Raw genomic sequence first — 72089 nt, 5'->3', positions numbered from 1 at the left:
CGTTCCAGATGGTTCCCTGTCAATCCCGGGACCACGCCCCTGATCTGGCTCCCCATTAGCTGAGGCCCCAATTGGCCAAGCCAATCACCCCTGCTAACACGCCGTGATCACGCCGGGGCCATGCTCCCTGGCTCATCCCTTATTGGCTACAAAGCAGGACTGGCAAGCCAATCCCCACGTGAATCCTCTATAGCTGTTATTACACTACCATTCCTGGATGTTTTGATCGAGAAGAGACCTGATGGCTCGTTGGGACATTCGGTCTCCAGGAAAGCCACCCACACGAATGCCTATCTAAAGCCTGACTCTCACCACCATCTAGCCCAGACGAATTCTCTCATCAAACCACTACACCATAGGGCCCGGCCCATTGCATCTCCGACCAGCACCACCTAGCCAGTGAGTTGGAGCACGTACACCAAGCCCTCAGGATGAACGGATACTCGGACCGTACAATCCGCAAAGCTGTCTCCCCAGCCATGCGGAGACAACCTTCTGAGGATCCAACCAAAACCATCACTTTACTGTACATAGCAGGGGTTACCAAAACAATTTCCAAAATCTTAAACAAACACAAGATCCAGGTTCGTTTCAATACAGTACACAAAATCTATGATTTAATCCTATTTGTAAAATATGTGATTCCTGACATGCAATACCCTGGTGTCTACAAACTGAGCTGTGATTGCGGCAGCAGTTAAATTGGGGAAACGAAACGATGTGTCGGACCGCGTCTGTGAACACAAGGCAGATCTGAAACACGGTAGGACGAATACCTCTGCCATTGTCGATCATTGTTTTAACGCTGTGGGCTCACACAAAATAGATTTTTACAAGACGGAGGTACTCTGCAAACCTATTGGCTTCCTTCAGAGATTTGTTCATGAAGCTATCCAGATATATAAACACAGACACAACTTCAACCGAGAGGATGGGTACACACTGAGCAATCATTGGAAGGACGTTATTAACCAGGTAAAGTCTTAACTGACTGTGATGTTTCCATCCAACCTGCATATGTCAGCTGCTTTTTCGACTCTCTGTGTCTCTCTCACTCTATGCCTCTTTCTTAGATCTCTCATGCTCTCATGCCCGTTGCATTGCACTCTCATGCCTTCGGATTGCACTCTCATGCTCACATGTCTTTTGGATTGCACTCTCATACTCATAGGCCCTTCGGATTACACGCATTAGGTTGCACTCCCTCGTCGAGAAGGCCACTCTTCTCCTTCTTTTCTACAGTTACATGTTAATTTCTCACATTAACATCATGCTAATCTCTCACATTAACATATCCACTTCCATGCCCTCTAATTTCTCACAATAACATCATGCTAATCCCTCACATTAACATAGCCACTTCCGTGCCCTCGTCGAGGAGGCCGCTCTCCTATCTCACCGTTACATGCTAATTTCTCACATTAACCTCACTAGCCCCGTCCACTTCTTTACAACCCGTGAGCTCCACCCATTTAAAAACTTTTAAAACAGTCTGCCTCGGCAGCAGACCATGCTTTCCCACCTGATGATGGACGCTTGTGTTGCGCCCGAAACATCGTGATTTATTTGATTTTATACCTACGTGACTTTACCGAAAAAACCAAAGAGCATGAAATATCTTGACAAGGCGGAAAATACGGTTTCAGCCACAACGGGTGCACATACCAGCGTCTGTGACCAACCTGGATCGCAACGCATTGGGGCCTCTTGACCTCTATCACCTCGGCCGGGCCCTGCCACAGTCTATGCAACTTAGGGGACGTGCCCAAGGGCACCTGGGGGCAGTGCAACCATGCCCTCTCCCCAACGTTCCACGGCTTCCCTGACTCCCGAAGCCCCACCAGTTTTTCGTTCGACGCTTGCTGTTCAGCCGAATTCAGACAGGACGCCTCCCATGTGTAATAAAAGACTCTGTCAGGCGATGCTGGTCTCTGTTCGTCTTTTATTTAGGTTCTTCTCCGCACCCCCACTGGCCTCCCTCTCAGACCAGTCCTGTCTCACGTGTGCCCCGCGCACGCTCTCTCCCTCTCCAGGACCAGTCCCGTCTCGCGTACGCCCCGCGTACGCTCTCTCTCTCGTGCCCCGCACACTCCCCTATTCCCGCACTCTGCACACCGCTGGATGATGGCGTGCAGAGGTCCTTCGGCCACGTGGCCGATGGTGCGGATCCCTCTCACCACCCAACGTGGCTCAGCCTCTTAGTTCCCCCGACTGCCCCGATCTCTTCCGGGCTCCCACTTATATACATTCCCCCCACGTGACCCTGACTCCTCCCCTTCCGGATCCTCAGATCCGGCCTTCCCATACTACCCCGCTGGCTCCGCCCCCATTCACCTCGCCTCCCATTGGAGCCGAGGTGAACGGTGGCCCCTCCCACACGCCCCGCAGACCAGGCTCCGCCCCCCAATACCCCGGGCCGTGTGATTGGACCCGAGCCCAGCAACAACCCCATTTACGCTCGCATTACATGACCCCCCCCCCCTGATGAAAAAGCCAGCCGTCCCGGCTGCAATAAGACAAAATAATGCGAGCGACAGCATCACAATCGAAAGGGAAGGGATTTGGAACGAGTGCAGGTCACCGGCCCGTCCTTCACGAGAGGCGGCGCCCTCAAAGGACGCAGTCACGACAGGGTTTTAGGAGCGGCGGAACTGGAACCATCCGCCGCTGATGGAGGCCTGTCCGTCCCAGCACCCCGTTCCCCACCCCAGAGAGGTCCGTAGTCAGCGCCCCCTGCAACTGCAACCGGGGCGGGGTTGGTGGGGCAGCGGGGCCAAATGTCCCCGTCGCCGTGGTAGGCCCACCCGGTGCAGGACTCCCTGTGTCCGGCAGGATCACAGCCGGCCCGTCTACAGGAGGCACGACAGGCGTGCTTGCAGGTTGAACAGGCAAAGTCAGTGGCGCATTGGACGCGACAGTCACTGGCAAGGCAACGTTAGGAGATGACGCATCCACTCGCGGGGCCACGTAGGGTTTCAATCGGGACGTGTGAACGTACCAACGCCGCGATCCGACCCGAATGCACGCGGTCTGCGGGCTAGGGACCTCAATAAGCACAACCGGCCCTTGCCAGGGTTTGTGCAACTTAGGGGAGGTTCCCACCGGTACCTGTGGGCAGTGGAGCCAGGCCATGTCCCCCACTCGCCAGTGGGACCCACAATGAGAGCGCCGGGCGCAACATTCGTTCCTGGCCGTAGCCAATCGGGCCACCTCCCGCGCCTCCGCCACGCATCGAGTGGCGTCCCGAATATACTCGGGGAGGGGCTTAACAGAACCCCTCACCCGCGTGCCAAGTTGCACTTCCGCCGGTGGCACATTCTCGCGGCCGTACATCAAAAAGAAAGGTGAGTGCCCTGTTGACGCATGCAGCGCCATCCGGTAAGCAGAGAGCACCCCAGGGATATGCAAATCCCAATCGGCCTGCTTCTCGCTAACCATATGACAGAGCATGGCCGACAATGTCCGGTTCAACCGTTCAACCATCCCATCGGTTTGTGGATTGGTAGTCCCCAATGCGTCGCACACATCCTGTTTAAGGTTGGAAGAAAAATGTTGCCCATGGTCCGTAAGCAACCTTTCCGGCGCCCCCTTGTCCATCACATATCCAAACAGAAATGCCTCCGTGATAGACGCCGCCGACTGGTCGGGCAAGGGCCAGGCCATCGGCCAGCGGGAAAAATATTCAACCCCGACCAACAAAAATTTGTTCCCCCGAGCGGACGGGGGAAAGGGCCCCAGAATATCCAACGCCACCAACTCGTTAATCCGCGAAACTTGTATCGATTGCACTGGGGGAACATAAGGTTGCCTAGGCGGCTTCCGCCAGGCACAGTCGGAGCACGCCCGAATATGCCCGACGACATCAGTCGTCATGCCATGTCAAAAATAATCCCGCTGTAACGTCAACAAGGTTTTCTGCACCCCGAGATGTAACAACTTCTCAGCATGCAGAATCCGAATCAACTCATATTGCAACGACGACGGCACAACAAGACGCCAGCGATCGTGCAAGCCTTCCCTCCACGTAAACCAGCCGTCACGGAGAGCCGCTCCCGGCGTCCCATCGGACGACGGATATCCCCTCTCCTTTGCAGCCTGACTCCGTAAGGCCCCCAGTGAATCATCGAGCAATTGCTCTCGAATCCACATGGAACGCGGCAAATTCAAAACCCCGTCGGCCGGTTCCGGGCACGTGGAAGCCCCGGGCATCTCCACAGCGGACACGACAGGACGCGGGGGCTGTGGAACCCACGTGCATCTATTTGTGCCAGAGGCACAGGCGCAGGGGGATCCCTGCGGCAATCGGGAGAGCGCGTCCGCGTTAGCGTGACGCGACCCTTACGATATTGAATTTGAAACGAAAATTCCTGCAAAGTTTCCAACCATCGCGCCAATTGCCAAGATGGTTGGTCAACTTTCAGGGAATATTGTAGAGCCACGTCGTCTGTGCGCACAATAAATTTGCAGCCATACAAATACGGCCGGTATTTAAAGACAAAATGCACTATAGCCAATAGTTCCCGGCGGGTAACGCAGTATCGGGTCTCCGCCGGAGATAAAACGTGGCTCCCGTAAGCCATCACGCGCTCAACGCCACCCTTAAACTGCGATAGGGCGGCCCCAATCCCCGTATCACTAGCGTCGGTATCCAGAATAAAAGGCAGAGTGAAATCAGGGAAGTCCAGCGTCGGCGCTGACGCCAAGCAATCGCGTAGGCCATGAAACGCCACCTCCTCCGCCGGCCCCCAGCTGAACCTCCGGTTCTTCGCCGTAAGGAGGTGCAACGGCCTAGCGATCATGGCAAAATTTGGAACGAACCTGCGATAATAGGAAGCGAACCCGACAAAACGACTCACGTCACCCACCGTGGCCGGAATCGGCCAGTCCCGGACGCACGCCGTTTTCTCCGGGTCCGTGGCCACACCGTCAGAGCTGACTATGTGGCCCAAATAGCGCACGGATCGTTGCAAAAGGTGACACTTCTTGGGTTTAAATTTCAAATTGGCGGAACGCACCCTAGCAAAAACAGCATCCAATCTCTGAAGATGCTCCTCAAACGTATGGCTGAATACAATAACATCATCCAAATATATCAAACATGTGTCCCACTGCAGACCGGTCAACACGAGTTCCATTAACCTTTGGAACGTAGCAGGGGTGGCGTTCAACCCAATGGGAAGACAATTAAACTGAAACAGGCCCTGCGGCGTACGGAAAGCCGTCTTTTCCCTCGAGGACTCGTCCAAGGGGAGCTGCCATAACCTCGAAGAGAGGTCAAGAGTGGAAAAAAATTTCGCCCCAGACAAGGTATCGAGGGAATCATCCATACGCGGCAGGGGGTAAGCATCCGCAACCGACACCTTCTTCAACTTCCGAAAATCGACACAAAACCGTAAATTACCATCTTTTTTCTTTACCAGGACCACCGGAGCGCCCCACGGGCTGTTGGACGGAGAGATAATGTCAGCGGCTAGCATATCGTCCACCGCGCCGCGTACATGATCCCTCTCCGCCGGGCTCAACCGATGCAGATTAATCCGAATGGGAGCAGCATCCCCGGTATTAATATGGTGGGAGAGCAACGAGGTGCGTCCCAAATCGAAATTGTCTTTACTAGAGACATCAGAATATTTCTCCAACAGCGCGCGAAGTGCGGACCGCTGGTCCGTAGTCAAGGACGCATTTTCTTGGCACAACCCGGCGATCCACCGAACGTCCTGCGCCGTCGAGGCCGAAACCCCCCCTACGAGGCCCCGATGGGCCGGATCGTCATGGGCCGTGAAGGCGGTCGTAGCATGTGCCAAAACCGTTCCGGCCGGCACGACGACATTGTCCGCATCTCCATTCAACACTTGCAAAAACGGAGGCTGACCAGGCCGAACAATCGTTCGTGCCGCGACCAGCGCCAGGCCATCCATAACCGCGTTGGACGGCGACAACAACACCCCCGCCGCCCCCTCGACCCCAGGCACGGGCTTCTGATTACGCAGTGGGATAAGCATCTGCGAGCCAGATGGAATGTCGACCGAAACATCAGATAGCGCCTGCACCTGACGGTCCGGAGCAGACCGTCCCCACGGCGATGGCAAAATGAAAATCCTCTGGCCCGCCGGTAACTCAATACAATTCTGATCAACCCTTATCTGAATGGGCATCTTTGCCAGGAAATCGGTCCCCAACAAACATGGCACAGCGAGGGACCTGGAGATTAACACCGTCCCCGAAGCCGACACACCCCCAATCGAAATACGCGCCTCCACTTGACCAACGATGCCCATACTCCCTCCATTCGCTGCAATACATGTGTAGTGACATAAGAAGGGAGGGGCTGATGGGGGCTCTGGGATCCCAGGCGAGTCCAGACGCTTAAGCCTCTGGGCGCCAGGCGCTGGGTTCCCAGGGGGTCCAGACGCTTAAGCCTCTGGGCGCCAGGCGTTGAGTTCCCAGGCGCTTAATCCCCTGGGCGCCGCCAACGGGGGGGGGCTGTGTGTGCTCTGTGGGATGTCTGGTGGCGCACACGGCCCCACCCCTCGTTGGACCAGGCATAAAAGGAGAGCTCCCTGGACGATCGGGGCCCAGTTTTAACTCAAGACCCAAGACCCACGACCAGCCATCTGAAGACCCTGGGATGCTGTGAGAGCCAGTGGTGGGACTCTGGAACTCCCGACTCTACGACCTTGTGAGGGCGAGCGTAGCCAGAGTAGAGTGTCTAGAGTATCTAGGCTGTGTAGCTAGGCTGTGTACCTAGGCTGTAACAGAGTATCAGGACTGTTGGAGTGTTGTATTGTAATACAGAAGTTACATCTACAAGTGTCTCCGGAACCCGTTACATTTGGCGTCAAAAGTGGCTATGGAGACAAGAAGTAAGCAACGTACCTTCAGTCCTGACGGCGATGAAGAGGAGCAGGCAGCGATGGGGCGGCCAACGCCGGCCGACAACAACGCCGCACCGCCGGCTAAGCAGCTGTCTGCTCCGCCGACCGTCCCCTCTCCAGCGTCGGGAGCAGAGATGGAGGAGGCGCTGCTTCGCCTCGCAGAGCTGCTCTGCGCCACCGCCTCCCTCCTGGGCGAGATGGCGGGAGAGAGAGAGGAGGCGCGGCGCTCGCCCGAGCCCGCCGCCGCCATTGCCCCCACGGATGTGGGAGATGCTTCCGGGTGTGTCGTCATTTCTGCCGGGGGAGCAATGACCGCTGGGAGCGACGTCACTTCCGGGCCCAGCGTGGGCCAACCCGACGACGTCGCGTCATCAGCGCTGCGTCCCTCACCGCCGGGTGACAGCTGTTTGCAACCTAGCAACGCCGCATCATCAGCGCTGCGACCTTCACTGCCGGACGACAGCTGGCTTCAACCTAGCATACCGCGTCATCAGCGCTGCGACCGGACAGTGAGGGCGTCATTCTTACTGTAACCAGCGCCGGGGCCGGCACATGGACTGACACGCAGGTCGCCGCCTTTGCTGCTCTGGCCAAAGGTTGGAGGTCAGGAGACCAGGCCCCTGACACTTCGTACATTTTACGCGCTCCGGATTAATGCTTTTTTTGTTGACATTTTCTTCGTTGTCGTCGGGGAGTCGTGACTGTTGTTAGGTAAACTGTGTGGAGCTTCGCCCGTGAGTGTTGTCAATGTGTGTGCGAAACTTTGCTTGTGATTGTTAACAATGTATGGTTTATATTGAGCTTTGTTCGTGATTGTTAATGTGTAGCTTGTGCTGTCATTGTTAACGATGTATATACTGTATGGGGCATTTATCTTGAGATGGTGACATGCTGCCAAGGATTGGAATTGTCATGCTGGCTCTCAAATATCTTGGGGTGCAGATCCTGACCAGGATGTCCCAGCGGTTGTTGCATGTCTAACACGAGAGTTGTGGTCCCGTCATGCTATGGCAGACGGCTTGACCTGACAGCCCGGAGATAGAGACACTCCGTGGCATGTCTAGCCTAGTGGGCTGTGTGCTCACATGGCTCGGAGAGTGTGGTCCCGTCATGCTATGGCTGACGGCTTGACCTGACAGCCCGGAGATTGAAACACTCCGTGGCATGTCTAGCCTAGTGGGCTGTGCGCTCACAGGGCTCGGATAGTGTGGTCCCATCATGGAATAGCTGACGGCTTGACCTGACGGCCCGGAGGTTGAGACCCTCCGTGGTACCTCTGGAGCAGTAGGCTCGCCCTGACGGCCCGGAGATTGAAACACTCCGAGGCGCGTTGAAACAGTGGGCTGGAGATTCGTGGTGTTCAGGTGTAGTTGTCCCGTTACGTTGGGACTGTATCCCTCAGTTGTTAGGGTGCATGTTGTGCAGGGAGTGAACAATGGGTCGTCTCAGATCGGTCGGTACAGCTATATGCTGCGATGCGAGTCTTGGAGAGAGGTTGGGTCTCAGATCGGTCGGTACAGCTATATGCTGCGATGCGAGTCTTGGAGAGAGGTTGGGTCTCAGATCGGTCGGTACAGCTATATGCTGCGATGCGAGTCTTGGAGAGAGGTTGGGTCTCAGATCGGTCGGTACAGCTATATGCTGCGATGCGAGTCTTGGAGAGAGGTTGGGTCTCAGATCGGTCGGTACAGCTATATGCTGCGATGCGAGTCTTGGAGAGAGGTTGGGTCTCAGATCGGTCGGTACAGCTATATGCTGCGATGCGAGTCTTGGAGAGAGACTGGGTTGAAGTCCCCCCCGATATGGCCGACGTGCGCGGTTTTAGGATGGAGACGCCACGTTGGAAAGGCGGGGTGTGCAAACGGTTGACATGTAATGTCGGTGGTGGTCCTCATTGAGGGCTGCTGGGACGCAAGCACGGGATGCCTTGGAGATGCGGTTCGCATGTGCGGCCACCATTTTTGGACAGGAGCAGGCAGATTTATTTTGGTTGTCATGTAAATTGTATATATATATTTTAAAATGTAGATACTGGAGCAGCCCTGAAGTGCGACTACTTTGCCCAGTACATGGGTCGGCCCTGAAGTATGACTTCTCGACCCGGGACGTAGACAGACGTCCGGATAAGTGTGTGTAGAGGGATGCTCGACATGTTGGTCTTCGCCTTCTCTCCACCTGACTGATGGGAGGCTGGCAGAGTGGTGTGGATCCCTGCCATCCATGCGGTGGTTGTGTGATTTCGGTTCGATTACCGGTGTTGGTTGTGCATCCAACGCGTCGGAATCTGTATATTTGTTGTTGTTAATTCCCCGTTTTCTATGCGGATCCCGAGGAGGGCTAGGTGTGCCGCGGGTCGTTTGTTCACGTGTCATTGCTTCACCTTTTTGTTGATTGATGCTTGTATATAGTGTAGAGTTGTACAGGTTGGTTATGGTTTTCATGGTTGCTTTCTTGTTCTCTTTTCTTTTCCTGTTGAGGCTCGCATATTTTTTTTTCTCTCTCTCCCTTTCGTTAATTTAAACTTTCTAATTATTGACAGCCCGGACGGCTGGAGGCTACGTAGAGGGGGGTAATGTAGTGACATAAGAAGGGAGGGGCTGCTGGGGGCTCTGGGATTTCAGGCGAGTCCAGACGCTTAAGCCTCTGGGCGCCAGGCGCTGGGTTCCCAGGGGGTCCAGACGCTTAAGCATCTGGGCGCCAGGCGTTGAGTTCCCAGGCGCTTAATCCCCTGGGCGCCGCCAACGGGGGGGGGGGGCTGTGTGTGCTCTGTGGGATGTCTGGTGGCGCACACGGCCCCACCCCTCGTTGGACCAGGCATAAAAGGAGAGCTCCCTGGACGATCGGGGCCCAGTTGTAACTCAAGACCCAAGACCCACGACCAGTCATCTGAAGACCCTGGGATGCTGTGAGAGCCAGTGGTGGGACTCTGGAACTCCCGACTCTACGACCTTGTGAGGGCGAGCGTAGCCAGAGTAGAGTATCTAGAGTATCTAGGCTGTGTAGCTAGGCTGTGTACCTAGGCTGTAACAGAGTATAAGGACTGTTGGAGTGTTGTATTGTAATAAAGAAGTTACATCTACAAGTGTCTCCGGAACCCGTTACACATGAATCATAAACCGGTCGTACCCGCGATGGCAGAATGGATAGGAGATAGAATATCACGTCCGAGATGATAGTTGCGGACGCGCCCAAAACTACCAAAATCCGCACGTCGACCCCCTGTATCGACCCCGGCACGGTCGACGACCCAGTAGTGGCTGCGACCACTCTCCGTGCCAATTTCCACCACTGTGTCAGCGAGCGATGTGGATCCCTTAGAGTCCCCCCGTTAGAACAGGCCCCCGGAACGCATACCAACGGTGATGCATGAGATGACAGGCCTTGCCGGGTGTCTGATGCGTACCAACTTGCCTGACATGGTTGACTCTCCGGCGTTGACATCGCATCCCTGGCCGGGGACTCTGTTTGAAGAGGCGGGCGAGGGCGACTCCGACAATCCCGCGCGAAGTGTCCAAGACGCCCGCAGTGGTAACACGACGAGTCGGCCCGACGCCCGGCTCCCCCCCCGTCTCGACGATCCCTCAGCGGTGGGCCGGAGCGCGACTCCGCTCGCCCTTGAGGAACCCACTGGGCCGCCGCTGCAGAGAGATCGCCAGGCCTCTTCTCGTCCGGCACGAAAACGGCCTTTGATGGTGTCCACCCAGTGGCGCCTCCCTCCACGGTCGGGCTCCTCGTCCAGGTGGTCACCTGTGCCCAACGACGCAAGTTGAACTGCGCGTCGAGGCACTTGGCTGCCATCCGGGAGGTCAGCTGCTCATGGCCGCATATCGGCATCGGAATGCCCAAGTCCTTGGACAGCTCCAACATCTTCCCCAGTATTAAGGGCTCCAACAAGTCGGTCTCTGTCTCAGGATACGCGGCCATGGCGAGCTCAAGCACAGCGCCCCGGAAAGCCACAGGCGACTCCTCGGGTGCCCGTTGCCTCTGGACGAATCTGCAGTGTGCGTCATCCGGAGGCTCGTACGCTTCCGCCATCTCCTCGAACGCCCCTTTCAGTGTCGCTTTCTTCGCAGCCTTGATGGAGCGGAAGAATTTCAAAGACTTGTCGTCCAGGAGCGTCGGCAGAACTTCCAAGGCCTCCGCATCCGTCCACTTGGCGGATCGGACGGCCGACTCAAAACGCCACGCAAATGCGCTCCAATCTCCTCCAATTGAGAATTATTTAATCGTCGTCAGGCGATGGCTGCGAGTCCCCGAGCTGCTGTCTTCCAATGCAGGCGTTCCCTCCGGCGGTGACAAGATGGCGTCTTCCCACCGTGGCAGTGACAAGATGGCGGCTTCCCGCCGCGGCGGCGACAAGATGGCGGCTTCCCGTCGCGGCGGCGACAAGATGGCGGCTTCCCGCCGTTCGTCCACGACCACGCCCAGCCGAGTGTCGGAGAGGGCAGAAAGCGTCGCACAGGCCCCAATGGCGGACGTCTCTGCCCCACCCGAAGGCTCCCCGCTTGAAGGGCCGCCCCGTGGCCGATCAGGCATCATCGCTGGCGCCATCAGGGTGACTAAATGCAGCAGAACAGCCCGCAGCGAATCAAGCTGGACTGCCACGTGTCGCCAACCGTCCTCGACGCCCGTCAACGCAGACGGCCCGGCCGCCCCGACGACATCTTGTACCCCTGGCGTGTCGCTCGCTGCCACTTCGCCCACGCCTTCCATGGTCGGAACCGCTACCGCCGGAGGAAGATCCTCTTCGTCTTCTGAAGATGGTGCAGGTATATTCTTTTTCTTGAGATGTTTAGACATCTCGTTCCACTTCTGACTCCAATGTAATAAAAGACTCTGTCAGGCGATGCTGGTCTCCGTTCGTCTTTTATTTAGGTTTTTCTCCGCACCCCCACTGGCCTCCCTCCCGGACCAGTGCTGTCTCGCGTGCGCCACGCGCACGCTCTCTCTCCCAGACCAGTCCTGTCTCACGTGCGCCCCGCGTACGCTCTTCTCCCGGACCAGTGCTGTCTCGCGTGCGCCCCGCGTACGCTCTCTCTCTCTCCCAGACCAGTCCTGTCTCACGTGCGCCCTGCATATGCTTTCTCCCTCTCCCGGACCAGTCCTGTCTCGCGTACGCCCCGCATACGCTCTCTCTCTCTCTCGTGCCCCGCACACTCCCCTATTCCCGCACTCCGCACACCGCTGGATGACGGCGTGCAGAGGTCCTTCGGCCACGTGGCCGATGGCTCGGATCCCTCTCACCACCCAACGTGGCTCAGCCTCTTAGTTCCCCCGGCTGCCCCGATCTCTTCCGGGCTCCCACTTATATACATTCCCCCCCACGTGACCCTGACTCCTCCCCTTCCGGATCCTCATATCCGGCCTTCCCATACTACCCCGCTGGCTCCGCCCCAATTCACCTCGCCTCGCATTGGAGCCGAGGTGAACGGTGGCCCCTCCCACACGCCCCGCAGACCAGGCTCCGCCCCCCAATACCCCGGGCCGTGTGATTGGACCCGAGCCCAGCAGCAACCCCATTTACGCTCGCATTACACGTGCATGAGTCCCGGCACACCGATCTTTTTAGCACTTGACTAAATATTCAACTGGGCTTCCATGGGGGATCACACTCTCTCACACACGTAAAAAAGAATGGGGAAAACCCGGTAGAGGCGTGAGGGGGCCATTCTATAGACCACGAGGACGCCCGGAACGTCTAAGTCCCAGTCGGACTGTGCCTTGTTGACCTGCTGGCACAACATAGCTGTGAGAATCCTATGCAGCCGCTCCATCATCCCGTCAGTCTGGGGATGGTAGGGCGAAGTTCGAATTTTCATAATGCCCAATAGGTCGCATACTTCCTTTAACAACTTGGAAAAAACAATTTGCCCTTGGTCCGTAAGGAGACGTTCCGGGGCCCCCTTGTCTAACACATACCCATTAATGAAAGCGTCAGTGATAGCCGCAGCCGATTTATTATGCAGAGGCCATGCAATAGCCCACCATGTCAGGCATTCTACTCCCAGGAGCAGAAAATGATTTCCCCTCGGCGTGATGGGAAACGACCCGAGGATGTCAAGAGCAACAAGCTCGTTTATACGCGACACTCCAATAGTGTGCAGCGGTGGTTGGGCTAGCCTCGGTGGGGGCTTTTGACGCGCGCACTCCACACATCCCAAAGAATGTTGTGGACGTCTTCAGACATCCCGGGCCTAAAGAAGTCACCCTTCAAGGAAGACAAAGTATTCTGCACATATTTTTTGCACACCAAGGTGCATCAGCCGCACATGGGCAGCTCTCACAACTGTACCCCGCAGGAGGGTCGGCACAACGATGCAGTGGCGCTGCACTTCTGCATCCCACCTCATAAGCAGCTCTTCTCTGATGACCACTGGAGATATACCCCCTCGACCCTTTCTGCTGCTCGCTGTACCGACGCGGCGACCCATTTTTAAACGGGAGGCATCCTCTGTCTGGAGGCACCCCCACTTGTCGAGTGCAAGACTGATGGTATTGTCGCACGCGACGTCACTACGGGTGGTGATGCATCCACAGATTCTACCATGGCACAAGGCACTCCATCACATACAATGCCCGGCCCCAGTGAAACACGCACACTGGCCCTTTGGCGGAAACCACGACAAAGCATCCGCGTTACAGTGGCGCAACCCCTTTCTGTTGGTGATTGCGAAGGAGTAATCCTGCAGAACCTCCTACCAACGCAATAGCTGTCCAGATGGTTTATCAACTCGCAACACATATTGCAGGGCCGCGTGATCCGTGTGTACCACAAAATGTGTACCATAGAGGTACGGACGGTACCGCTGCACGAAATTCACGATGGCCAGCAACTCGCAGCGCGTAACGCAATAGCGCTGCTCTGCGGGAGACAACAACCGGCTCCCGTATGCAATGATGCTTTCTATTCCATTTTCTACCTGTGACAACACAGCGCTTATTCCGGTATCACTGGCGTCCGTGTCCAGCACAAACGGTACGGAGAAATCGGGGTACCAAAGGGGAGGCACATTCACGAGACCATCTCGCAACGCAACAAAAGCTGCCTCCTCCTTCTCTCCCCACTTAAATCTCTGACCCTTCGCAGTGAGAGTGTAGAGTGGCTTCGCGACTGTTGCAAACGTAGGCATAAAGCAGCGGTAATATGAAAACGAACCCCACAAAACTGTGAACTTCACCCACCGACGTGTGGTTTGGCCACGAGTGCACACACGCAGTTTTGTCAGGGTCCGTGGCAATCTCAGCCTCACTCACAATATGCCCCAGGTAGCGAACCGACTTTTGCAATAGATAACACTTCTGCGGCTTGAATTTTTAATTTGCCACCCACATTTTAACAAACACCGAGCGCAATCGATGTAAATGCTCTCGAAATGTGCGCCCAAAGATGATCACGTCATCCAAATAAATCAATCATGAATCCCACTGGAGTCCTGGTAACACCAATTTCATTAGTCTCTGGAATGTGGCAGCGGCCGAAGGAAGTCCCATCGGAAGAGAGTTAAACTGAAAAAACCCTTGTGCGGTGCGAAACGCTGTTTTTGATTTGGAACTCTAATCCAAGGGAAACTGCCAAAACCCCGACAGCAAATCCAAGATGGAAAAAAAATCATCTATCCGTGGGAGCAGTTAAACATCAGCCACAGGGACCTTGTTCAACTTTCTAAAATCCACGCAAAATCTCATGTTCCTGTTCTTTTTTTTAAACAGAACAATGGGCACTCCCCAAGGACTGGTGGACGGAGAAATAATGTCGGCGGCCAACATCTCGTCGACCACCTGACGCACATGGTGAACAGCAGCCAGGGTAAATTAATTATTGGCCGCACCTCATTGCTGCACAACCACATTGACATGGGTGGTGCAGCCCCCATTAGACAATGCATTGAGAACCAAAAATATCAGGACCTCGTCGTACCATCCTCAAACAGACGGTATGGTGGAACGGAACGTCTGCACAGGACCTTGACATCAATGCTCTGTGAGGCGGTTAATGAGGCGCAAACGGACTGGGATTTGCATGTCCCGGGGTCCTAGCGGCATACAGGATGGCTCCACACGCCTCGATGGGGTTTTCCCCATTCTATCTTATGTACGGCTGAGAGAAGAAACCCCCCATGGACTCTCAGTTGGGCATGGTTCAGGGAAGATTATGGCCGCTATATCAATGCTCATGCAGGTCATGCTCACACGGTTAACTGACGCGCGAGAAGCTGCAAGGGCAAATTCAACCAACAAGCAGGCCACAAATGAAAAGAGCACAGGTCAGCGGGAGTACGTGCTCCCATGGAAAATTGGGGACAGGGCTTGGTCACACTGCTCACAGGTACCCCTGGGTATGTCATCCAAATTACATCGGCCATGGCGAGGCCCCTTGGAGGTTGTGGAAATTAAACAGCCACAGTGTGTGCGGATACAGGTGGGGCATTATTGTTGGTTCGTGCACCCATCACGTCTGAAGCCGTATGTTCCCCCCCAATTAGACAGTTCATCTCCAAATCCCCTACGGCCGGGGTCTGATGCGTCCAACGAGCCGGGGCAGCTGGTCCCGGATGTTGTATTTCAGAAGGACTGCGTTGTGCCACCCACAGCCTCTGATACCCGTGTAATCTTCCAGGGCCGCCCGTGTGAAGAATTGGAGGCTGGAGCCCAGTCGAGTTCTGCTGTTGAACCCAGGGAGGGGCCGCACCCTTTAGGCCATTTCTATAAATCCATGGAGCCCCAAGGAGTGCGAGATCCTGCCCAAGGCGGGGGACCGGCATCAAGGACCTGGTCCAAGAGTGCAACGTTCCGGTGAATGGACTCTCCCTTGAGTTACGCTGTGCTGGGCGCCGAGGGGGGGAGGGGGGGGGGGTCGTGTGCTTGTTGTGTGTTGGGATGTTGTTGTTCAGCGGGTTGCCTGCGCCGCGCGCCGAGTATGATCGGGTGGATTGGCTGTTGTGCTTGTCGGTTCATGGGGGCATCACAGTTGTGCTGTTGTCCGACGGTTTTTGGCTGCACGGCGCGCTGAGTTGTGCTCGGGTGGATCGGTCGTTGTGCTTGTCGGCTTGCGGGGAGTGTCGCGACTATATTCTTAGTTGTTTTTTTGTTTTAACATTCCTTGGTTATGGGATTACACTGCCTGTCCACCCAGTTGCATTGCTGTGTAGTATCCAGGACAGACGGTTTTTTAAACAAGGGGCGGCGGGGGGGGGGGTGATGTAGTGTAATAGCGCTGGCTGGTGGACAGCAACAACAACTGTGGTGGACAGACAGTACACACACCGGTGAGCATGTGCAGGGGTGTGTTGGCAGGGTGGAGGAACTGGGGCAAGGGTCATGGAGGACCCCGTCTGGAAGCCCCTGGAACCTGCTAGTGGGTCCGAGAAGGGAGGTGCGGACAGGACAGAGTTAGGCCATGCTGGTAGGATAAAAGGAGCCGAGAGAGCGAGCTCGAGGCTGCCGGGTCTCATCGCCATCGTTGCTGCTGTCTTCACTCGATATTGCGCAGCCAGATATTTGTTGGCTGTCTCAGTCAGTGCCATCAGTGTTAGATGGCTAGTGTTGTGTATAGGCGAGGCTAAGTAACTGTCGAGAGTGTGTAGACGAGAGCGTGAATGTTCAAAATAAAAGTTGCCTCCTACAAACCTCGTCTCCGAATTACTGACACTACATATGTAATTCTGGCATATGCCTTTATAATTGCATAAGTAATTGCCCCCTCCACATTCCATCACAAACCCGTGGCATGAGCTTCTCCTGAGACACAATTACGGTGGCGAGAGGCTAGCTGCCTTGCCTGATATGCAGGAGGTTGTGGGTTCGATACCGACCCAACCCTGATGATACCAGCTGTATGTTTGGAGTTTGCGTCTCTCTCCCTGTGATCACGTGGATTTTTCCCCCTGGCTCGTTTGGGTTTTCCCCTCCACATTTTTTAAACAACATCACGCGTTTAGAGTATTTTGGCTGCTGCTATAATTTCCACGTGATTATAAGCTTGTTTAGCTTGTTACATGTACTTTAATATTTGGAGTGTGCGTGTCCCCCCTGTGGTAGTGTAATGCGAGCAAGGATTGAGGGGGGCGGAGTCTGGGTCACGTGAGGAGAAGGAGGAGTTAGGGTCACGTGAGGGAGAGGATTTAAGGGGAGAACCAGAAGGGATCGGGGAGTTGAGACAGAGTGAAACGGGAGGAGGCCACGCTGGGCAGTGACGAGAGAGTGGCGCGATTGCCACGGGTTGGGAGGCCACGGCACCGTCGGCCATCGGTATCCGGGCAGAGCGGAGCAGCAGTGTGGCTGCAGAGCGGAGCAGCAGGGTGGCTGCAGAGCGGAGCAGCAGTGTGGCTGCAGAGCGGAGCAGCAGGGTGGCTTTAGAGTGGAGCAGCAGCGACGGACGAACCGCGGGGCTGAGCGAGGACGCCGTAGGGGCGAGATTGACACGAACCCAAATATAGGACAACGGAGATCTACACTGTGAAAGAGTCTTTTATTACACTGGTGTCGGAAGTGAAACGGCATGTCAAAACAGCTCAGAAGAAAGAACGTCCCTGCACCATCGTCTGAAACATCTTCTGAAGACGACCTTCCTCCAGCGGTGGCGCTACCGACGATGGAGGGGGGAGGCGACGCAGGGACGAGTGAAGGACCGGGGGTGCAGGACGTGGCCACTTCGGTGGGTCCATCCGCGCAGGTGGACGCCGACGAAGGATGGCGACAAGTGGCGGCCCAACTTGAGGCACTGAAGGCGGTGTTGACGCAGTTGTGCGACCTCGTGACGCAGGCGACGTGTTCGGGGAGGCCCAGCAGGGAACAGCGGACCGGGGCCTTGCCGACGCCGTCAGCCCTCTCCACCACACGGCATGAAGCCGCCATCTTGGGCATGGCCGAGGAGAAACGGCGGAAAGCCGCCATCTTACGCCCTCCACCGCGGGGAGCCGCCATTTTGAACACGTTGCGGAGTGACGCCATCTTGTCGCTGCCACACGAGTCACCATCGACGGAGGACGGCGGAGCAAGGACCCGCAGCCGTCATCTAACAACTGTTAAAGAGTTCTCCATCGGCTGAGATTGGAGCGCGTTCGCCTGCCGTTTTCAAGCGGCTGTACGATCCGCGAAATGGACAGACGCGGAGGCCCTAGAAGTCTTACCAACTCTTCTTGACGATGAGTCCGTCCGGTTCTTCCGCTCCATCAAGGCCGATAAGAAGAGGCCGCTACAGGGGGTGTTTGAGGAAATGGCGGACGCGTATGAGCCCCCGGACGATGCTCATCGGTGAATCGTACAGCAGCAACGGGCGCCTGAAGAATCGCCAGTGGCATTCCGCGGCGCCGTGCTGGAGCTAGCTATGGCCGCGTATCCGGAGACGGAGCCGGATTTGTTGGAACCCCTGATATTGGGGAAGATGCTGGAGTTATCTAGGGACTTGGGCATCCCCATGCCGGTGTGCAGCCATGATAAGTTGACGTCCCGTGCGGTGGCTAGGTGCCTGGATGCCCAATTTAACCTTCGGCGGTGGAAACAGGTGTCGGCTTGGATGGGGCGCCCCATCATCGAAGGCGGTGCTACAGGGTGGGATCCCAAGAAGGCTGTCTACGTTCCTGACGACAGGGGTCCGCAGGAGTTGACGGCCACATCCACCCATTGGCCTGCTCGAGGGGGAGCGGCGTTGCGCTCCGGGCCGCCGGCGTGGGAGCGTCGGGACAGAGGAGGTTCTGCACGCCGAAACGACTTGGAGTGTTTCCGCTGCGGTCGTAAAGGCCACTTCGCCAAGGATTGTTGGGCTCGCATCCCGGGGCCGCCCCAGGAGGAGGCATCGACCACGGACGTGGCGCGAAAGGACCTTCCAGGACAGGCAAGTCGGTGCACATCAGACACCCGGCAAGGCCTGTCACCTCATGCATCACCATCGCCGCGCGGTCCGTGTGCCATTAACAATGGGGGGCCGCCGATTGACCCGTGTCGCTCGCTGACGCAGTGGTGCAAATTGGCACAAAGGGTGGTTGCGGCCGCTACTGGGTCGTCCACTGTGCCTGGTTCTATTCAAGGGGTCGAGGTGCGCATTTTGGTGGACTCAGGTGCGTCCACGACTATTATCTTTAACGTCATTTTCTATCTTTTAGCCATTCCGCCGGGAAGGGTGCGACCGGTTTATGACTCTTGCATAGCGGCGAACGGGGGGAGTATGGGCATTGTGGGCAAGGTGGACGCCAGCATATCGATTGGGGGGGTGTCCATTTCGGGGACCGTGTTGATTTCCAGGTCCCTCGCGGTGCCCTGTTTGTTTGAGACCGACTTCCTGGCAAAAATGTCCATTCAAATAAGGGTGAATCAAAATTGCATTGAATTGCCGGAGGGTCAAAAAATTTCGTTCTTGCCGTCGCCCTGGGGTCAGTCTGCCCCTGTCTGCCAGGTGCAGGCGCTGTCCGAGGTATCTGTTGATATTCCACCTGGTTCGCAGATGCTTATTCCGTTGAGGTATCGGAAACCAGTGCCTGGCGTTGAGGGAGCGGCGGGTGTCTTGTTATCACCGTCCAAGGCTATAACGGGTGGCTCGGCGCTGGTCGGGGCACAGACGATTGTCCGGCCGGGTCAGCCTCCGTTTTTGCAGGTGCTGAATGGGGGTGCGGATAATGTTAGTGTACCGGCCGGCACGGTTTAGGCTCACGCCGCGACGGCTTTCATGGCCCATGACGGTCGGGGCCGCCGGGACCTGGTAGGGGGGGTTTCGGCCCCCACGGGGCAGGATGATCGGTGGGTTGCCGAGTTGTGCGGGGAAAACTCATCCCTGACTGGGGAACAACGGTCCGCGCTTCGCGCGCTGTTGCAAAGCTATTCCGACGTTTTCAGCTCGGATGATTTTGACTTGGGACGCACCTCCTTGCTCTCCCACCACATTGATACGGGGGATGCCGCTCCGATTCGGATGAACCCGCATCGGTTGAGCTCCACTGAGCGGGATCATGTTCGCGGCGCAGTGGAGGATATGCTGGCTGCTGACATTATTTCCCCGTCTAACAGTCCTTGGGGTGCGCCGGTGGTCCTTGTGAAGAAAAAGGATGGGAAATTGCGATTTTGTGTCGATTTTCGCAAATTGAACAAAGTGTCCGTGGCAGACACGTACCCCCTGCCGCGTATGGATGATTCCCTCGATGCCTTGTCCGGGGCGAAATTTTTTTCTACGCTTGATCTCTCCTCGGGATTCTGGCAGCTTCCCCTGGATGAGTCCTCGAGGGAAAAGAGGGCTTTCCGTACGCCGCAGGGCTTATTTCAGTTTAATTGTCTTCCTATGGGCTTGAAAGCTGCCCCTGCCACTTTTCAGTGGTTGATGGAGCTGGTGTTGACGGGTCTGCAGTGGGACACGTGTTTGATATATTTAGATGATGTTATCGTCTTTAGCCGCACGTTTGCAGAACATCTACTGAGATTGGAAACGGTGTTTGCTAGGATGCGCTCCGCCAATTTGAAATTTAAACCCAAGAATTGTCACCTACTGCAACGATCCGTGCGCTATTTGGGACACAGAGTCAGTGCGGACGGAGTGGCCACGGACCCAGAGAAGACGGCGTGCGTTCGCAACTGGCCAACCCCGGCCTCAGTGGGGGACGTACGTCGCTTCGTTGGGTTCGCCTCATATTATCGCAGGTTCATTCCAAACTTTGCTACAATCGCTAGGCCCTTGCACCTCCTTACGGGGAAGGGCCGGAGGTTCAGCTGGGGACCGACGGAGGAAGCGGCGTTTGAAGGCCTACGCGATCGTTTGGCGACGGGGCCAACGTTGTACTATCTGGATTTTGATCGCCCTTTTATTCTGGATACTGACGCTAGTGACACTGGGATCGGGGCCGTTCTGTCACAGTCCAAGGGCGGCGTGGAACGTGTGGTAGCCTACGGGAGCCGCGTGCTGTCTCCAGCAGAGACCCGCTACTATGTTACTCGCCGCGAACTATTGGCTATTGTGTACTTTCTGCACCAATATCGCCCGTATCTATACAGCCGTTCGTTTATTGTTCGCACGGACCATGCGGCTTTGCAATATGCCCTGAGAGTTGACCAACCATCTGGCCAATTGGCACGATGTTTGGAAACCCTGCAGGAGATTTCCTTCGAAATTCACTATCGGAAGGGGTCGCGTCACGCGAACACTGACGCGCTCTCCAGATTGCCGCAGGGGTGCGCTTGCGCTTCGGGTACGAATATGTGCGCGCGGGTTCTACAATCCCCTCGGCCTGTTGTGTCAGCTGTCGGGGGGCCCGAGGCTCCAGTGTGCCCGGGACCGGCCGATGGGGTTCTGAACCTGCCGCGCTCGGTATGGATTCGCAAGCAATTGCTTAATGACTCGCTGGGAGCCTTGCGGAGTCGGGCTGCGAAGGGCACGGGGGGACTGCTATCCGGTGGGACTCCGGGAGCCGCTCTCCGGGATGGGTTGCTGATTTGGAGGGAGGGGTTGCACGATCGCTGGCATCTGGTAGTGCCGTCGTCATTACGGTACAAATTGCTTCGGACTCTGCACTCCGACACTTTATTACATCTCGGGGTGCAGAAAACCTTATTGACGTTGCAGCGAGACTACTTCTGGCACGGCATGATGACGGGATGTCGTCGGACACATTCGGGCGTGTCCCGAGTGTGCCCGACGGAAGCCGCCTAAACACACATATGTGCCGCCAGTGCAGTCCATACAGGTGTCTCGGATTAACGAATTGGTGGCGTTCGATATTTTGGGACCCTTCCCGCCATCCGCTAGGGGCAATACATTTTTGCTGGTCGGGGTAAAATATCTTTCCCGCTGGCCGATGGCTTGGCCCTTACCTGACTAGTCGGCGGCGTCTATCACGGACGCCTTCCTGTTTGGATATGTGATGGACAAGGGGGCACCGGAAAGGTTGCTCACGGATCAAGGTCGAAATTTTTCTTCTAAATTGTTGGCTGAGGTGTGTGCTGCTCTAGGAACCAAGAAGGTTTGTACGTCTCCCTACCACCCGCAGACGGATGGCATGGTGGAACGGCTTAATCGGACGCTGTCTGCCATGCTATGTCACATGGTTAGCGAAAAATAAGCTGATTGGGATTTGGATGACGCCTCATGCGTCGACGAGGTATTCTCTATTTTTTCTAATGTACGGCCGCGAGAATGTGCCGCCAGTGGACGTGCAGCTGGGTACAGGGGCAAAGGGTCCTGTTAAGCCTCTTCCCGAGTACATTCAAGACGCTGTTCGTCGCGTCACCGAGGCATGGGAGGGGGCCCGATTGGCTACTGCCAAGACCCAGGCCCGGAACGAACGTTGCGCTCGGCGTTCGGATGGGAAGTCCCCCTGGCGAGTGGGGGACATGGCCTGGCTGCACTGCCCGCAGGTGCGGGCGGGGACCTCCACTAAGCTGCACAAACCATGACAGGGGCCCGTAGAGCTTATTGAGGTTCCTAACCCGCAGTCCGCGCGTGTTCGGTTCAGATCGCGGCGCTGGTACGTCCATACATCTCGGTTGAAACCCTACGTGGCCCCGCTGATGGATGCGTCATCTCCTTATGTTGCCTTGCCGGTGTCTGTTGCATCCGACGCACCTCTGCCTATGCCTGTTGACCCTGCGAGTGCGCCTGTCGTGCCTTCTACAGACGAACCGGCCGTGACACAGGCGGACACAGCGAATCCTGCTCTGGGTGGGCCTACCACGGTGACGGGGACACTTGCCCCCGCTGCCCCTCCAACCCCACCACAGACACGGTTGTGGGAGACCCCGGCTTCGGGTTTCTCTGGGGAACGGGACCCTGGCGTTGACGGGCCTCCTACAGCGGTGGGCGGTTCTGATCCCGTCGCTCTTAAAACCCCGTCGCGTTCACGTTTTGTGGGGGGCCGCCGCCCGTTTGGGACGGGCCGGCGACCCGCACGCGTTCCAAATCCCTTTCCTTTCGTTGATTGTTGTTCTTTGTTGTTGTCTTATTATCATCTCCATTGTCCGGTGATGCCCAATGGTTGTAAGTTGCTCGCATTGTTTTGTTCTGTTACAGCCGGGGACGGCTGGGTTTTTCATCGGGGGGGGGGGGTGGGTCATGTAATGCGAGCAAGGATTGAGGGGGGCGGAGTCTGGGTCACGTGAGGAGAAGGAGGAGTTAGGGTCACGTGAGGGAGAGGATTTAAGGGGAGAACCGGAAGGGATCGGGGAGTTGAGACAGAGTGAAACGGGAGGAGGCCACGCTGGGCAGTGACGAGAGAGTGGCGCGATTGCCACGGGTTGGGAGGCCACGGTACCGTCGGCCATCGGTGTCCGGGCAGAGCGGAGTAGCAGTGTGGCTGCAGAGCGGAGCAGCAGTGTGGCTGCAGAGCGGAGCAGCAGTGTGGCTGCAGAGCGGAGCAGCAGGGTGGCTGCAGAGCGGAGCAGCAGTGTGGCTGCAGAGCGGAGCAGCAGGGTGGCTGCAGAGCGGAGCAACAGCGTGGCTGCAGAGCGGAGCAGCAGGGTGGCTGCAGAGCGGAGCAGCAGTGTGGCTGCAGAGCGGAGCAGCAGGGTGGCTGCAGAGCGGAGCAGCAGTGAGGCTGCAGAGCGGAGCAGCAGCTCGGTTGCGGAGTGCTCGACGGACGAGCCGCGGGGCTGAGCGAGGACGCCGTAGGGGCGATATTGACACAAACCCAAATAAAGGACAACGGAGATCTACACTGTGAAAGAGTCCTTTATTACAGTAGTATGGATTTTCTCCGGGTGCTCCGGTTTTTCCTTCCAAATTTAGAATAAATGTGCGTTTGGAGTATTTGGCTGCTGTAAATTTCCACGAGTCAATATTTGTGATCGCAAGGTCGCTTCTGAAAAATATCTATACAGCTCAGTGGGCCTTACCTGGTGAAATAAAAAAAGTTTCGTTTATAGTTTATAGTATTTTACTACTGCTTTACATTTCTACGTGATGATAAGCCACTTTAGTTGAGCTATCGTTTCTGATGGCCAGGTCCCTTCTGAAAAATAGCTACTGTAGATAGCTCAGTTGGCCTTATCTGGTAAAATAAAAATAGTTGAGTAATATTTCTCTATATTTATATGTTATGTGTTTACATTATCTATGATAATTGGTTTTTACCCTTTAATCTGGCAACAAAACTGACACCTTTTTTTAACGAGGAGTCATGTTTGCATTGACCACAATACCTGCAGTCGGAATGCAAACAAAAAACATAACTCTAATAATGTATGAACTGTCCTTGACACTGTCCTTGGCAAATGAGGTTCCAATGGTGGTACATTATGTATGTTGATGAACTGTGAATAATCCAATTAATAATAGGTATTTTGTAAAAAAATTCTGAGGAGAAATTTTTCTTACAAACTTAATTTCTGCCCCTGCCTATGCAGGAGATTACATCACAGTTTGAGTTCGAGGAGGCTTATACCGTACCAAGCGCCAACTCAAGCTGATTCTTTACATTGCACTTCATTCCAACCCTTCATTTGAGCAGCGGTCATCACGACGAACGCTTGTGTTGCGATCGAAACGTCGTAGTTTTTTGTTATTTTATTTGAACCTATCTACGTAACTTTACCGAAAGACCCAAAGAATATGAATTCCTGCAGTCACGAAAGCTTTAAGTCAAGATGTATTCAATTATTGTATTCATCGCACACAATGCATTTGGTGAACCAGATAACTTTATCTATGTTCACCCAATAATAATAAAGGGTTTTTTGGGTTAGATAGCGTAAATATAAATGCGTCGATAAACCCGCCACCTGACACGGCCAGTCAGTAAGGTTTGTAATCGGTAAGGTTTGTAAACAAAACATGCCAATTTAGTTACTACTTCAGCACTGACCGGTTGTATGTTGGAGAGTAAACCCACAACAGAATTTACAATTCGAGTACTGTAACGTTTCGCTGGTGATTACAACAACAACCAACTTCGTCAGGCGATTAGCCAGCATTTCCTTTCGGGTGGTGGCGGCTTTCACGCGATCTAACCTAAAAATAACATTTATTATGGATAATATTTGACGCGGTTGCAGAACTGGCAGCAGCAGCCAAGTGTAGTCGGGCCCGCCCTATCCCTCTCTTCCCGTGAAGCGCAGGTCCGCTACATAGACAACGACAAATATAGTATAGTTCATTGTGATCTGTCCTCAGGAGAAGTTGGGGTGACTCCACGACAGCTGAGCACTGGAGGTTTGTGAAACGGCAACAACGCTTCATTGCAAAATGTTCTTCACGAGAAGCATTTGCATGCCTCTACAATCGTGACCAGACTAACCACCACCCCCTGTCACCCCTCCACATCACACAACAAAACGTCAACTCAGTCCCTTCAGCACGGAGTCCACTCCCAAATCTGATCATCCCATTCATCCTCACAGTGGCGTTTGGCTCGCCATCGGACAAAGATGATCACAGCATCACATGTTTCTGGATGTGCTTCTACAGCCATCTAAACACTCATCCTTCCGATATTAGGAAGCCACTGGAGCTTTGCACTTTTAAAAAATCTCGTTTGAATCTCGTTTCAAATTTCTGTAAAACTACTTTTTTCTGTTTAGTTATTTTTCCTTCCCCCACACTTCAAATTAGGTTGGCTATGTACGGTGCGAAAAATATTAAACACATGTACCCTCATGCACCCACACCTCCCCACAACGTGGCATTCAATTTCACCCATTGGCCCAAATGAGCTTTTGAATCTTAATCGCAGATGTAGCACTGCTCACCTGACTGTATAACACAAATTGCATTACATAGATACCTTTCGCAAGGCATCACGTCTGCATTAACCATATGTACTTGTAGCAAAGCATGCAAATAAACATGGTTTGATAATAATGTGTACATTGTTTTTTAAACTGATTAGCCTACACCAGATACAGCCTTCGTTATGACTCTCTCTCACCAGTGTCAGACCAAAGAACGGCAAAAGGCGAACAGTCCAAAAGCAATGCATGTATCAGAACATTTATAGCTCGCATTGATCAGTTATATCTATGATAACTTTTTGGTCAGTATAAAAATTACGTAAAAATAGGTTTTACCATCTTTGGCAATAAAACAGGACGTTTTGGAATGTTCTGCATTAACCACACGTAAAGTCATGTAGAATGGAAATTATTTATAATAAAATAATTCTCACGACGTTTCGGCCACAACGCAAGCAGCCGTCCTCAGGTGAAGAACAGGTCTGTCGAGAAGACAGAGTCTGAATGACACGCCCCAGGCTTGGAGCGTCTATTTAAGCTGGGTTGGAGGGGGGGAGAGGGCCTTGACTAAATAATTTGCATATCAAGAGGAATTTAGAATATTTATGGGAAATGCAGATATGTGATTAGTACTACTTGTGAAATGCGTAGGAGGTGGGCGAGGGGTTTAAAGTCATATTATGCCCGTGCATTATGCAGGATTAGCAGCATCAAAGGGAGGGGATAGGGGTAGCATTAATAAAGGGAAGGAATTTTAATAGTATGTAGCTGCAGTAACTAAACCACCACGTAAACAACTAAAGTATAAACTACATAGTATCATCAGTATACTAAATATACTCTTCAATAAGCTGGGCTACTAACAGTAAGTAATACATTACAATTCTATGTCGCAAAAAATATAATATGCTTCCAGCTAAACTTTATTCTCTTACACGGGTATACCCCGTACTATATACTGCCATGAGCATATACATGGGTGTGCTGGCAGGGTGGAGAAACTGGAGAAAGGGTCATGATAGACATCGTGTGGAAGCCCCTGGAAGCCTCTAGAGAGTTCGAGAAGGGAGGCGTGGCTAGGGCGGAGCCAAGCCGCGCCGAGGGGAATATAAGCAGTGGAGAGCGAGTGCTCCAGGCTGCCGGTTCTGGGATTGGACTCGTCTCGTCATCGCTGTCGTCGTCGCCGCCTTCGTCGCTGCCGCCTTCACCCAGGCATTGCGCGGCTGGACAGTAGTTGGCTGTCTCGGTCGACGCCGTCGGTGCAATGCGGGCAGGGTCGTGTCTAGGCCGGGTCGTGTGGCAGCATGGTCGTGAGAGAGAGGGGGCCCGAGTGGTGGCATGAGCTCGGCAACAACGAATAAAGAGGGCAGAGTGGTGCCTACTGCGACCACCTCGTCTCTGGCTGACTGTGTGTGCGACGCACCCCACCCGCACGCACAGACGACACTAGATATGTATATATGTTTTTACTTATTTCGCACAATACGTAGCCAACCGTGCTAATCGGAGGTGCCGGGGAAGTCCAAGAAACTACACATAAAAAGCAGTTCTCATGAAATGAGCTTTCAATCTAGATTATTTCGAAGTTTATAGCTCCAGTCATCATCATCATCACAATCCAGGGACAAATAGCCGATATGTGCCCACTGCACATTTTGACATTTGGTTCCACTTTAGTTTATCTTGTTTCAATATGTGTTGTGCCAATAGCTCCAGTGACTTCCTAATATCGGAAGGTAGAGCATTCCAGATGGCCATATAAGTGTGTCTGAAATTGCGCGATGCAATGACCACCTTTGTTTGATGGTTATCCAAAGGCCACTGCGAGGATGACCAAAGTTTTCGTGATTGTTTCTGCTCCTTGACGATTTCAGCAAGGTATTGTGGTTCATTTGTGGCAAGCACCTTGTGTGTAATGAGTGCGATCTCATAATGTATCGTTTGGCAACCAGAAGGAAATGCAACTCAGCGAGCAGTGGACAGACATGGTTGGATCTTAAAGAACCCGTTACAACACATGTCAAATAATTGTATACAGGCTCAAGCTTCGTAATGTTTTTTTCCAAGACGGCCCATAGAGTAGTGACGAGCAATAATCGATCATTATCGATACTATGTTACACGCCACCATATTGGCTATGTCATGACTCAACAGTGGTATAATTTGCCATAAAGCCCTGGTATGACAATTGCAGGACCTGACTATATTTTGCACGTGGTGATCAAACGACATACTCTGGTCGAGTATGGTGCCGAGGCTCTTGAGATGAGTAGAACACTGAATCTTGAACCAGTGGAACTTCCGATTTTTCAGGATTAAGCAGCATTTCATTTCATGCAAACCGCACGTGCACGGCTCGCTTGGAATCTTCGAGGTTACCGAGGGTCTCCATAACGTACTTTGAATTCACTGCCGTGTAAAATTGTGAATCATATTGATTTTTGTCGACACTAGGACTCAAGATGACTATCGACTAAAGATCGGCAGTGGGCGATAGAGCCGTGGTGATCGTGGTTAAATAAATTTCATGAATGAAATTAAAAATGAAAGAGGGACAGACTGGGAGTGCAGGCAAGAGGAAAACCCGGTCAGGCGAACTCATCATGCAACGCGACCGTTGGCTGAGAAGAAGAGGAGGAAGAGGAAAAACCCAGCGCGTAGCCTGTCTATGTTTCACAATGACTCAGCATCAGCTGAGATGATTATAATCTGGCTGGTTGGCATGACGTCAATCTAATGTTTGTTGGCACTCGTACTCAAGATGATTATCGACTCGAGATCAGCACTGGGCGGAAGAGACATGGTGGTAGTGGTGGTCGTCGTGATGGTGGGGAGTGGTATTGTAGTGGTGAGCGCGCTGCGCTACTGACCCGGCAGAGACCCAGTTCGATTCCCACTCACGGCCACCAACACCAAATGAGTACCTGCTGTTGTGATGTGTAAAACATCGCCACTGGGGCGACAAGGGCGGGCGGTGTGCTTGCCACGCATCTCCTTGTGTGCCTTGCCGGCCTTCATAGTTGCTCAATAAGGTTATATGGGGGATCTTTGTCTTTGTTTCTGTGTCACTGTATGTGTGTATGTGTCACTATGTATTCGCCTTCCCATTCATCAGGAACGTTCCCCGTCATAGGTGCTTAATTCTTGAGAGACTGATGGTAATGCCCCACCGCTTAGTGGCATGCTGCAGGTTCAGCAGCAAAACCTCAAACTCATTATTAGATTGAGCAGCAACTACCAGATCATCAGCGTACATATAATATGGTTGACCATTTGGATGCCATCCTTTGACCACACCCGGGCATCGATTATCCTTCTATTGTTCTGTAACAGATAGATATTCCACTGGTACCGGCATGGAATGCTTCTCGAACTACGTGGTCGAAGATTATGTAAAATAATGTGTACGCCGCATGGGAAGATGCGAAATAGATAATGCTTGATGAGTGGAGGTGTAAATATGACGTTGAAGATTATTTAATGTGGACATGGAATTGGTGGACAGGTGTTTCAGAGATAAGAGAGCTGATGCATCGTTGAGAGCCACGGTTCAAATCCAGGTCTCAGCTGTCTTTGATTAAACCCGCTATTCACGTGCAGTAAGTTGATGATCCCAGTCCGATCACCAATGGACTGTGCAGCAAAAAAGAAAACATAAACGTTGATTTTGTACTGAATTTGACCAAATTCAAAGTCTGAGAATTAAAATATTCGGTTTGACTCATGCAACGAACGTGACTGTCAATGGCAAGGTCTGTGGAAAAGCGTTTCTGCCCACTTAGTCTATGAGCCCTGCAGACCAGACATTTCACTTATCTGAAAGAACTGATGCGGCATAGTTTAGCAGTTAAAATGTCATTGTTGTGGCCAATACTATTGGATAATCCGATAACCACGACATTAGTGGATTATCAAGTGATTCGCTCTTATGGAGTACACAAATAACCCAGTTACGACTAACGTTTTGCTACTACCCTCGAGGGGTACCAATTCTGCTACTGGCCCATGGACTGTGTGGAACCGTGGTTGTTTGAAGAGATCTTAGAAGTAGCTCTGTGATGTCTGTTTATAAGGGTTCTTTAAAAAAAACGAAGGACAGCGAAATTGACCGAGAGGAGGCCCATGACCGGTTCAGATAATCGTCACTGGTGTTGGTGGGCGTGAGCGGGAATAGAACTGGGGTCTCGGCCGGGTTCGTAGTGCAGTACGCTAACCACTGCGCCACCACGCCCCAAATCCACACACATGGACACACAAACGTCTGCACACACTGTATAACAGGGGATAACGTTTTGATTATGTAATTTTATTGTAGGATTACAGATTTACCCCTTGATCACAAAGTCACCCAAAAGCATTGTAATGCAATTATAAATGAAAATCACGTGTAAATCTTGTCTAATAACATGCCATTAGATTCGTCTTCAATTGCAGAGATATTTCCGTCAACTTTTTCGAGGCCTGTGTGAATTTCACAACATCATTGGAGGCAATTCCACGGTGACGGGATTCGAATAGATACGTTGAGTAACACACGTGCACAAGCGTTATCATTAATGTACACTGCGCTAATTTTAAACAAATGATTTTGCTACCAATATTATGATTCATAATTAGGCTTTTGGATTGGGTCGTCGTGGACCCTTCTCATGACCCAGACCAGAAAGTGTTTTAACTCGCGATCTAAGCTCCTGTTGACCACCTGATGATGCTGGATGTGATCTCTAGTGAGTAATCGCTCGAGATTTGAGCTCCTGTTAACCCCCTGGCGATGCTGGAAACACGCTGTTACCAGAAGTGATAATCGCCCCGGTTGTCGAGTCAAAGAACGGATCGGCAGCCGAAGGATAGAACACTCATGGAAATGATGTTCACGGTGGATATGAGTGCCGGTGTTAGATCGGACTGTTAGAAGCTAGCTTTTTTTAGGAGGACAATCTATGAATAACCAATGATGATAATGATGATGGTGGTGGTAAGGACGATGATATACAACGTATCTCACACTTGTTACGCCATCACCGTGGATTTGTCCCACGCGCGAGCGCCTGACGTCTTAAGCGGGGAATTCACAAATGAAATGAAGTTGCATATGACAACCAATGTCATTCCACTTGCCATCGGGATATATATTCACACAGTCCTCATCGCCACCCCAACTGTTGGGTTCACCCGGAGCAAAGTTTCTATACCACCCGAGCCTGGATCCATCCGAGAACACGAAATTATTTTCAAGCTGAATGTCATTCAGGCCAATGAAAGCGCGGTCGCCTCTAACGACCTGCTGGATTCTAGCATTCTGAATGGCGTTCTTGGGCATGGCCAGGACACCGCCGTGATTTGCGCACTGCTGCCTGGCACTGTGGTAGTTGGATGGATTGGTGAACAGCCGGTAGATCTTGTCTGAGCGTCACCATGAAGAGTGGCCAGGAGAAACCAGGATTCCGTCATCGCCGTCGTGTAGGAGGGGTGGGGAGGAGGGCAGAGAGAGACGTCAGCGGTGTAGAAGACATGCAACTGGAATCACTTGTAACACTCTGTTCGTACTTCTGTCTGTAACATTCAATGTTAATGCTATGGAGAAAGGGCCATTGTCCGCATTAACTGTCGACTGTCCTTGTAATGCCACACGGTGCTCTTCGCAAACGGGTCAAGTTTAATTTTTAAATTTTTTTGGTAATGAGGGGTCACAGATTTTCGCAAAAGAAGATTTAAAAATTGTATGGCAATTTGATACCAATAAAAAATAAATTGTACCGAATTGATCAAATGATTCCCCACAGCAACTTGAATGCAAACTAAGCAGAGTCGAAAGCAACGTCGCCAAAAACCCTTCCTGCGTAGCGAATCGATGACGTCAATGCCTGTGACGTGATGCCGTCAAGAGTCGTGTCACCATCAATTACCGGCATCTTGTTCTGCGGCTTTCATCGTTAACCATCGTCGGTAATTATTTAAACACATTTGAAAATCGTTGCCTGACCCAAGGGTATGTTAGATTTGTATTAATTGATCATAACGCCACGAATTCAACCGTGTTTTTTTGTTGTTGGCCAGTGTCAGTAACTTGGCAGTTATCGTTTCCAATGTTACATGTCCTCTTGAATCGTGGTGGTAAAGTATGGCCTACCAAGCACCATAGCCAATATGGGGTGTAACAGAAGTTTTCACCCAGCAGTGGAAGGCAAAGTTCCGTAAAAATTAGTATTTACATATATAGGCTTCTACGATCACTATTATGATTCATAATTAGTTTGGATTGGATTGTCGTGTCAATTGCGACATTATAGGGTCAATCGTGACAATGTCAATTGTGACATTACAGCTGCGCGATCTAACCTCCCACGCTACATGTTGGTTAATTATGAATCAAAATCGCTGTAAACAATAGTTTATATTTCTCCACACCGGGGGAGAGGGGGGGCAGGGAAGACTTTGCAGGGGTGCGCATTTACCCGTCCATCGACTGCGTTACCTCTCACTCACTTTTTGGCAGGTGCTGCCTGGTTCCCTTGAGTGAGTCGATCTGCGACTGGAGTGAGGTGAACTGTGCATTGAAGTTGCAGTTGCACGGGGCTCCTGGTAAAGAAACGCATGCCGCTTCAGTAATTTCCTTTTTTTTTAAAGGTGCATTTACATGCACATATTTCAATGCGCCGCCGTGTATGGAAAGCAGGAAATGAAGAGAACCTGCAGGGTAAACAGCCAGAACTAGGCCAGTTTGAAGAGGTTGGTTTTCAAGACAGACTTCAAAATACATCTAACGATACTGATTATGTTCGGAGCAATAGCAAATCGTTCCAAAGCCTGGGAGCTGCACATTGGCAAACGCTCCATCACTCCAGGAAGAGTGCCTTGATCTCAAAGTCCTTAGCAGAAGTTCGATCCGAAGGTCTCAGGGACTTCGTTTGAGAATAAACGTGGATGAGTTCCTGCAGATAGTGTGGGGCTAACCCGTAAAAAGCGGTGTAGGTCATCAGCAAGATCATATAGTCGAATCGGTACTTGACTTGTCGCCAATATAAAGACAAGAGAGCATGTGTGTGATGTGCTTGCGAAACGGTGTTGCGTGTAAGCACTCTGGCAGCTGCGTTGTAACATTCTTACCCGCCCCAACTGGACATGTGTGAAAAATAGCTTTATAGCTCATCGGATTCCGAACAGTAACTCATTAAAGTAATGGCATCGGATTACGCGTCGCACTCCACTTGATGATCACGCTATCAGCGTCACAGCACCGAGATAGGAACGATCCACTTATTATCTTTCAAAAGGCCTGTAGAAGCATGCATCGCAGAGCTATTTCTCAGTTCCCTTCAAGCAAAACTTTCCCTAATGGCCCTGCAACAAAGAATACTGTTCATTGCATGCATGACTTTCATTTTATTATTATTATCTGAATTAAGAACCAATCTATTGTGATGGGTTTTTCGTGGTATGCAATCATTTGGAGTGGAAGATGGCAGCCTTCACACGGTCCACTCAGTTGAGTGAGAAATCACGACGAATGCCATTGACATGGCGACTGAACCTCGATCATAGATCTCTCCAGTCTCTAGAGCAACAACACAAGCCAAGCCAACGGCCCTCTTCAGGGCCAAACAGCATGCCACGTAGGCCCTGGGACATCTCCTGGGCGAAGTACGAGTATCTAGCTAACATAATGAACACCCACGTAACATTTATGTACTGACGCTCCAAGAAAACTCCTACATGCCATTTGCTACCAAATCCATGGATACAACCTCACGACGAGCCATTACCACCCGAAATATGGCTTGGCCACATCCGTGGAGAACACCATCACAGCGTGCTATGCCTTCCCAACAACTGAAAAATATGCCACCTACACCACCAGCATCAAGAGAGAGTAACTGCACATCACCAACGTGTACAAAGCCCTGACCCAATTACTTAAAATGGCTAAAGTCAGCGCTCCCAAGTGCACCAATTCCAGCCCTATACGTTGGCGACTTTAACAGCCACTATACTATGTGGGACCATGCAGTAAATCGCGCCGACGGTGAAGACCTCACCGACTGGATGTCTGCCGAAGATCTGCACGTGATTTTCGATCCCAAGCAGCAAACAACTTTCCACTCTGCTTGCTGGCAATGCGATTTAAATCCGGTCTCCCCAAAAGTCAAAATAGGCCCATCATCAACCACATGGGCATCGAAATCTCCATAATTCTGTTAAAACGATTACCAAGGTGGAACCTGGTCAAAACTAACCGGCACTACTGTGAGGATAGTGTATAAAAGAGTAGTGAGTCGAATTCCAACGACACCAGAATGGTATCACCTTTTGTTGACCTCCTTACTGCAGCTGCATCTGGAATGAATCCACTCCCTGCTGGACAAAAGAGACGCAGGACCAACTCCAACAGTACATCAAATCGAGCAGTCCACAGGTTGGAAGGGCCTGCTAGAGACTTCACACACAGCTAGCATGCGTGGGCCCTACTGTGACATCTGGGAGCTGCTAAAAGAATACCAGACCGGAAGAGTCCTGCCCAAATATATAGCCTCCAAACTAGTGGCAAACAGAACAGGACCGCTCAAGAAAACATCAAGCAAGAGATCCATCGTAAATTACATCAGACATTGCCATCAATTTCTTCACAAGACCCTACCACCATCACCACAGAGGAAGTGAGGGAAGGTCTGCCTGAAATTACGAAAGGTAAGGCTGCTGGAAGAGATGGTATTCTCCCAGAATTCCTTCATCACTTAGGCCCTGGAGCACACCAAAGGCTGGAAAACATGAATACCAAAAGCATTCAAACTGGATGCATGCCAAAAACATGTTGTAAGGCAATGGTGATTGCAATACCCAAAACGGGAAAGCCAATTGATGACCCGGGAATCTATAGGCCATTATCGTGTCTGTTGCATGACCTATAAACTCTTGGAACGTATCATCCTGTGGAGAATCAGTCTCCTCGTTGAGCCGGTCATCACTGAAGAACAAGCGAGATTCCGGCCTGGACATAGCTACTGTGACAAAGTCTTGGTCTTTGTGATGCACATCGAGGCCCAATTCCAAAAGAAATCAAAGACCGGCACAGCCTTTGTGAACTTGCCATCAGCCTACGGCACAATCTGAATTAAGGATTTGATGTTGAAGCTCGCAAGGACCATTTATTGCCATGAAACAATATGCCTGATATGGACAATGCTGATAAATAGGCAACTGCGTACTTATTTGGGTGACAAAGCCAGCTCACGCTGGTTCCTCAACAATAGATTGCCACAAGGTTCAGTACTCACACCAACTCTCTTCAGTGTCTACACTAGTGTAGTAGGTTCCAGGAGACTTGGACGACGTAGTTGGAGGCACACTTATTTATTAAGCACAAAGTACATAACAGGCCGAGATGTACAACACTCGAAGGGGTATCGGCCCCTTCACCCGTCTAACAGGGAGATCTACAATCTATGTCACAGCTAGCCTACTCCTAGGTCCTCCACTGCAGGGCTAGGGGAGGCTAGCTAACCCATCTCTGGTTAAGCTGGGATTACGGCACCCTGAGTCCCCAGACCGGCTCTTACAAGAGCATCGGCTCTGGGCTCTTGGGGCCACGCCACTGGCTTGCCCTGGTCGGTCCTGAGAAGGACAGCGATCCAGGGGAGTCCCAGGGCCTATCTAGCAGGTCTTCTTGCTTCGCTGGTTAAGGCTGAACACTGAACCCCGAGCCCTCCGGCTCACCGCCTTATATAGCAACTCCCCCACTGAGGGGTGGGGCCGTGAGGGATCCCAGCGCCGTGTTAGCCCCCCAGGCTAAACGGTGCGGACGTGGATGTAAGCACCTCTCGGCGTACGGGCATAACCACGCCCAGTGTGTTTGTTTTCCCTCCGTAACACCTCTACACTAGTGACATGTTACCAAGCCGATGACGCAAATTTTAAAATACGGATGGCTTTGCCCTGGCAACTCAAACAGCCACTTTTAACGATATCGAATCTTACTCTGAACTAAGACATAATCACCTCTCATCAAGACGGATTACATCTTGATAATAAGATCGCCAAACACAGTCTGACAGTGACCTTCTGTGGCAACACTGTGCGACACTACCCCACTCTAACCTCTCCCGGAGTGAAGCTGGACCACACACTAACAATCCATGACCACCTGCAAAACGGTAGTCGCCAAAACCATAAAAGGGTCAAATTGGCTAAGAAACTGGCAAGCATAAGCTAGGGAGCGTCAGCACCATTACTACGGACATCAATTATGGCCTTTGTGCACTCCGTAGCTGAATACTCGGCAGCAGTATGGAGCAGAAGCAGTCACACTCGACTTGTTGATGTAGTTTATCACTGGAACCCTCAAGATGACCCCAACACCCTGGCTGCCCGTACTATGACACATCTCTCCCCCACCCATCCGCCGCAACGCTGCAACCCGCAGATAAATCGTGCGAATCTAGGAAAACAGTCACCTTTCCATTCTTAAGGATCTCAATAACGTCCCACGTCATTGCTTGAAGTTAAGCAAGCACCTTTGAACCCATGCACTTAACTTTCAACAATGCTAGTTCAACCCCGATGAAGCTTGGAGAGATTAATGGAGTTCAAAATAACTCACAAACAACGCAGAAGATCCCTGGGTTTGGTTTTCCACGGGGCTCATGACCCAGCCTAAGCTATGTATGCAAAAACCATTGCAGATGCGGACACCTGATGCACAAATGAAAAATTTAACATTCTCCAGTGTGCGACTGTGGGTATCCAGAACAGACCAATACAACATACAATGTCCGATCCACATATATGATGGAGACATCACAGGGAAGCAATCCGCTGCTCCTGATGCAGTTGTCCGACTTGACAACCTGAATGTTGAATTGTAGTTGTTGCTCCGCATACACATCAGCAGCCATACCAAAGCAGAAGATTCGAAATTGGGCTAAAACCAATTGATTCACTTCATTCGAGCACCCAGTTTACGTAGCTACCTGGATTTGAACGCATATCCCTAGTGATGCCAGCTCAGCACTCTGACGTCTGAGCCACGTGCTCACATTGTAGGTTTTAATTTAATCAGCTGTAGATGGGATGTGGATGCCTGATTTAATTAAACCCTAGACAAGGATTGAAAACTACCACCTTTACATTTTGTAAATCAGTCACATCTGTCACAAGGACGCGCATCAAAATAAGCACCTGCATGAGAACTGGGACCGGAAGTCGGCATGAAGGACAGCTGGATGAACTCACTTACCCACACACGCACTCACTCACCCACCCACTCACCTACTCACTTACAGGCTCACCTACTCATCCACCTACTCAGCTACTCGCCCACCCACTCACCTACTCACCCACCCACTCAACTACTCACGTTCCCACTCACTCACATACTCACCGACCCACTCACTCACTCACTGACTCACGTTACCACTCACTCACCTACTCACCCACTCTCCTACTTAGCAGTCCATCTGCCTGGAAATCACCTACACACTCACTCACCTACTCAACCCGCCCACTCACCTACTCAGTGGTCTATCGGCCTGTAACTCACTGCCACTGCACGATGTTCGAAACTCTTCACAGATATTGAACATGTCAGACAGAGCTTGCGATGTATGAAGACTGCACACTCGGTATAACCTGGGTTATAAGAATTGGCGCGTTTATAAATGCACGTAATTGCTTAAATGTACGTTAAATAAAATACATGAGAATCATGGCTGAGCGAATGAAGCCTTTTCAGCTCAGTGGATTAAGAACGGCTGGGATTATGCATGTACAGTGGGTAATAATTGACGGGGAACTTCTTGTGAGGCAACACGATATTTATTTGGTTCTATTATACAAGGTCCCTAACACAAAGGGGTAGCGGCCCCTTTACCCGATACCTGGAGAGGTATGGCCTCCGGACTGCACGGACCCTAGCACTGGGAATCCCGGTAACCTTCCGTCCTCCGACTGGGGTCCTAGGAGAGGCTATGCTGACCCGACCGTACCAGGTCTTCGGGTCCTGACCACTTGCCTCACTGAGCTCCGGCCCTTAGAAGGACGGCAGAGCTTGGAGTCCAGGGTCCTAACTTCAGCCCAGGTCTTCAGTCTTCGGCTTGAAGATGACTGAGCCAGACCCTTGAGAGGTCCGGCTTATATACTGGTTCGTGGCTTGCTCCACCCTAGCCACACCTCCCATCCAGAACTTTCTGGAAGGTGCATTATCCCCCGGTCCCCCCTTTCAGGGTCCAGGGAATGTGTCCCAGGATCCGCTTCCCATGGATTGTCGTTGGCCCTTTGGGCAATGGTCATTAACACTGGCGTGATAGCGCTTCCGCCCCCTATTGACGAGAAGGAGGAGCTACCAGCCAACAGGGTGGTGAGTGCCGAGTAACTCCCTACACATGTATATGCATTTTAATTTTGCTATCAATACAGGAGCGCTGGAAGCTTCGGGTTGGTACAGTGCCACGTGTAGTCTCAGCACTGCCCCTAGACCCAACACTGCCCATAGACTCAACACTACCCAGAGACTCAACATTGCCCCCTCCTTAACCTCGTGCTGTTCCTCTCTCTAGCCTTACCTCTTCTACACTGCCCATTCTCTCCCCCATCCTCGCCACCTCCACTCCTTCCCGTCCCTCCCCTACCCAAATCCTGCACGCCCACCATCATATTTCATCCCTTGCACGCTCCTACCATCTAAAGTAATTCTGTTCTGTTTCACTGTTTTGTAAGCTATGTGAGTGAAGGCACTCCATATGTAAATACAGACAACTCGGTGGGATTGTCCTACCAGGTGGTCCAGGCGGGCCTTGCACCCCAGGTGTCCCAGGAATTCCTTGGTCTCCTTTCTCTCCAGCCACACCTAGACGGACAAAGACAAAGATCCCCCATGTAGCCTTAACAAACTGTTGGGGCAAGCGCTGTTAGCGAGTAGCAGAAACCATGATGGCTGGCACGGCACACAAGGGGGTGGTTTGCCAGTACCATGCCTGGCCGCTTTTGTCTCCCCAGTGGCGATGTTTACTACACACCGCAGCAGGTACTCGTTTCAGGCTGAACCGACCTAGGGGAGACCCAAGACCGATTCAGATGTTCGTCACTGGTGTTGGTGTGATGCCGCCGCCACGAAGCCGTTCGGCAGGCACCAAATCCCCGACCTCGCCACCACCAAGCAACGGAGCCGACCCCGCGTCCCCCTCACCTCACCTCACATGAACACACCCGCACTCATTCCCCCCCCCCCCCCCCCCATAGAGCTCCGAGGGGAGGTCGCCTGGCCGACCGGTTTTTATCCGAGAGACCCTTATCGGGATTAATTCTCACGGTTTCCGGCGATCAGGGGATTGGATGACCTCCCCCGTGCTACGTGGCACCGCGGCGCTGCGGCCGGCCTTAATATGGTGTGGTCGCGGCGTGGGGCATTCGGCCACCGCGGTTGAGGCGCATTTCCCCCCACACACACTCCCACGGGTCGACGGGGCGAGCAGGGGAGGCACGGGACAGCATGAATAGCGGGGTCACAGGGGCTGTTGCGCATAGTCATGGAGGGTTGGGATAATTGCGCTTGAGCGCGCAGGCCCCATTGTTAGGGAGGGTAAGGGATTAAGTAGGATTTACGCCTTGCACGCAGCACACTGATTAGCATATCAACAGCGCCCAGAACCGCCGTGCGCGTGCCAAAAATCGCGAGCCCATTGTTTAGCGCAGCATCCCCTTTGAGGTAGGGAGGATAAATAGAGGGGCGCAGAGGGAAAATAGCTCTCTTCTCTCCAGCGCCAGGCGACAGGACGCTCTCCAGTCCAGCGACCCGATCGTCCGTGAGACGCATCGAGGTGCGCTGCGAGCACGGGATCAACGAACCGCCGTGGGCATCCAGCAGGAAGTAAGTAGGTGAATTAGAATCATAGCAGATGAATCGGGAATAGGTATAAAGGTATCAGCGTAGGCCAGCCTCGTCGACTCACTGATTTAACATTAAATTACCAGGTATCAGATAATAAATCATTAATAGCGAAGCGTGGTCTCGCGTGATATTGTCGTGCAGTGTGAGCGTGTGGGTGCGCGTGTGTACACTGTGGTTCACCACGTGAGTGAGCGCTGCGTAGAGCGGCGCACGAGTGGGTGTCGCGTGTGTGCAGGTGTGTGCGCTCGTAGTGTGGGTGAAGGGGTCGGTGCGTCCGCAGGTCCCCGATCCGTCTGTCGCCGCCGGGACTCGCGCAGTGTGAGGGCAGCGTCGTTCGCCCCCGACCCCGTTTAATAGCGCGTGATCCGTGGAGAGACAACGCAGCGTCTGCAGGTGAACGAGGGCGTGCGGCGAGCTATGCCTCTCACACGAGCTCGCGGAGGGACGGACCAGGGAGGGGAGCCGTCGGGCGATGAGCCCAGCGACGGCAGCAGCTGCTCGCAGAGCAGCGAGGGGTCGGCGCACGGCGGAGCCCCTGCCATAGGCACGGAGCAGGGAGGGACTCCGGGGACCAGCGGCCCCAACATTGGCTATGAGCGGGAATGGAACTCGGTTTGCCAGGTTCGTAACACAAGGCGCTAACCACTGCACTACCGCTCCCCATGGACACATTTTGGGGAGACGTCGTGTTTATTTTATTGTCCTTCCCCCGCACCTCCGATTAGCCCGGTCGGCTACGTACCGTGCAAAAGAAGTTCAAAATACATACACTATACACTACACTACGATACGCTCCACTGTCCACTACATTATACAGTACACTATTATATACTACCCTAATATACACTACACTAAACACTACACTATACACTGCATTATACACTACTATATACTGAACTACAATGCACTATATTTTCTAGGTCTTTTGGTAAAGTCACGTACCGAAAGACCCAAAGAATCACGTAGATAGGTTCATAGAAAATGAAATAATTATTTGAACCTATCTACTTTAATTTGCAGTCACAAATGCTTTAAGTCAATATTTACTATATATTACATTACTATACACTACATTACTATACACTACATTACTTTATACTACACTATGCACTGCATTACTGTACACTACACGACTGTACACTGCACTACTATGCACTACACTACCATACATTACTACATTACTATACATTACACTACAATACACTATACACTACGCGAGTTCATCATCCGTACGCACGTATTAAGGATCTCAGACACTCCTTCGTGCCTCTGCCTTTTGCCTCCCGTTGCCACGGTGGCTCGGAGATATTAACCACCTCCTCTGGTGTACAGGAGGTCGTGGGTTCGATCCCGACCCGGACACCTGCTCTATATTTGGAGTTTGCGGGTTCTGCCCATGGGCGCGTGGATTTTTCTGTGGGTCCTCCGGTGTTTCGCTCGACATTCAGAATCACAATCACGCGTTTAGAGCACTTATTTGATATACATGTCCACGTTGAGCAATCATTTTTGATAGCCAGGTCGTTTCAGAAAAAGAGCTGTATAGTTCAGTGAGCCTTACCTGCTTAAACAAAAATATAGTTTAGTTTAACCTGTAATGGTTGGCACCACGATGTACTTGTCGGAGCAGAGTTTCTTGTTGGCCTTTTCCAGCGGGCCCACGGAGGAGAGGGCTCCGGTGGCAGCCACCAAGCCGAAGAGGATGGCGGCGGTGAGTCGGACGAGGGTTGCCATCGTCATCTCTCCAGAGTCAAATCTGTGACTGCCGAGAAGAACAAAAACCCATCATCACCCGACAAGTTTCCCCTCTCCCTACGCACTGCGCAGGCCATGGGGATTATCTCTCCGTAAATATGTCTATGTGTGTAAGGTGAACATCTTTCGCACTGTATGTACCCAATTGCGCTAATCGGAGGCGCTCTTTCGTGTTCCACAACGGCCGCTTCTCCAGTGATGACAATCCGATGGCGCGTGCTACATTTTTTATAGTCAAAATATTTGAATCAATTTGAATAATTTTCCATGGCGGGGCGGGGGGAGGGGTTAAATTTGTAATTATTTTCATAAAGGCGGCCGATTCATGCAAATTCAGTCACACCTAGAGATTTTTATTTATCTCGCGCGATGAGGGCAAAAAGAGACAAACAGAAAAAGAAAAAAACGCATTTTATATGATTGCTGTTGAAAAAAGAAAGCAAAATTAAACCCCGCACCTTGAGATGTGGCGCTGTGTGTGTGGTCGTTGCACGGGGCGATGGCTCAGCGGTTAGGGCCCTGGGCTGCGCTAGGAACGCGGCAGAGACCCAAGTTCGAGTCCCGCTGACAGTTCCACATGCAGAATCAACATCACGCCTTTATAGTGTTTGGCCTTAATAGTGTTTGGCCGCTATAAATGTCCACATCGTGATGGTAGATATAATTTGTTAAAGTTAGGTCAATCGAAGTTTCTCGTCATGGATTTTGCATGTTGGCAGCTCTTTTTACTTTTGCATGAAGGCAATGAGCGCCCGCATTCTCGTGAGGTTAACGACGGAGGAAGGGAACACCGTTGAGGGATGCAAAGCAGATGTTGAGGTCCTTCTTTGGTGCCCCTGCTCACGGTTGAAATCAAGCTGTCATGTAGAACGAGGGATACAAATCAATCGAGAACTTGGGCGAGTCAAGACAAGTTAAACATTTTCTTTTGCTTAAAAACACGCGGTGTTGCGTCTTTCCGGCACAATTGTACGACTACTCAGAGCACCATCATTACATTTATGCTGCACCCATAATCATCGACCTGTCTATACAATGAGAAAACAATACATACTGCACTTTATTTAAAAAGGTAAGATATGTCGCGTTGACTGTTTTTTCCGTCAATATTATGTCAATATGTCAATATGATGAAGTTTTTGGCTGCTGCTATAAATTTCCATGTGATAAGCCACTTTCTTGAGCTATCATTTGTGACAGCAAGGTCACTTCTGAAAAAGTGCTGCAGAGCTCAGCGGGCCATACCTGGTCAAATAAGAAAATGTTCACAGTTTTACGTCGCTTACATCAGGATGTCTAAATGTAGCTAATAAAAACCCACTGAATGTCTAGATGTGGCTCATATAATTGATTACATTTTATTTTGCGTCATTCATGCCAATTGCATCTCACAACGAAATACAATAATCATATACTGTAAATAATAATTGCATGCCAAATATAATTATATTACATAATTATTACGTTTATAATTTAGTAGAAATAATTGCGTATACAATGTGTAAAAGTGTGTAAATATGTGTAAATATGTTAGTGCAAAGCGCGTTAAGTTAACTATTTAACATAACATTACAGAGTTTCAAGAAAAAACTAAAACTATTCTTCTTCCACGCGTTTGTCCCACTCATGTGGGATCCGCTGTCGTTGCCAATCTTCTCCAAGCAGCCCTGTCCGGCGCCATCTCTCTTTCTGCTCCTCGGGCCACCATGACCGATCGCACCACATCGCCCCACCTCGTCTTCTGCTTTCCTCCTTATTTATTTCCTTCCACTTACATCACTTGCACCTTCTGGTCCACATAGTTTTCCTGTAGTCTCTCCACATGACCGAACCACAACAGCCTTTTCTCTATTTTCTTCTCTGTGATTTCTACCACATTGAGTCTTCCTCTCACTTCTTCATTTCTCACCCTGTCCTTCCTTGTTAAATCCAACATCCACAGCAACATCCTCATCTCTGTGACTGCCATAGCTTGGTCCTCCCTCTTTCTTGGGCCCCAGCACTCGGCCCCATGCAACAGCACCGGCCTCACCGCAGTATTGTACACTTTTACCTTCAACCAAACTGGGGCCCTCTTATCACACACCACACCAGTCATCTCTCGCCATTTCAGCCATCCAGCCCTTGTTCTCATCTCTCCTTCTAGTGATCCATCAGCACACATCGTTTCAGCCAGGTAATTGAACTCGTTCATCTTATCAACTGTTCACTTCCAATTTACAATTCTCCTGCATGATTTCCACTGAAATTTGGCACCGTATAATCAGTCTTTGTCCGACTAATCCTCAACCAACTCCCTTCAATATTATTAAACCCATATCTGAAATCATCTTCCACTACCCCTCTGCTTTCATCGCATAGCACAATGTCGTCTGCAAACAGCATACACCAGTGGGGCTCCCTCTGAATATCTCTCGTTACTGTGCCCAGCACCAGAATTAACAGGAAGGGCTCAGGGCAGAAACTTACTTCACTCCCGCTTTGATTTGAAAGCTCTAAGACACTGCACAACTGTTTCGCGCGTGCATTTTTCCTCCTTCAAATCCTGAATCAGTCGGACATATACCTCAATAATACCTCTTCTTATCATACACCACCAGATGAGCTCTCGAGGCACCCTGCTGTACGCTTTCTCTACATCAATAAACACCATATAAACTTCTCCATCATTACTTTCAGTCCAAAGATTGAAGCCACTATTGTCTGAATCCAAACTAACTCTTGCCAATATCCACCAGCTTCATGAGTCTCTTTTCTATGATAATTTCCCAGAGTTTCATGGTGTGACTCATCAATGCTATTCCTCTGTAGTTCCCATACTCTTGTACATCACTTTTCTCTTTAAAGATGGGAACCATAGTACTCTCTCTCTCTCCACGCATCCGGCATTTTCTTCTCCATCGAGATTTTCCCAAACAGCCCCATCAATGTTTGAACACCCGTTTCTCCCATTAAATTAAACACATAAATTAGAATCTCATATTGCCCCACTGCCTTTTGATGTTTCATGCTCCCCAGAGATTCCACTACCTCTTCTCTGGTTGTAGTATCTGCAACTACTTCAAATCTTTGATCTCCCTCAACCATTTTGCGTCTTGGGATTTCCACATTCAGAAACGTCTTAAAGTACTCTTTCAATTTCTATCTAACCTTTATCTCATCCAAAATTGGTCGTCATTCACTGTTATTAATGAGATTGACATGGCCAAAGTACCTGGTCTTACTCTCTATGGCTCTTGCCAAACAGTATAGCATCTTCTCGCCTTCTTTGCTGTCAAGCTTCTGGTAGAGTTGTGCAAATGCTGTTGTTTTGCAATTGCTACCACGTTCTTCTTGCTGTCAGGTATTCATCCAGATGGTCCTTCTTTCTCGTGTTCTGCCACTTATTAAACTTGGCCTTTTTCTCTAGTTGTTTTTTGCACTTCATTACTCTACCACCATCTTTCCTTCTGTTATGTCTGTCTTTATTTTCTCACTCCCACTGTACGACCTGCTGCTTTCAATATTCCACTCACCAGTTATTCCCATATGTAATTCACGATCCCCCTACGCCTTACGCTTTTAAAAATTTCCATAGCTTGTGTGTGGAAGTTTCTTTCTCATTATTTAGTCGCCACCACTTCACCCTGCTACAGTTCTTTTGCCTCACCTCCCTCTTCCTAACTCTTTTCACTATGCAATCTGCCACCAGTAGTCTATGTTGTCAAGTCACACACTCTCCAGGGATCACTTTGCCGTTCTTCACTCCTTGCAGGTGCTTCCTCCTCACCAAAATAAAATCTCTCTGGCTCGTAACACCTTCACTCTGGTAATTCATCAAATGTCCCTCAAGCTTCTGGAAGTAGATTTTCACCACTGCAAGATAATTTGCCTGGGCCATTCGAAGAATGTCCTCTCCTTCCCCATTCCTACTACCATATCCCCATCCTCCATGGTTCCTTTCATATCCGTCCTTACCTCTTCCCACTCTTCCATTTAAGGCTGCGCCCATCACCACTGCTTCATCTACCAGTAAGCTCTGACATTCTGCTACCTTTCCACAAGTTTAATCAAATAAATTTAAACTCGAGATTTTAAATGATTCAGGGCGAATCTGTTGGACACATTGCAACAACTGGTGGGGTTACAAGCGCCGCGGAGACGGAGTGGTGAAATCGGATCGTACTCACATGAGAGCTGTTTGTATGTTGAACTTATTTTGCACCGTATGTAGCCAGCTGTGTTAATCGGAGTTGGCAGGGGCTCTTAGAATCCTTCATCTGTGAGTGAACATATCAAGGATGACGATGACGATGATTATTATCATTTAAAGGATGTGCATTGATCTGTATGAGTATGAGTGCGTGTTGATTTTTCAGTAAAAACCTGGGTTATTGTATTTTTTGTTTGTTTTAGTATCACTCGTGTAGCGGTAAGGGCTTAATGTAAATGAACCACAAGTATAATTGTGAATTAAAGTAATAATGACCATGGATTGAGCCCATAGGGTCACTTGAGTGCACAGAAGGTCACGCCCACCAGGAGAGTAATCAATTCAGGGTACAGGATACCTATTCAGATTCGGGTGGACACTGTACAGGGGTTGAGCAGTGAGATGGTGTGAATTGGGGTTGATTGCTGTGCATCTGAACAGAATTACTAATGCACGAATGCTCCTCAGAAGAAGGAGGGGCAGGAAGGAGTGGCGAGGGGAGGGAAGAGGAATGGGCTCTAGAAAAGGGGCAGTTAAGGGAGTTTAAGGGCAGTTAAAGGATTGAAAGGCAGTATAGGGAGTTGAAGGGCAGTCAAGGGGGTTGAAGGGCAGTTAATGGAGTTGAAGGGCAGTTAATGGAGTTGAAGGGCAGTTATAAAAGGGATAGAAAGGCAGCAAAGAGTGAGTAAAGTCTGGAGAGGAAGAAGGAGCAGCTGGGTTGTGAGAGCTCAACACGATCTCTCCCTCTCTCTGTTTGATCTCATTATGATCGCTTTGTCACGGACTCCCAATATTCTCGTGCTGTGAACTCAATAGGCACTGGAAATCGCTTGGGGATTCTGGCCACCCACTCAAATTGTTGAAAGGCATCTTATTTTATTTCACATTTATAGAGCACGCCTTGGCTCAAGGACCTCTATAAGAACGTTTAAAAGCGGTAATAAAAATCGAGTAGTTTCGATGGCAAGCGCAGTGCAACGGCTGATGACCGAGTGACTGTAACAGAAGGCACGTGGGCGTCACGAACGCGCTCGGGTCTGGAAGAGGAAGCAATGGGCGATGGAGAAGAGGGGAGTCTTTATGAGAGGAATGGAAGGATGCTAAGGAGGGGACTGCTTAATGTGCAAGGGCAGCTTTGAGTCTATGGGCACTGCTGTGTCTATGGGCAGTGTTGAGTCTATGGTGCAGTGTTGAGTCTATTGGCAGTATTGCGTCTATGGGCAATGTTGAGTCTACGAGCAGTGGTGAGTCTACGGGCAGTGTTGAATCTACGGTGCAGTGTTGAGTCTACGGTACAGTGGCGACTCTACGAGCAGTGTTGAGTCTACGGGCAGTGGTGTTGAGTCTACGGGAAGTGTTGAGTCTCAAGGTGTTAGCTACGGCAGGAGCACAGTCGACGCGTAAGGCATTGTATAGTTCGTCACTAAACCATAAAACTACAAATTCCAATAAACTGTCTGCATTAGTTGGAGAGGCACACTCGTGTAGAGATAACACACACAAACAAGGAAAAAGATCCCCCGTATAGCCTTAACAGGTTGTTCGGACAAGTACTGTTAGCGACCGGCAGCAGAAGCGCTGTGCAGGCAGGGCACACGAGTGGATGAGTGGCCAGCACCACGCCCGCGCGGCCGCCTTTGTCTGCCCGGTACCGATGTCTACGACACACCACACCACCAGGAACTTGTTTGAGGCTGAGTCGGCCTAGGAGAGGAGGCCCCAGGACCGGTTCAGATAATCGCTAGCACTGGTGTTGGAGGTGGCCATAAACAGCAATACATATCCCCCTGTAGCCTTAACAGATTGTTGGGGCAAGTGCTGATTAAGACCACCTATGAAGGCCGAAACGGCACGCGAGGGAGTGTGTGGCCAGCACCACGCCCAACCGCGTTTGCTTCCCGAGTGGCGATGCTTACACACTGCACTAGGTACTCATTTGAGGCAGAGTCGACCCACATTGACCAGAATGCAAAAGTATGTCAACTGGCCATCAAGACTCAATATGGCGTGATGAGGCGCTTATCCAGCAGTAGATTCACAAAAGGGGTGTAGGTGGACAACAGATACTCAGTAATGTCGTTTCATCCTGAAACAAACACGTCTACGTACTGTATGTTATAAAACCAGTTGGTTATATGATCTCTACTTTGCAAGCATTCGTGAAAGCATCTTCCACAGAAGGATTTGCACATGAACAAAAACAATTTTTATTTACCAGGTAAGGCCCACTGAGCAATATAGCTCTTTTCAGAAGCGACCTGGCTATCACAAATGATATCTCAATGAAGTAGCTTATCATCAAGTGGAAATTTATAACAGCAGCCACATACTCTTAACGCGTGATGTTAATTCTAAATGTGGAGGATTAAACCAGAGAACCCGGTGAAAACCCACGCGACCACCACGGAGAAGAGAGAGAGACGCAGCATTGTCAGGGCCCGGGGTCTCACCCACGCTGTCCTGCATACCAGGTGAGGGAAATAACATCTCCTAGGCACCGCGGCGCGCTTTTTATCGGCACATTTATAGAAATACTCTATGAAGACAACACGTTTAAAAAGGAACCACGTAACACAGTGGCACCACGCTGTCAGATTGAGAAGGGTGATGATACAATTCGGGGCTGGAGCGACACTGCCCCGACCTTCACCGGTATTCCTGATGGGGAAATTACTCCCTCCCACTTCACGAGATATTCTCTCTGAAAGAGAAATGTATTTGTTTAGAAACGCACGTTAGGCGAGGTCGTTGCTCGAGTGATGTTTAAGGTTCACGGTGCAGAATCAGAATCTGTATGTAGACTGGAGGAGGAATTCGATGAGCTCTGAAGCTCTTTAATATCAAAAGGTTGTTTTGGGTTAGATCACGTAAGTATAAATGCGTCATGAACCCACCACCACCCGACGCAGCAAATTAGTAAGGTTTGTCACGTAAAAAAAACATTCCAATTCATTACGAGTTCAGCCCACCGGTGTGTTGAAGAGTAAACCCACAACAACATTTACAATTTGAGTTCCGTGTTAAACCAGCTATGAAGCTCTTTTTTTATTACAGACTAGCGGGAAGTACCCAGCGTTGTCCCGGTCAAAAAAATATTTCAAACCTACTCTTAAAATCTAACAGCAGTGCATACTGACTGTGGTGGTACCTGCTATGATTACAGCAGTGCACACCGACTGTGGTGGTACCTGCAATCACTACAGTAGTACATGCTGACCCTATAGCAGTATTTATGGACTCTATAGCACAAAGTACTTACCTCACAGAGTGGAGTGGTGAGGCCTAGTCCCGTGCAGAGCCTCCGGCCTCGCCTAGATTGTCCAGCTGGCCGGGGTGGCACCTTGGTAGGCAGGGGCTGGGCTGCTACCCCTGACCTCCCCCCTCCCAGCCACGATCTGCCCGGCCGCTCTGCAGTAATATCTACGGCCTATAGTGGTAGTATCCACATACTGTATAGTAGTAACTGCAGGCATCGGGGTGGGGGGGACATCACAAAGTGAAGAATTTACCTGAGCATTTAGTGTATTTTTATAGGCGCGTGAGTTGGTATGGTCGTGCACGCGTTATAAATAAATATGTAAAGGAGAGCCGACACAAGATTGCAGGGGTCTCGTCCTTTAATCCTTTTCTTTCATCCACACCTGTCCCCAGCCGTCCCAATATCGTTCTCGCCAAAGGCCCCCTCTTCCCGCCCGTTCTCTCCTTCTATCTCCTCGATCACCCCTTCCACTAACCCCCCTATTGGTGGGAATCCTTCCCCTGACACCCCTACATCACCCCCCCCCCCCCCCCCCGGAGAAAAAATAACCGTCCTCGGTTCTGCCTCCCCCATGGACCATTTAAGTCTCCCCATGCCTCCCACCACTGACAGTGACAACAGCCCTTAACCCCCCCCACAACCATACAATGCAATATAACACAACAAAATCAATTGCGCGGCCTGCCCGGGTCTCCAGCCAGCGTCCCATAACAGCCCGGACATCCACAGGCAGCAGATGACCGTGGCGGCCCCCTCCTTCGAAGGCCCTCTCGTCGCGGTGCCTGGTTCGGTGGTGCCGGTGTCGCCTTGCCTGGCGCCACTGTCTCTCCGGCCCTTGCTCGTACGCCGCTCCGTCAGGCCTCACATGGGGTGCTGTAGGTGACAAGGGAACACAGGGCACCGAACCCCCTGCCGGTCGGCGCGTGGTGGTCGGCGACCTTGGCCTGGGTAGGGATGATGATGATGATGATGTTGGCAGTGATGTTGGTGGTGATGTTGGTGAAGTTGACGGTGGAGAGATGTATGGCTTAAGGCGGGTGGGGTGTACAAACCATCGTCGCTTACCCAGTTGGACCTGGACGCACTGCGGTCGGAGTGCTTTAATGACCTCGACCGGCCCTTTCCAGGGTCGGTGCAGCTTTGGTGAGAGGCCAACCGGCGCCTGAGGACAGTGTAGCCATGTCTGGTCCCCAACTTTAAAGGGCTTGACTGTCACTGTCCTCTCCCGTATCCGTACATTACTCTCTTGGCTCGTGGCCGATGCGGCCTCGGCTGCTTGGCGGGCCTTTCTCAAATAAATGAGGGAGGTCTTTGGTGCCTTCGGCCATGCGTCAGCTCTTGCGGGAATGTCCGTCAGCTGCACCTCAATAGGCGGAACGGGATCCCGTCCGTACATCAGGAAAAATGGTGAGAACCCCGTCGCCGCGTGCAGGGCCACCCTGTACGCCGCTAAGACCGATGGAATGTGGAGGTCCCAGTCGGAATGGTTTTCGTCCACCACTTGGGACAGCATGGCCGCTATGGTGCGGTTAAGCCGCTCTACACTCCCATCGTTCTGGGGATGATACGGAGATGTTCGGACCTTTTTAGTGCCCAGGATAGAGCAGACATCCTTCAATAGCTGTGAGGAGAAATTCCTGCCCTGATCCGTGAGCAACCGCTCCGGTGCCCCCTTATCAAGGACATAGCCTCCCATGAAGGCATCGGCGATGGTCTGTGCCGTTTGGTCCGGGAGGGCCCACGCCATCGGCCGCCTCGTGCAGTACTCGACTCCGACCAACAGGTATTTATTTCCCCGTGGCGTGACCGGCAGTGGTCCCAGGATGTCCAACGCAACCAATTCGTTGACACTGGTCACCGTGATGGGCTGTAGGGGCGCCCGGCTTACCCGGGGTGGCGGCTTTCGCCGCGCACATTCGACGCAGGTAGCGACCCATCGATGCACGTCAGCGGTCATACCTGGCCAAAAGTACCGACCCTGTAATGTGTACAGTGTCTTCCGCCCCGCCAGGTGCAGCAGCTGGCGGCCGTGTACGTCCATAACCAATTGTTGATGCAGCGACTCCGGAACTACCAGGCATCGTCGGCGCCCTGTCGGGTCCCATCACATGAGGAGGTCCTCCCATACGATGTACTCCTCCCCCCCTGCCTCTGCTGAGGCGCGTAGCGTTCGCAGTGGGGCTTCCTCCAGCTGTAGCCATCGCCAATCGTCCAAGGTCAGCCCCAGGTCATGGTCGGTCAGCTGGACCTCACCCTGTGCATCCTCCGCCGTGCGTACGGGAGCAATGACCGTCCCCTTCGGCCTCGCCTCCTTGCAGCGTGCCCCGCCTGTGGTGCATGCACAAGGGCCCTGGGGCGCCAGTCGGGACAATGCGTCTGCGTTGGCATGTCTGGTCCCTTTGCGATGCACTACTTGGTACCTGTACTCCTGCAGGCGCTCTATCCATCTGGCCAGCTGGCCCGAAGGCTGGTCGATGCGGAGCGAATACTGCAAGGCCGCGTGGTCAGTGCGGACTGTAAATTTGCGACCATACAGGTAGGGTCGGAATTGCTGCACGAAATGAACGACTGCCAGGAGTTCCCTACGTGTGACGCAGTAGCGCTGCTCCGCTGATGAAAGCACGCGACTACCGTAGGCGATAACCACCTCCCGACCCTGCTGGACTTGCGACAAAACACTGCCGATGCCCACATCGCTGGCGTCCGTGTCCAGGATAAAGGGGAGGCCAAAATCCGGAAAGGCCAATGGCGGTGCATCTGTCAGACGTGAGCGCAGCTGCTGGAATGCCTCTTCCTCCAGAGGGCCCCAATAAAATCTCTGGTTCTTCGCCGTCAACACGTGCAAGGGCTTGGCAATGGTTGCAAAGTTGGGTACAAACCGGCGGTAGTAAAAAACGAAACCCACAAACCGGCGTACCTCTGGAACCGTTGTGGGAACAGCCCAGGCCCTCACGCAGGCCGTCTTTTCCGGGACTGTAGCCACTCCAGACTCACTGACGACGTGGCCCAAGTAGCGTACCGACGACTGCATAAGGTGGCACTTAGACGGCTTGAGCTTCAAGTTCGCATTCCGGAACCGCAGGAATACTTGACGTAATCGGTCAATGTGTTCCTCGAATGATCGGCTAAAGACAATGACGTCATCCAGGTAGATGAGGCACGTTTCCCATTGGAGGCCTGCTAAGGCCAACTCCATTATGCGTTGGAACGTCGCCGGCGCAGTCTGGAGGCCCATAAGCAGGCAGTTGAACTTGAACAGGCCCTGTGGTGTCCGGAACGCTGTTTTAGGCCGGGAGTCCGCGTCTAGTGGGACCTGCCAGAACCCGGACAATAAATCCAGCATACTGAAAAATTTTGCTCCCGCCAGTGCATCCAATGAGTCGTCAATACGTGGTAGGGGATATGCTTCGGCCAGCGTGACGGCATTGAGGCGTCGGAAGTCTACACAGAATCTCAGTGACCCGTCTGACTTCTTGACTAGGACCACCGGTGCCCCCCAGAGACTCGAGGATGGATAAATTATGTCGGCCCGCAGCATCTCCTGCACCGCTTGTTGAATGTGCCCTTTTTCCATTGGGCTCATTCTATATGTGTTTTGGCGCAGGGGTGCGGCATCTCCCATGTTAATGTGGTGCTGCGACAAATTTGTGCGCCCTAGGTCGAACGGTCCCCGGCTGAACACGTCCGAGAACTCATGCAATAACGAGTGCAGCTGCTCTTTCTGGTCGGGCGGCAATCCCGGCTCAGGCCCCGCCAGCTGGTCCATCCACGATTCAGCCCCTCTGTACTGGCTGATGCTGCCTACAAGCTCGGGCTCTGTCCCTGGGGCCCCTTAGTGACAAGGGACTAACGTGGGCCAGAACTGTTTACTCCTGCACCGTCGCTGTTCTATCGGAGGTGTTCAGCACCTGAATGAACAGATGCTGGTTCCATGGCAGCAGGTGGGAGTTTCGGTTCCCACCAGCGCATGGCGATCCATGGCAGCTGACGCCGGAGACACCAGGATGGGTGTGTCTGGACGGGCTGTCACGAGGGGGGACCGATATTGCAGCGGAATCAGCATCTGGGCTGCCGGGGGAATGGAGACAGACTTACTGACCAGAGCCTGCACGTAGGGTACACCCCGGCTGGCCCCCTCCGCCTTTAGGAAATGGAGATGCGTTCCCTGGACTTCGACCCGCCCATTGGCCAGATCGATTTTCATTGGCATCCGCCTCAGAAAGTCCGTCCCCAACAGGCAGGGTACGGGCAACGTTGCAGAGACAAGGATGGGTCCTGCTACCGAAAGCTGCCCAATCTGTATCGGGGCTTCAACCTGGCCCAGGAAGCCCATGCTGCCTCCATTTGCTGCAATGAACGTTGTCTTGACGGGGACTAAAGGTCGGAATTTATCCGGCAGCATCTCATGCATGGTGCTCGAGATGATCGTGGCTGATGCCCCCGTATACACACGGGTGGCGCCCGGCCCATGACCTGCTCGTGGGCTTGGATGGTCCGGGCAGCCCACAGCGAGGTGCGTTCCTCCGGCGTCACCACGGGCATTACAACGCCGGCACGGCAAGCGTAGGCGATGAGGTGCTCGACCACGAGGTCCTCGAGCGCTTCTTCAGCCAGGCGAGGGAAAGCTCTCCTCGCCAACACGAGCAGCGCACCCCTGTAAGCTAAAGGGGATTCCTTAACCCCTCGCTGGCGATCCTGGAACCGTTTAAAGGCTCCTTCCGCCGGGCAATAGATCTCCCCCAAAGCCTCGTAGGCCGCCTGTAGCGTGGACTTGCTGTGCGAGGGAAGGGAGGTGTAAGAGGAGAGTGCTTCTTCGCCCAGAACGGATGGCAGCGCTCGTAGTGCCTCTTCATCTGTCCACTCGAGAGCGTGGAAGGCAGCCTCGAATCGGTGGACAAATCCCTCCCAATCTTCTTCCTCAGCCACGAACTTTTCGACGGGCCCCAGCCGACGCGGCCGTCCTGCCACCTGCTCTCCGTGTTGGGTGTTTAGCCCTGGGGGTTTTGGCGGGAGCGGCGGCGGCTGGCGTGACGAGGTTGGTTGCGGCTCCTGCCCGGCTGGCTGGTCGGCCTCCGGGTCCCGTGGCCTCTCCTCCCGTAGTACGCGTGGGGGTGGGGGTCCCGGTGCTGGCGGGCCCCCCATAGGGAGCCTCTGCAGTAGCTCCTGGAGTGCCCTCTCCACGCGGGCCATGCGGTCCTCCATGGGGTCCTCCAGACGATCTGGGCCCCCTGCTGCTGCTTCTGATAGCAGGCCCCCTTGTTGCCCGGGATGGGAAGGATCCCCGGCCCCTGCTTCCTCTTCCCTTGGCTCTTTTCCGCGGGGATTCTTCTTTGTAGCCATTGTAATCCCACCGCTGCCACCAGATGCAAAGGAGAGCCGACACAAGATTGCAGGGGTCTCGTCCTTTAATCCTTTTCTTCCATCCACACCTGTCCCCAGCCGTCCCAATATCGTTCCCGCCAAAGGCCCCCTCTTCCCACCCGTTCTCTCCTTCTATCTCCTCGATCACCCCTCCCACTAACCCCCCTATTGGTGGGAATCCTTCCCCTGACACCCCTACAAATACATAAAAAGAAAGCGCGCAGAAATCGCACTAAATCGCTAATTAAACTAATTTAAAGTTGACGGATGTGAAAGGGAATAGTGTTTGCGCACGGTGGGGCTTACAGCGTGCAACCTGGCTATTGTTTTTTTTACAACATCACGGTTGGAGAGCCAAATCCTTTGCAAGTGCGCGAACACACGCAAACACACACAAACCCACAGACAAATTGTGACTTTTATTTTATCACAGATGTCCACGCAGTCAGCGAGTTTACAACAACAAATAAGCAAGTCACTAAATATAAATGAATAATACGTACATTAATTATATGTCCGATTAATCAAGATTTGGCAAGGCAGCAAAAAGAATAACAAAGCAGTCCCAGACCACACCAAGATAACACCACGCAGCATTAGTAGCACCTCAACACAATGGCACATTAACGTTCAACTATCGATACACGGGTAATGATGAAAGTTGCAAATCACATTTGCAAATGTGACTGCTGTGTCGAGCACGAATCTTCTGCTTCAGGAATTTTTTTAAAGAAAGATTTACGATGTTCAAGGAGAAAACGAGATTGTTCCAACAACAAAGGCGTTGTCATCTATTCCAATCAGGTGATCCCCTATTCCAATTAGGTGATCCCCTATTCCAATCCTTGTTCTAGGGATCACCATACTCTGCAGAGGATGAGCGTGGCCCTCATTTTTTTTTTGACCAGGTAAGGTACACTGAGCTATGTAGCTCATTTCAGAAGCGACCTGGATATCACAATTGATAGTTCTACGAAGTTGCTTATCATCATCACGTGAAAATGTAGAGCAGCCAAATACACTATACGCGTGATGTTGATTCTACATGTGGAGGGAAAAACAGGAGGACCCGGAGAAAAATCCACGTGACCACGGGGAGAGTAAATTTATCTGGGTCTTCCGGTGTTGCCCTCCACGTTTAGAATCAACACGCGTCTGGATTAGTTGGCTGTTACTATACCTTCCCACTTGTGGTAATGATAATATTAGCCAATTCGATGAGCCAAGTCGTTCCGTGCAAGAGCTCATAGCTCAAGTGGACTTTACCTGGGAAATAAAAAGAGTTTAGTTCTCTAAACGCGTGATATTGATTCTAAATGTGGAGGCCCACTGAGCTACGTAGCTCTTTTCAGAAGCGACCTGGCTGTTACCTGGCTATAATAATAAGTTTATTATAAGTGCCTTATTATATGGACATTTTCTGCAGCCAAATACCCTCAACGCATGTTGATTCTAAATGTTGAGGGCGAAAAAACAAGTGGACCCGGAGGAAAATCGACGTGAGCACAGGGAGGATATGCAAACTCAGAATATACAACAGGCGTCAGGGTCGAGATGGAAATCACAACCTCCTGTATACCAGGCGAGGGAGTTCACATCTCCTCGCCACCGTGACGCCCCTAATGCGACCGTCATAATTGTAATGCTCTTAACTCGTGCCGCCTACTGGAACATCTGTAAAAAATAACTCGTAACTCATCGGATTCCTCCAGTATGAATACATATATTTTGATTTTGATCTGTTCACCGGAACAGCAGTTGCTGACAGCGCGGGAGTTGGGAGTGGCTCCGATTCTGAAGCACAGCGCCGCCGAGCAACATCTGGTGAGTTCAATACGAGGTCGTGGTTAACTCGAATTCATCACCACCACTATCGTCATCATCATCACCATTACCATAAAAAAACATCACCACCATTATCATCATCACCACCAACATCATCACCAACAACATCAACATCACCATCATCACCATCATCACCATAATTATCACCAGTAAACTATTACAATCTCAAGAAAACTCATTTAAGTGATATAAAATAGAGCAATCCTCAACAAAGAATCGTAATAGCATTAAACAACCGTTGCATTTTTCGTTAAAGTAATCAAACATTTAACGACAAACACGTTCCTTCGGAGTGGGCAGGTAGGAACTTGGTTGGACAGCGCATTCGTGCATGACAGACAGACAAATAATCCCTGGTGGGCAGTGTGAAACCTGTTGTTCGTACCTGTATGTATAAAAGATAACTTGACTTTAGGTAGCCAGGCAGACAGCCCCCTTAACTATCCCCCCCCCCCTCCCTTAGGCCCCTCCCCCCTCAGGTCCCTCTCCTGACTCCCCCCTTCCTTAGGCCCCTCCCCTGACCCTCCTCCCTTAGGCACCCCCCCTCTCCGTACCCGGCAGTAGGTCTCCACCAATCAAAAAGCTGTTTGTAAGGTCTCCACCAATCAAAGAGCTGTGTGTATTATATATTTATTTATGCACGACAGACAGACAGTCAGACAGACAGACAGCTAAATAATCCCTGGTGGGCAGTGTGGAACATTGTTCCTCCCTGTAAATTGTGATATCTAACTAACACTTTCTCTCATTAACCCTACTTGACTATTGTAACTCACAATAACTCGTTTAACCTGTTCTGAATGCCATATTCACACGAGCAGTGCTCTCAGGCCAGTCCACAGTGCGTGCACAATTTCCCGTCACATCAACGTTGGTGGAGCACCTTAATTCTAGCTCCGAGAATGACAAATATCACCCTGACTGCCTTGCAAAAAAACTTGTTTTTTCTGCAGGAGAATAGATGGGGACGTACTGCCCTCTACTGCTTGAGTTGTGACATAACCAACACGGTGGAGCGTAGCGTAGTATATCGACAATGTTAGATAATTGCAACTCACTACGCTTCATAATCATAATCATCACTACCATCATCACCATCATAATTATCATCACCAACATCATCACCACCACCATCACCACCATCTTTACTACCGTCAGCACCACCACCACCATCATCATCGTCATCACCTTCATTATCACCACAACCACCATCATCATTATCACCATCACCACCATCATCATCACCACCACCATCATCATCACCACCGCCATCATCACCCCCATTGTCACCGCCACCATCATTATTACCACCAACATCATCACCATCATTACCATAATCATCATCACTACCATCATCATGACCACCACCATCATAATCATCATCACCACCACCGCAATCGTCATCATCATCATCATCACCACCATCATCACCACCATAATTATTATCACCACCACCGCAATCGCCATCATTATCATTATCACCACCATCATCACCACGATAATGATTATCACCACCACCACCACCGAAATCGCCATCATCATCACCACCATCATCACCACCATAATTATTGTCACCACCACCACCGCAATCGCTATCATCATCATCACCACCATCATCACCACCATAATTATTATCATCACCACCAACAACATCGTCATCATCACCACCATCATCATTACCATTATCATCACCATCATCATAATTACGACCAGGGGCGGTTTCTTCATTAGGGCGATTGGGCGACGCACCACCAATGTCATTGAACCACAGAGTCACGCTAGCCGTCACTGCAGCCTCTGGATATAGTCCAATCAGCGTCATGTCACGTTCTGTGGAGTATCGCCTCTTTTTGGGCGATTTCACTAAGGCTGAGAATCGCCCCGAGTGGCCCCATAGACTTACATTCAAAGATGTTTTTTTTCGAACGGGGGCGCTTCAATGCATTCTCTATGGCTTCCGGGAGGGCAAGCCCTAACGTGCTTACGTCATCATACGTGCTAACGTCATCATACGTGCTTACGTCATCAAACGTAAGCACGTTTCATCCAACAATATAATTTATCGCCACCTAGTGGAATCTTCTTCTTGGTTCTTTCGGTAAAGTCACGTAGAAGGGAAGTAATAAAATAATAAAAATAAAACATAATAAAATTATTCTCACGACGTTTCGGCCACAACGCAAGTTATTCTCACGACGTTTCGGCCACAACGTTCCACTCACTGACATGGTGCAGTGTGCAGAGTAATGTATGGTGTCGTAATTGTATAGTAAATATATAGCAGTGTGATACACATTAGGGTGGGTAGAATAATACATAGTGTTATATTAAAATGGATAAGGCAGCAACTGCAGCAGCAGCAGCAACTGCAGCAGCAGCAACTGCAGCAGCAGCAGCAACTGCAGCAGCAGCAGCAACTGCAGCAGCAGCAGCAACTGCAGCAGCAGCAGCAACTGCAGCAGCAGCAGCAACTGCAGCAGCAACTGCAGCAGCAGCAGCAACTGCAGCAGCAGCAGCAGCAACTGCAGCAGCAGCAGCAGCAACTGCAGCAGCAGCAGCAGCAACTGCAGCAGCAGCAGCAACTGCAGCAGCAGCAACTGCAGCAGCAGCAGCAACTGCAGCAGCAGCAGCAGCAACTGCAGCAGCAGCAGCAGCAACTGCAGCAGCAGCAGCAACTGCAGCAGCAGCAGCAGCAACTGCAGCAGCAGCAGCAGCAACTGCAGCAGCAGCAGCAACTGCAGCAGCAGCAGCAGCAACTGCAGCAGCAGCAGCAACTGCAGCAGCAGCAGCAACTGCAGCAGCAGCAGCAACTGCAGCAGCAGCAGCAACTGCAGCAGCAGCAGCAACTGCAGCAGCAGCAGCAACTGCAGCAGCAGCAGCAACTGCAGCAGCAGCAGCAACTGCAGCTCCCTTTGATGCTGTTAATCCTGCATAATGCACATGCATAGTACTAATCACATTCCTGCATTTCCCATAAATATGCTAAATTCCTCTTGATATGCAAATTCCTTTGCCAAGGCGCCCAGCTTATATATATGCTCCAAGCTCGTGTGCTGTTTCATTCAGACTCTGTCGCCTCGACGGACCTGGTTTTCACCTGAGGACGGCTGCTTGCGTTGTGGCCGAAACGTCGAGAGAATAATTTTATTATGTTTTATTTTGATTATTTTATTACTTCCCTTCTACGTGACTTTACCGAAAGAACCAAGAAGATGAATCCCTGCAGTCACGAAAGTTTTAAATCAAAATCTAGTGGAATCTTTAATAAAATAAACTTGAGTGGTGTGTTTTAATAGTGAGTATAGAAACAAACAAGATGTATTGTAAGAGTCACTTTATTTTTCATTAATATTAAAGAAGTGAAGTTGCCTTTACATGCTTAAGTTGTTAATTTATCCATTGCATGGGTGGACCTTATCCTTATCAATCATCCAGACATTTGCCCTCCCCCTGAGAGATTTTGCAGGAGCCGCCACTGATTACGACCACCCACACCATCACCATCATGATCGTCACCAACACCATCATCACAACAACCACCATCATCATCACCACCATCATGATTATCACTACTACCAACATCATCATCACCACCATCATCATCACCACCATCATCATCACCACCATCACCACCATCGTCATCAGCTTTACCATTATCATCAACAGCATTATCACTAGTTAACTATTACCTGTGCAGTGACAACAGCCTGGGAACGAATTATCAAAAAAATAGCTTGTTTGCCCGTCCTAAGACGGAAGCTGAAATATTAAAGATATACATTTACTTTTCTTGTAAAAAAAATTCCGGAAATGTTGCACATAAATACATTTTTCTTAACTTATTAAATGAAATTAAGGACTTTGGAAGATTTCTCGGTATACGATATTTTGTGCGAATCTCTTATCACTGTTCAAAAGGTTTCCCTGCAGTTGACTCTACTTGATGAACACTTTGATCCGCTGAGAATTTTTAGATCTAGACAGAGCCACGTACAACTGTCCATGGGAAATACGCGTTCATTGAGATAAATACAAAAACATTCAAAAGTCTGACCCTGGGACTTGTTGATCGTCATCACATACGCAGGAAATATCGGAATTTTGTCATCGTTTCAGTACGAAAGGAAGAGTGACATCACTTAGAGATAGGTCGATTCTCGTGATGAAGACGATTTCGCCTCGGTTGCATTCCGATACAATCTCTTAATTTATTTTGTAAAGATTTGACCATCAAACGCGTTCCCTTGCAAAGACCGTTCTTCGGGTTCAGATTTCGCAGCAGCATGATGATAACGCATGTCTTCAGTGCTAATGTGTGTGGCAGCATTTCTGAAGGCGTTTGATCGTGAAGAAATTCTGGAGGGTAATTCAATGCGTTCGCAGGATATTTCGACACGATCGAGTCAGAGCTGTAATATATTCGGAGATCTCCGGACAGCTGTATGATGATGTTTCTGTTCATTTCGAGAGTGTCCATGTTGGTAGGTGCCAGAATCGCTCTTTTCGCAAGCTCTTCGGAAGGAATGTGTTGCAAGTTTTGACTGTAATTTGCGGTGACCAGATCATCAACCGTTATCATTTGAGGTCGAATTTCAATGGAACCTAAAGGCAATTCCAGATTATTTCCGGCAAAGTTCCTAATCCAACTTTCAGCAACCAATTACTATGCTCATTTTGACCATCACTCCGAAGGTTTGCCGTGAGAGTCAATTTGGTAAACTGCTGCCATAATACGCTGGATTTGATGCAGCACTCGATGACCTCAACACGGGTGCCGTTTGCTACAACCGGCAAAATCTGTCTGAAGTCGCCACCGATTACGACGACTTTTCCACCAAACGGCCGTAGAATCTGCATGATGTCGCGCAACAGCTGATCGATGCATCGAAGGCCATGCTTTGTCAGCATTGTAATTTCATCAATGATGATGAGCGAAGCTTGTCGTAGCGTTTCACCAACTGGCGAATTCAGTCTCATCAACGAAGAAGATGTGTCGAGGAGGGGAACTGGAAGCTTAATTCCGATGTGTACAGTTCGTCCGCCTTTCTGTAAAGTCACTGCGATTCCAGTGGTCGCAAAAGGAAGAGCGAATTTACCTTCTCCACAAACAAATGAGAGCAGCGTGGAGTACAGAAAAGTATTTCCAGAGCCGCTAGGACCATCTAAGTAGAAAAGTCTGTTCTGGACATGCTCATCGTTGATAGCTCTCATTATTGCCGTGAAAGCTTAAAACTGTTGCCCATTAAGGGAGCAAATTCTCGTTTCAGCTTCTTGTTCTTCTTGCACTGCGTTGTATAGCTGAGCTTCGATTGGATGTCCTATCGGTTGCAGAATACCAATTGATGCGCAAGACAATCCATGTTGAGAATCGCGTTGATGTGGTGCAGAGCCATGTTCAATGCAACATTTTCGTCATGACACCGTAGATAATCCAGCGACATGTCAAGTGAATGCTTGTTCCCCAACTCGCGAGCGTTCGTTGGCATACAGAAGCAGCAAATGTACGCAAACGTCAGTCGCATTTGATTCGGAATTTGATGTCACAGACTCCTGCATGCATCGATCCCATTCTTCGTCTGAATCCAGCAAATGACGATGAAAGGCAGCTTCTTTATATGAGTTGTAAACGACGCCATCGACGGTTCTGAGGAATTCACATTTGCAAATGTGACTGCTGTGTCGCTGGGGTTTAAATACATTTTAATTCGATACAATATCTGGAAAATCACCGAGAAATGTCTATTTTATCACAATTAAGAAGCATAAATAAGACTTACCTTTTGTTTCAAGTGCTGAAGAAATAGATAAAGACACAAAATCCACTTTGCGCTACGTTAAATTATTTATTTGATTCACTTTAAATAAAGAACCGTCAAATATCCAGCGAATTTGCGTAAACAAATCAATTTCCGCTCGACCTTCTGCGTGAGTGTAAAAATCCACCCCCTCATGAAGATTAATGACGGGGGGCCTCATGTGGAGTGACGTCACGTGCAGGACACACACACATTCTTGGCTCGTTATATTAGTAATAACAATAAAATAAAGTAATGTAAGTGATCTTCTAAAAAAAGCAATGCTCAACTAAGGACCGTAATAGCATTACATAACCATTGCATTTTTCATTAAAGTAATCTAGTATTTAACTACACAAACGTGACATCTAGATAACAACCTCTCTCATTAACATGACTTGACTATTGTAACTGCCAATAACTCGTTTAACCTGTTCTGAATGCCAGATTCACAAGTGCATTGCTCTCAGGCCAATCCACAACGAGTGCACAAATTCCCGTCACATCAACGTTGGCGCAGCACCTCAAATCTAGCTCCGAGAATGTCAAATATCACCCTGACTGCCTTGCAAAAAACATTTATTCTCTGTAGGATAATAGATGGGAATGTTTCAGCCACTACTGCTTGAGTTGTTACATAACCAACATGGTGGAGCGTAGCACAATATATCGAATGCTCGATTATTGCAACTCACTACCCTACGCGATGTCTTTCAAAAACATTAGCAGCTGCAGCATATACAAAACTCTCTGGCACGTGTAGTGACGAGTCCTGCAAGTTCCGACCGTGTCCGTCCAGTGCTCGCTGAGATGCATTGGCTTCTGGTTGCTAAACTAATACATTATAAGGTCGCACTCGTTACACGCCAAGTGCTTGCCATAAATGAACCACTTTACCTTGTTGATCTCGTCAAGGAGCATAAACCATCATCACGTGAACTCTGGTTATCCTTGCAGCGGATGTTGGCTATCCATCGAACAAAAACGGTCACTGCATCGCGTGCTTTCAGATGCGCTTTTATTACCGTCTGTAACGATCTTCCTTCCGATATTAGGAAGCCACTGGAGCTATGTAGTGTTAAATCATCTAAATTGATCAACTACTTTCTTTAGAACTACTTTCAGTGCTTTTTTTGTTGTCATTTCCCTGCACCACCGGTTAGCACGGTTGATTATGTATGGTGCGAAAGAACTTCAAGATACGTACATAGATACAAACCAAAGGTCGCTTTAAGGGATGTCAGAGGTAGTTGTGTGATAACTACTCCTGAGGGCCATACTCTGCAACACGAAAGGTTACACTAAAGATTCCAATGAATTCTGTATCTGATAACATGGGGCCACGATGAGGATAACAATGTCTTGGTTCATCTCCTGGCTATAAATCTCACCAATAACAATGTCCAATTGCCATAAAAACCTAGAATGGGCCTCACCTAGTACCATCGCTCAGAAGCCTGGGTTCAAACCAAACATTTGCCTGCGAGTTAACCGAGTTCTCCAGTCGAGTGAGTTGATGGACTAAACCCGGTCACCAAGAGCAGAAATGGAAAAGCAGAATGGGAGAGTCCTGCTTGCGACTGTGTGGATCAGAAGTTCGCTCTGTGGACTGTTCTTTAACAAGAAATCGAGCACTCTCTTGATGTGACACTGATAGCCCAATCTGGATGAACATTGGTTTCTAGATATGTGTATATATGTACTGTATACGGGGGAGGTTTGTGAAGTGCTCTACTTGCCTGTTGGAGGCAGTCGCCCTCCAGCAACAACAGAAGACAGATGAGTGATGCAAACAACCTCTTAGTGCACCTGGCCTGGCACAGGCGCTGTGGTGATGTCAACACCACTTAGTGACGAATGAAGATATATACTAAGGTGGGGGTTGTGTGCGGTTCACCTAGGACTGATGGTTGTTACCCCAGAGAAAATAAACGCCGTAGCAGGCAGCACACTTCTCCTGCCCTGCTACTACATCTGTACAATCAGCGGCGTTACCCACACGCTGGTGGAGTGGTTCCGGATGATTGACTGATATGAAGATAGGGTGAGTTAGAATCTCTCTGTCATAAATTACTTCATCTAAATACAGGAAAACCATGCCCAACGCGGCTTTCCGGAACACGGCGGTGATGTTTTGTCTCTACACGCTTGCTGCTACTAAGATTCTCATCTCCACATCACAAAGCAGTGCCGTGAGAGTCCTGCATCCGTTGGAAGGTGCGAATAGATCGATTGTGAGAATGTATTTACCACGTGTGTTGTTGTGTGTATGTGTGTGTGCGTTTCTTCTTGCGTGATAACGTAACACACTACTCAACACGCACGACGGCCCGTTGATGGACCCCTCTATGGGCAATTATTAACGTGCAAGTGACAGTGTAGGAAGAGGAATGGAGACCGGGGGTTTGTGTTGGGGTGAAATTTAAAGATACATAGTGTACACAAACAACAACAAGAAGAGCCGATGATGCAGCAGTGATGGGAAGGAAACTGGTACTATTTGCACACATATGTAGTAATATGGACAACAACAAGAAAATGTTAAGTTTCTCGTTGGGAAAACTTTAAGGAACCGGAAAGAGAGAAAGACTCAGAGTAATGGCTTGACGACGACATAAGAGATTGGTGCCAGAAAGGTGTGGCCACTAGTAGAGCATATTGTCACAACACAGAGGGAAGTGGAACAAATTACGACATGTGCACCTTTTCCGGGCTATATGCCCATGGATCATGATGATGATGCACAATATATGGAGAGCCAATCAGCATCCTTTAGTCCAATGCGAAGGACAGAAATCGTGTCGAATTAGGTATGACAAAGAGGGAGGGGGTGATCATTTTGAACCAGGAAGGCAACCCTAATTTTCCCATGAGGTCTATTACTTTTTCGAACGCGGTTCTGCCCAACACTGCATTTCCCAGGAATGTTTGGCGAGGTCTACGTGTACTGAGCTAAGGGGTGTGGTGCCCTAGTATAATATTAATTAGCAACTATAATAGAGGTTTTTGGGTTAGATCGCATAAATATATAAATGTGTTGTTAAAACCTGCCACCACCCGACACAGCCAACTAGTAAGGGTTGTCACGTAAACAGAACATGACAATTCGTCACTAGTACAACACACCGGTGTGTTGGAAAGCCAAGCCACAACATTTACAATCTGAGTACGACGTTTCGCCAGTAATTACAACTAGCTTCATTAAGCAACAGCCAGATTTGTGGAGAAGTCTTACTGTTTCATTCCTCTAATAGAGGCGCCTCAGTGCATTTTGACCACAAGTATTGTGCTTAACTCAAGCTATAAATCATCTGATACTTACATTGTCTTTGTACTGGTCGCCTTTTGACGTTATTTTCTGGCCTAACGCTGGGTGGTGAGACAAGGCCATGAAGAAGGCTGTCTCTGGTGTAGGCCCATCAGTTTCAAAGACAATGCTTATATGATCAGATCATGTTTGTATGTTCACCACAAGTAATGTGAGGTTAATGCTGACTTGATTTCTTGCAAAAGGTTTCTATTTTGTGTTTTAACATTTTAACGCCTCCTGTTTTATTGCCAGAAAGAGTAAAACCTATTCTTATTTTTCAAACTTTGATACTGGCAAAAATTACCCATATATTTAATATTAGTTATTTCAATTAATACATATTCTAGTTTCCCATTCATAGTACATAATGCTAATTTATCTTGATCATGATATTATATCATAAAAATATATAAATGAAATATAAAAAAGAGAGTACTGGAACTATGTACAGGCAGTCCACGGCTTACAAATACCCAACTTACGAATGGGTCTCAGGAACTAATTGTATTCATAAGTCAGGGACTGCCCGTATAGTGCACTACAGCCACTGCTGTATCTCCTCACGTTAATTCTACGAATCTGTGCATACAAAGCCAGTGGTGGAGGATGGGTAGATGACCAAAACCCCATTACCTACTATAATCACCCAGAAATGTCTGTCTGTCCCGTGCGTGACGTCACTCCACATGAGGCCCACCCCCTTCATTAATATTCATGAGTGGGTGGATTTTTACACTAACGCAGAGGAAGGTAGTTATGTATTGTGTTTAGTTGTACACACCTCCGATTAGTACGGTTGGCTACGTACAGTGCCAAAAAAGTTCAACATTTTACGACAGAACAATGGACCTAGAACCGCGATCATCTGGCTTCAACTCCTGCCTATGACTTTTCACTTTCAGTGTCCAATGGGCATAAAATCCTGGATTTGACTCAACCTTAAAACAACGTTGCATAAGAGGTCACAGGATGCATCCGAGGTCAGAGTTCTGAACTAGCACTGCTAAGAGAGCGTCGGTTCTAATCCAAGGGCTCTGTCTTAAATCCAGATGTCAAGACTCATGAGTTTGTCATCTTACCCTGGTCACCTGAGCACCCTTGCAAAACAGATGTTTCTTCTCAATGGATCATCCAGGTCAAATAATTAAATAAATAAAAACAATACTACACAAAACATATTCACGTAAAATTTGGTTATCTGATGTTGTACTTAATTAGATAATTCCAAGGTCTTTCCAATTAAACGAACCACGCAGACCTCCTGGAAAATGCCGCGTTCGGCAAATAATAGACCTCATGAGAAAATATGGTTGCGTTCCTGGCTTCAAAATCATCAACCCCTCTTTGTTTTACTAATTCTACATAATTTCTGTACTTGTCATTGTACTAAATGATGCAGAGTCGCCCTCCATTTATTGTTTGTGTGTTTAGACTCTTTATTCTTCCATTTCACCTCAAGGCAAAACCTCCTCTCCACTCCTCTTCCCGTACCACAGTATTCACGCCCAATGCTCGCCCCTAACACTGTCACTTGAACGTTCAATGATTCTCCATCTAGGGGTTCATATGACATCAACGGTGAACGGACTGCTCGATGCATGCGGTAATATGTAAACATTTGCGTTGTATGTGTTTAGAGTGTTATATTACCATGCAAAAAAGCATACATACACAACAACATACATGTAAATAAATCGTTCGCACTGTTGATCAATTTACACCTTCCAATGGATGCAGTACTCTTCTATGAGGAGATGAGAATCTTAGCAGCGTAAAATCACACATAGCCGAACCATCACCTGCGTGTTCCGGAAAACCGACCGCATTAGGTAAACGGTGTAGAGCTGAAACACGCATTCGACAAAAGCATTGGGCAAGGTTTTCCTGTACATGTGTTTGAGTGGCATGCAGCAAACTTTACTTGCTTTTGGAGTGCATTATGGGGAAACAATCCTCCATGCTGTGTGGATCAAATTTCACAAACTAAACTATTTATTATTTATTAACAAAGGCCCACTCAGCTATGTAGCTCTTTTTCAGAAGTGGGACCGACTGTCGGGGTGAGGGGAGGGAAGAGAACGGGCAATTGAGAAGAGTTGAGGCTTTACGAGAGGAATGGATGGAGGATGTGTGCAGATCCCTCCAAGTAGATACGTAAATGCACGTCTCGTTACATCAAAGCTATAAACTAAACTATTTTAATTTCACCAGATAAGTCCCACTGAGCTATAAAGATTTTTTCCAGAAGCGATCTGGCCACAAATGACATCTCAACGAAGCGGATTATCACGTGAAAAATTCCGCAGCCAAATACTCTAAACAGATCTTTCTAAATATGGAGGGTAATACTCTTTGGTTCTTTCGGTAAAGTCATGTAGGTGTTATAAAGGACTCTTTCAGGCGATGTAGGTCTCCGTTCGTCCTTTATTGGGTTCTTGTCTCACACCCCGCGGCGTCCTTGGTGGGACCCAGCGCTTCTTCTCCCGTGCACCCCGCGCACGCTTCGTGTGCCCCGCACACCTCGCAGCCACACCGCTGCTCCGTGTGCCCCGCACACCCCACAGCCACACTGCTGCTCCGTGTGCCCCGCACACCCCGCTAGCTCCTCACACTCCACTAGCCCCTCACACTCGCTAGCTCCTCAGACTCCGCTAGCTCCTCACACTCACTAGCTCCGGCTACCCCACGTACACCGCTGGCCGACGGTGCCGTGGCCTCCGACCACGTGGCAAATGGCGCCACTCCTCCGCCTCTGCCCAACGTGGCTTCCCCCAATTTCCACTCTCTTCCAACTCCCAGATCTCTTCCGGCTCTCACCCTATATCCTCCTTCTCACGTGACCCTGACTCCTCCTTCCCGTACTGCCCCTGTCTCCGCCCCCACTCACCCCGACTCCCATTGGAGCCGAGGTGAGCAGTGGCTCCTCCCACACGCTCAGTCGACCAGGCTCCGCCTCCCCAATACTCCGGCCCGTGTGAGTGGCACGGAGACAGCACCCACCCTGTCCTTGCTCGCATTACATGACCCCCACCCTGATGAAAAACCCAGCCGTCCCCGGCTGCAACAGAACAAAAATAATGCTAATGCGAGCAACAACATGACAATCAGGAATCACAAGACAAACGGAGATTATAACAACAACAATTAACGAAAGGGAAGGGACTTATAACTAGTGCGGGTCGCCGGCCCGTCCCGCACGGGGGGCGGCCCCCGCACAGACCATGACCTTGACAGGGTTCTAGGAGCGGCGGGATCGAAACCGCCCGCCGCTGTTGGAGGCCTGTCAATATCAGCGTCCCGTTCCCCAGAGAGGCCCGTCGCCGGGGCTTCCTACAGCTGCGCCCGCGGCGGGGTCGGAGGGGCAGCGGGGCCAAGTGTCCCCGTCGCCGTGGTAGGCCCACCTGCAGCAGGAATGACTGTGTCCGGCTGGATTACAGCCGGTCCATCTACAGAAGGTACGACAGGCGCGCTTGCAGGTTGAACAGGCAAAGTCAGTGGTGCGTCGGTCGCAACAGACACCGGCAAGGCAACATTAGGAGATGACGCATTTTTCCGCGGGGCCACGTAGGGATTCAATCGAGATGTATGAACGTACCAGCGCCGCGATCCGAACCGAACACGTGCGGACTGCGGACTAGGAACCTCAATAAGCACAACCGGCCCCTGCCACGGTTTGTGCAACTTAGGGGAGGTCCCCACCGGTACCTGCGGGCAGTGCAGCCAGGCCATGTCCCCCACTCGCCAGGGGGACTCACAATTCGAGCACCGGGCGCAACGTTCGTTCCGGGCCTGGGTCTTGGCCGTAGCCAATCGGGCCCCATCCCGCGCCTCTGCCACGCAATGAACGGCGTCCCGAACATACTCCGGGAGAGGCTTAACAGGACCCTTCGCCCCCGTACCCAGCTGCACTTCCACCGGCGGCACATTCTCGCAGCCGTACATAAAAAAGAAAGGTGAGTACCTCGTCGACGCATGAGGCGTCATCCGGTATGCGGAGAGCACCCCAGGGATATGCAAATCCCAATCAGCCTGCTTTTCGCTAACCGTATGACAGAGCATGGTCGACAGGGTCCGATTCAGCCGTTCAACCATCCCATCCGATTACGGGTGGAAGGGAGACGTCCAAACCTTCTTGGTCTCCAGTGCAGCACACACCTCGGCCAATAGTTTGGAAGGAAAATTCCGCCCTTGGTCCATGAGCAACCTTTCCGGCGCCCCTTTGTCCATTACGTATCCAAACAGGAACGCGTCCGTGATAGACGCCGCTGACTGGTCGGGTAAGGGCCAGGCCATCGGCCAGCGGGAAAGATATTCCACCCCGACCAACAAAAATGTATTCCCCCTAGCGGACGGCGGAAAGGGCCCCAAAATATCCAACGCCACCAACTCGTTAATCCGAGACAACTGTATGGACTGCACTGCTGGAACATATGGGTGTTTAGGCGGCTTCCGCCGGGCACATTCGGAGCACGCCCGAATGTGGCCGACGACATCAGTCTTCATGCCGTGCCAGAAATAGTCCCGCTGCAACGTCAACAAGGTTTTCTGCACCCCGAGATGTAACAACTTCTCGGAGTGCAGAGTACGAATCAACTCATATCGCAAGGACGACGGCACAACAAGATGCCAGCGATCGTGCAACCCTTCCCTCCACATCAACAAACCATCCCGGAGAGCAGCTCCCGGCGTCCCATCGGACAGTGGTCCACCTGTCTCCTTCGCAGCCCGACCCCGCAAGGCCCCCAGCGACTCATCGAGCAATTGCTCGCGAACCCATACCGAACGCGGCAAGTTCAAAACCCCATCAGCCGGTTCCGGGCACACGGGAGCCTCAGGCACCTCCACAGCGGACATAACAGGCCGAGGGGGTTTGCGGAACCCGCGTACACCTATTCGTGCCCGAAGCACAAGCGCAAGGGGACCCCTGCGGCAATCTGGAGAGTGCATCCGCGTTCACGTGACACGACCCTTTACGATACTGAATCTCGAAGGAAAATTCCTGCAGGGTTTCCAACCATCGTGCCAATTGGCCAGACGGTTGGTAAACCCTCAGGGCATATTACAAAGCCGCATGGTCCGTGTGCACAATAAACGTACGGCCGTACAGATTCGGCCAATATAGGCAAAGAAAATGCACAATAGCCAATAGTTCGTGGCGAGTAACGCAGTAGCGGGTCTCCGCCGGAGACAACACGTGGCTACCGTAAGCTACCACGCATTCAACGCCGCCCTTAGACTGGGACAGAACGGCCCCAATCCCGGTGTCACTAGCGTCAGTATCCAGAATAAAAGGCCGAGTAAAATCTGGATAGTCCAACGTCGGTGCCGACGCCAAACAATCGCGTAGGCCTTGAAACGCCGCCTCCTCCGTCGGTCCCCAGCTGAACCTCCGACCCTTAACCGTAAGGAGGTGCAACGGCCTAGCGATTGTGGCAAAGTTTGGAACGAACCTGCGGTAATATGAAGCGAACCCAACGAACCGACGCACGTCCCCCACTGTGGCCAGAGTCGGCCAGTTTCGGACGCACGCCGTCTTCTCCGGGTCCGTGGCCACCCCGTCCGAACTGACTATGTGGCCCAAATAGAGCATGGATCGTTGCAACAGGTGACACTTTTTGGGCTTAAATTTCAAATTGGCGGAACGCATTCTAGCAAACACTGCGTCCAATCTCCGCAGATGTTCCTCAAACGTGCGGCTGAAGACGATAACATCATCTAAATATATCAAACACGTCTCCCACTGCAGACCTGTTAACACGAGCTCCATCAGCCGCTGGAACGTCGCGGGGGCGGCGTTCAAGCCCATGGGGAGACAATTAAACTAAAATAAGCCCTGCGGCGTATGTAAAGCCGTCTTTTCCCTCGAGGACTCGTCCAGGGGAAGTTGCCAAAATCCCGATGAGAGATCAAGAGTAGAAAAAAAATTCGCCCCAGACAAGGCATCGAGGGAATCATCCATACGCGGCAGGGGGTACGCGTCCGCAACCGACACCTTATTTAACTTGCGAAAATCGACACAAAATCGCAATTTCCCATCCTTTTTCTTCACAAGAACCACCGGGGCGCCCCACGGACTGTTGGACGGGGAAATAATGTCAGCGGCCAGCATATCCTCCACTGCACCACGAACATGATCCCGCTCCGTCGGACTCAACCGATGCGGGTTCATCCGAATCGGAGCGGCATCCCCCGTATCAATATGGTGGGAGAGCAAGGAGGTGCGTCCCAAATCGAAATCGTCCGAACTAAAGACGTCGGAATACCTCCCCAACAGCGCGCGAAGCGCGGACCGTTGGTCCCCAGTCAAGGACGCGTTTTCCCAGCACAACTCGGCAATCCATCGATCATCCTGTGCCGTGGAGGCCGAGACCCCCCCTACAAGGCCCCGGCGGCCCCGTTCGTCATGGGCCGTGAAAGCAGTCGTAGCGTGAGCCAAAACCGTTCCGGCCGGTACAACAACATTATTCGCGCTCCCATTCAACACTTGTAAAAACGGAGGCTGACCCAGACGGACAATCGTCTGTGCCCCGACCAGCGTCAAGCAACCCGTTATAGCAGTGGACGGTGACAACAACACACCCGCCGCACCCTCGATTCCAGGCACTGGTTTCCGATACCGCAACGGAATAAGCATCTGCGAGCCAGGTGGAATATCAACCGATACCTCGGACAGCGCCTGCACCTGGCGGTCAGGAACGGACTGGCCCCAGGGTGACGGCAAGAAATACATTTTTCGACCCCCCTGGAGGCACCCCCACTCGTCGAGTGCAAGACTGATGGTATTGTCGCACGCGACCGCCACTACGGGTGGTGATGCGTCCACAAATGCTACAATGGTGCAAGGCACTGCATCACCTACCGGTTTACAATGCCCGGCCCCAGTAAAACACGCATACTGGCCCTTTGGCGGCAACCACAACAAAGCATCTGCGTTACAGTGGCGCAACCCCTTTCTGTCGGTGATTGTGAAGGAGTAATCCTGCAGAACCTCCTACCAACGCGATAGCTGTCCAGATGGTTTATCAACTCGCAACACATACTGCAGGGTCACATGATCCGTGTGGACCACAAAATATTGATTTTTGTCGACACTAGGACTCAAGATGACTATCGACTAAAGATCGGCAGTGGGCGATAGAGCCGTGGTGATCGTGGTTAAATAAATTTCATGAATGAAA

General features: G+C 50.9%; 1 pseudogene; it reads right to left on the bottom strand.

The window, feature by feature from the left end:
• Window positions 1-30571: 30571 nt before the first annotated feature.
• Window positions 30572-41226, bottom strand: LOC133351550 (collectin-11-like; annotated as a pseudogene).
• Window positions 41227-72089: the final 30863 nt, after the last annotated feature.

The sequence above is a fragment of the Lethenteron reissneri genome, chromosome 37 (assembly GCF_015708825.2).
Source record: "Lethenteron reissneri isolate LAM-NWPU_2019-01 chromosome 37, ASM1570882v1, whole genome shotgun sequence".
NCBI classification, from domain to species: domain Eukaryota; kingdom Metazoa; phylum Chordata; class Hyperoartia; order Petromyzontiformes; family Petromyzontidae; genus Lethenteron; species Lethenteron reissneri.
Note: the sequence above shows the minus strand (reverse complement) of the source record. Positions and strands in the feature narration are given on the sequence as shown.